The sequence below is a fragment of the Physcomitrium patens genome, chromosome 17, assembly GCF_059467195.1.
Source record: "Physcomitrium patens ecotype Gransden chromosome 17, ASM5946719v1, whole genome shotgun sequence".
In the NCBI taxonomy this organism is placed as follows: Eukaryota; Viridiplantae; Streptophyta; class Bryopsida; order Funariales; family Funariaceae; genus Physcomitrium; species Physcomitrium patens.
Window position 1 is genome coordinate 5,803,324 of NC_143426.1, and position 70,734 is coordinate 5,874,057.

Consider the following 70,734-nt stretch of genomic DNA (forward strand, 5'->3'; position numbering starts at 1 on the left):
CTTAACCCAATTACACACACTTGTGGAAATTTTGAGCCAAAAATTCGTCCAGAAACTCAAGATATGGCTTCACCCATAACTAGCAACAAAACGATATACTTACTGCCTTCAAATTACAAGTGCTGTCTTCAACGCCTCATAACTCCTTCACCCAATCTTAGAATTCACTATACAGTAAGTAGAATGTGTAGCCGAGAAAATGCTCCCTCCAAATCCAGTCGCCGATCTGCCGTTGCTCTCCGTATTCGTATGTGATGCCCAAAAGAAGTGACAGTAGGTATGAAATTGACACCTTATCTTTGAACATTCATATCTTTTCCATAAAAATTCGAAATCACACAAAATCTTCACCCAAATTATACTCAAAACCCTAAACCTTCTGACCCTAGCCTCAAAAGCTCGAATGGCCTCGAAAGAGGAACCCTAATTCCTAATATGGCCTCGGGCAGCCTCCTCAAAGCCCATTGGGCATGGTATTCGACCAATAGGGATGAAGTTCTTCACCCCTTGCCTTCATCCAACCATGCCTTACTTTCATCCTTCCCAATAAGCTTCCTTCTAGTTATATTTTCATCTTTTAACTCCTCCCTTCCCTTAATCTTTATACTAACTATCTAAATCCTATATAATATAAACTCTATAATCAAACTAGATTAACTTCCAAATAATTTTTCTTATTTCAATTCATTTTAAATTAACATACTAACTATTCTAACTCACATTAAGACTTATAAACATATTACATGTTTTCACTAATTTTTTCATACTATAAGTAATTACAGTATGACATCCACCTCCTCCAAACCTGCACATCCTCCGGTATGTGCCACATACTATTCTTCTTCATCCTCTTGAGACTTCTTGGAATCACTCATAGAGTCTTCTTCTTCATGTTCTTGGTCCAAATATTGAGGTAAGAATTCTTCAAGATCTTCTATTTGAAACCGCCCATCTCTTCTTTTGAAAGCCTTCACCCTCTTCCCTATTATTGGAATTCTAATGATAGCTCCATCTAACTCACGTAAGGTATATGTCGCATTATCATGGACTATAACCACCACATATGGTCCAAACCATTTTTTTGCAAATTTCTTTACAGTACTATGTTGATGCTCAAGGCTGCTATCATAAACTAGAATCCTATCTCCAATCTCTATAGGTTTAGGCCTTAACCTATGAGTCTTATCAAACCTCTCTTTATTTTTCAATCTTGCTTCCTTTAACCTCTCAGCTGTAATTTGTAGGTCCTCAGGTAATCTTCTTAACTATTGGATTCGAAGCTCTAATAACCTTTCTCTATTAATGTTATCTTCCCTAGACAAAAACATCCATGTAGGATAGGTTGCTTCAGCAGGCATTATAGGTTTTTTTCCTAGTATTAATTCCATAGGCATATAACCAGTGACAGTACTATGAGTAGTTCTATCATTCCATAAAGCAAATGGAAGCAGTTTAGGCCATTGAATTGATTTACCCTTACATGCCTTAACCAATGCATAAATGATTGGAGGATGACCTCTTTCACTCTTTCCATTAGCTTCAGGATTATAAGAAGTAGTCAACTTCAATTGAACTCCGTACCTTTTGAAAAAATCTCTTGCTTCTATCGCATCCAATTCTCCTCTATCAGCTCTTATCCTCCCAATATAGCCATATCTGCTGAAGATGTCTTCTAATATAAACCTGCATATTGCTTCCGTGGTCTTGGTTCTCAAAGCCCTTCCTTCAACATAGTTTGATAACTCTTCTCTTGCTAAAACCAAATATTTCATACCCCATAATCCTGAAGGCATAGCTACCAAATCAATTACCCATTGAAAATGTATAGAAGGTGGATAAGTAGGATATAATCCATCTCTATACCTAACCTTAGATTGTAGTTGGCACTCTGTGCATGAATTCACAAAGTCTTCTACATCTTTGTATAAACCCTTCCACCAATACCTTTCTTTGATCTTAGTATATGTGGTCCAAACTCCTCTATGTCCTGCCCAAAGTGTATCATGACATTCTCTTAAAACCTTAATTTTAGTTTCAAGTTCTCCTATAACTCTCAATAGGATTTTGTCACCTCTTTTTGGCCTCTTCCATAGAAATCCATCCCTGAGTATATAACCATAGGATTGGTGTCTAATATCTTTGAAGGTTTTGTCCATCCACCCTTCTTGTTTTTTCATTGTGCTTAAATAAATTCTAATATCCTTCAACTTGCCTTCATACGTACCTTCATAGAAATTTTGAACCTTGTCACCAAAATCCATTCCACCAGTAGCAAATGAACTTCCATAATTCTTCTCTTCTTCATCTTCACGTCTTTCATATGCCATCATCTCTTCTTCAAATGTATATCTAGCTTTGGACAACATATCTGCCACCAAGTTCTCTTTACCAGTAATATGTACCAAAATAGGGTTTAATGTCCTTATATATGCTATCCATCTTAGCATGGCAATATCTGGAATAGTACAGTTAATTATCATTCCAAGTAATGGCAAACAATCTGTTTCCAAAACCATACTTGCTCCAATCAAATAATTCCTCTCAGCCTTTAATGCTGTAAGTGCTCCCCAAAGCTCTCTTTTAACTTATGGATAAGCCCTTTGTCTCTTTGTAAGAACCCTAGCTCCAAAGCTTATAGCAAATCTTCTTCCCTCTAAATCATTTTGTCCAATAGCCCATCCAATTGCTATAGGGCTTGTATCCACTGTTACAATTACTGGTCTTTCACATTGATAATCCACTTGTTTAAGTACAAGTGGTGAACTCAACATTTTTTTTAGATTTTCCATAGCTGTTTCTTGTTCTTCTTTCCATACAAATTTCTTACCCTTTCTTAATAACTTATATAGTGGCTCTGAGATATGGGCAAAGTGTGGCACCCAAATGTGATAGAATACACATGCTCCTAAAAACCTTCTCGCTTCTGTAACATTTTTACAAGCCTTAATTCTAGATATAGCATCAATCTTATCAGGGTTTGGTTTCCTACCATACCTGCCACACATGTGCCCCACTACTAGAATTTCATCAACTCCAAAGCTTGATTTCTCCAAAGATAACGTGAGATTAACTGACTCCAATCTCTCCAATATCTGAGCCACATCTTCAATATGTTTCTTCACAAACTTTCTACAACCTTCAACCTCCATAGTCTCATCCTTGTCTTCTTCTTTATCTCTTTTTATAGGTATATCATCTAAAAATGGAATGGTTTTCTCAGGTACAAATTCTTTTCATATTTGGTTCATAGCATTTTGCATATGAGCCACTGAGTTGGTTGCACCTTGAGGTAGCGTACACATCCTCATTAAATCCAAAGGAGTCTTCATGGTAGTTAAATCTCTACTCTCTTTAGCCAATTGAAATTGGTCATATCCAGAATATAAGTCTCCAATAGAATAAATGGCATGACCTACAAATTGTTCAGCCACTTCATCTACTATGGGACCTGATCCCATATTTCGAATAGTCACCCTGTTTGCAGGTTGCATATCCTGAATAAACCTTAATACCCCTGACTTCTTGGATACTGTGAACCATCTATTAGAACAGGGAGCAATTGAAGGTTCCAAAATACCCATCTTCACCTTCTCTTTTAATAATTCTATCAATTTTGGAAGTAAAGCTCTAGGCACAGGTATAGGCTTTAAATCCCATGGAACATGTGGCACTATAAAGATTACCATAGGTACTATAATACTAGGATCCACACATCCGATTTCATCAGGAGTTAAGGCAAATGCCTTACCATGTCTAATAAGCATTTTTTCAAACATATCTTCCTCCGTTGATGTTAAGAAGTCACCCCCTCCAATCTTCAACTTAGCTAATGATTCTTGTATAAATTGATGTCCAATTCGACGTCTCTCTCTTAGACTTGGCTCCATAACTACTTGTTTAATATGCTCCATATTATCAATTGGTAATTGTGTAGCTACAGGCTTTACCTTTCTTGCCACAGTTTTATATTTAGTTTGTACTCTAGCCTCATGCTTCAACCCATAGTTTGTAGCAAGTCCACCATTTGCTACCATCCTTTCTAATCCTTCATAAGTCCTTCTTGAATATATTTCTACTATAGCATCTCCATCTATGTTTATAGCTAGATTCTCCAAAACCTTTATCAAATCATCTTCCAAACCTATTTCTTCTATTACTCTAACTATGGCTTCATCACTTGAAACTAAACCCACTCTTTTTAAGTTCTTCTCTTGTTTCTTTACCTTTTTTTATTTATAGAATCTAAATCTTTAATCTTTTGAATACTCACAAATCCATTACTAGATAAGTTCAAAAATCCAAAACTCATACTATCTACACTGGGGTTTGTAGATGAATCATTTGCACCCATGTGCCCCCATCTTACAAGGGTGCTTTTTAGAAATCCACAAAGTTATTTCCTGGCTCCAAGGGCATCCCTCTTAATTGTTCTCTGTGTCTCTCATGGATAGGTTTCACAGTAATAAATTGCACAGCTTTTCTGCCATCCCAACTCCGAATTCTGGTATAATGTAAACCATCATTCAAGACTCTAGTCTCCATTCTAGCAGCTGTAATATAAGGTTGACCAAGTATTACCGGATATGTAGCAGAGTTTTGCACAAAGAAATTTTGCTCCACTTCTACATCTCGAATTCTAGTCTTTACAGCTGGACAAGCTCCATGTAAATCACCTTGTTGATTGTTTGCAGCTCTGATTACCCAACCATGGTTGATATCAATTGGCCACTTATTCTTCTCATATATCTTCCTTGACATGATGTTGATTTCAGATCCATGATCAACTAGGGCCAAAATTGGATCTTTAAAGTCCCCCAATCTCACATATGTTTCAGTAGTAGCTCTAGTCCAATAAGGAACTGAATAACTACTACTCTCTATTCCCTCATTTTCACATTTGGAGCAAGTATTAACACTTGCTTCTTGTGCATCCTTCCTTATCCCTGTAAATCCCAAAGGTGTGCATTCCACTTGATGCTCTCTTTTACCTTCAACATGTTTAAATGAAACCTTGTTTTCTATATCAACCTTATTTCTAGTTTCAAGCATTGCAAATTGTGCAAATACCTGTCCTATCTCTTCTTCTTCATCCACAGTTACCCGAGTATCCAATGCCTCTACCATAATAGCTTCTGCTGTCATTTGCCTCTTCCTCTTTATCACATTGATGATTAATTCATGAAAATCCTTCTTGGCTATGCTTAGAGACTCTCTTAGAGTGAATTCAATCTTTGCATCTAAGATCTTCTCCTCTAAAATACTCTTCATATCTATAGATGATTCAATCTCAGATTGAAGTTTATAAACAGGAGTTTTACCTTTAGGTTTGCTTGTATCTTCTTTCTCCTTTTCTTTGCCCTTCTCCCACCACTCTTTTGGTAATGGTGCACTACCAGGATGAGTAGAAGAAGATACCTTCTCAGTTTTTCGCTCCTTAGAAGCTTCTTTATTTCTTGGAGAACTCCTCTTGTTTTCAGGCTCAATAACATCCTCTTCATGAATAGTTCTACCTCTTTTTTCCTCAACCATAGCATCATGCATATCATCATCATGCTTGTCTCCACACAAATATGCTTTAATGCTAATAGCATCAACTGGATCATTCCACCCAGTTTTCTTTCTGATAGCTTCAGCTCCCCTCATCATGACTCCTTTAGTTGGCAAAGAAATAGCCTTAACTCCCTTTTGTTCAACTATAATAGAATAAGACTCAGCTCCTTCCCCTTTTATGGCACTATTCTTTGATGTTTGCTCTTCTACTAATTTTTTCATGCCACCCTTCCCAAAATTAGTCTTTAGAGGCTCATCTGACCCTATGAGTCTTATCCTGCCCTCTTTGAAATACACAATACCATCCTTGATTGCAGCCTTATAGCTATCACACTCACCACGCTTATGGTTTGGATTGTCACACCACATACATCTTTCTATAAATCCCTTTGAGCCTTCAATTGTCTTTGATGAGCTTGCCATTTGGGATTTCTTCAATTTAGTCATTTCCACCTTCAAGTCCTGTATGCCCTTAATTAGTTCTTCAAGAATACCATCCTTAACAGTCTTGATTCCGTTTTGAGGTGGCATTAGATTTTGAGATGCAAGCATTGGCTTCAACCTTGGTAATAATCCACGAGTCTTAATCTTTTGTTGCCTAGCCAAAAGCCCCACTGTCTCTTTTACTAGCTTCCAATCATTAGTAAAACCACTCTCAGATGTCTTGTCTGCTAGATAAAAGAGTAGCTTATCCTCCAAATGTTCATCAGCTGCTTGTAAAAATAATCTAGTCTTCCTTGTTTCCAAAAGCTGCCTCTCTTGTCGTGGTAACTGTCCAAACTTAGCCTCAAATTCCCTGATTAATTCATTGGGAGCCATTTGATTCCTTAGCCTTTGTTCAATCCAATCCAAAAAAGTTTGTTTTGTCATTCTTTCTGAATTCTCTTCAAAAAACTCATCTTTCAAGAGTTCTTCAAATTTCTTCCATGATATAGTCTCAGTATGTAACTCTTGCACCCTCTCTCTGATTTCTGGTACCACTACCAAATCAAAGGTAGAAATCATCTTTACTTCTGAAACCTGATGCACTTCCATTTCACATGTACAAACCCTGAGGAACTTAGTGATATTCCTCCCATCAAACCTCCCAACCTTATCCACCACTACTTGTAAAGCTTTGGTGGTATTCTTATCCTTCCCATACACCTGTTGCCTTTCTTCCATAAATTGAGCAAATACCCTAAATAAATCATGAGCACCTACTCCACTTGATAACCCAAACCCTGGAACTTGATCCTCCATTCTAACTTATTGAGAATTTTAGTGCCTTAAGGCTATCTCAGAGGAAGCACCAAATATGTCGGGGTAGAGAGAGTTTGCCTCAAGAAAGCGCTGGGCTTCTGGCTGTCACTAAATACTCAATCAAGTTTGAAATATAAGGGTAACAATTTTATATATATAAACTCCTCTCCTTTGGAGCAATTACATCAATATACAAGCCTTAAAATCCAAAGAACACCAAAATACTTGATAAGGTGTTATAAAAAACTTATATATCTTATGAGGAATTTTCCTTGAAGTTCAACAGCTCATAACTTACGATCTAACCGTCTAAACAACTCCAAATTTTACATGGAGTACTGATATATCTTTAGCAACTACCACACCAAAATTCAACTGTAAATTCGTCTTGGATCTTGTGATATCTTGAAAACCCTAACTGTAGCTTCAAACCCTAGCTTTTTTACACCCATGTACAACTTCCTTCATATCTCACAAAGTAATTATTCAAATACTATGAAACTTTGATCTAAAGCTTCTTAACCCAATTACACACACTTGTGGAAATTTTGAGCCAAAAATTCGTCCAGAAACTCAAGATATGGCTTCACCCATAACTAGCAACAAAACGATATACTTACTGCCTTCAAATTACAAGTGCTGTCTTCAACGCCTCATAACTCCTTCACCCAATCTTAGAATTCACTATACAGTAAGTAGAATGTGTAGCCGAGAAAATGCTCCCTCCAAATCCAGTCGCCGATCTGCCGTTGCTCTCCGTATTCGTATGTGATGCCCAAAAGAAGTGACAGTAGGTATGAAATTGACACCTTATCTTTGAACATTCATATCTTTTCCATAAAAATTCGAAATCACACAAAATCTTCACCCAAATTATACTCAAAACCCTAAACCTTCTGACCCTAGCCTCAAAAGCTCGAATGGCCTCGAAAGAGGAACCCTAATTCCTAATATGGCCTCGGGCAGCCTCCTCAAAGCCCATTGGGCATGGTATTCGACCAATAGGGATGAAGTTCTTCACCCCTTGCCTTCATCCAACCATGCCTTACTTTCATCCTTCCCAATAAGCTTCCTTCTAGTTATATTTTCATCTTTTAACTCCTCCCTTCCCTTAATCTTTATACTAACTATCTAAATCCTATATAATATAAACTCTATAATTAAACTAGATTAACTTCCAAATAATTTTTCTTATTTCAATTCATTTTAAATTAACATACTAACTATTCTAACTCACATTAAGACTTATAAACATATTACATGTTTTCACTAATTTTTTCATACTGTAAGTAATTACAGTACGACAACGTTCTATAGGACCTCTAATAAGTGTTGACTTTGTAGGACACATGCCTTGACTTACAAGGCAAGTTTTTTTACGTGTGGGCCACATTATTAGCTTAGTCTTCAAGCTAACAACATGTGTGGCACATGGCCAACTTGTTGACTACATTTTTAATCCAAAAAGTCAATTAAAGACACCTATAAAGTCAAAGCAGCGTCTATGAAGCTTCTAGGAAGCTTTCATACCAAATACTATAGAATTAACTTACTTTTATCTATTTTTACTTACTTCTACCTATTTATATATGTAATTACTGGTTTACATGAGTATGTCGATGACATGTATTTGAAATCTCTATTCTAAATATTTAATGAAAATTGATAAAAAAATTAATATAAACTTCTTTAAAAGATAAATTCTGATATTAATATTAATTATAATAAAATATTTATTGTAACACATTAAGTTATTAAATAGATTTGGAGCATAAATTCTTATTTAATAGCCAAATTGTGGGAATATATATATATATATATATATAAGAGAATCATAAATATATCCATGCTTATGCTAAATTTATCTACTCATCCTAACCATCATGAAGAAATGAAAAGAAAAGAATTTAAAATAAAAAATAAAAAATAAAAATAAAAAAATCATTTCTCCACTATTGGATCTAGAACCAATGGAAATCAACCAAATTTGTCATGATTAATATATTCTTCATCATGGGTAGGTAAATTTAGTGAAAACTTGTATATATTTAACATTCTCCTATGTTTATATATATGTAATGAACTATGATTCTTTATCAAATGGTCTTAGGAAATAATATTAGGAAAAGGTGTTTCTATGGATGCTATCAAAATGATTCAACTACATACAGAAGTAACTAATCAACACAAAAGTCACAATTGCAAAACAACTTTACATAAAATTTGATAACTTTTTTGACACTAAATCATTATGCTGCCAACTCTAACAATTATTCGTTGTGTCCGTTGTATTTCTGGCTCAATTTTGACTAATTTGAACTTTTATTATTTAAGAGAAAGCATCACAAACTGTAAAGTTGCAGCGACCAACAGGGAAACATCAAAGCAAAAGGGTAGTGAAAAAGTAAAAGTAAAACATAAAGCAAAAGGAGTAAGCAAATAGAAAAAGTAAAACTTAAAAGCAAAAGTCTCGCAGCAAAGCTGCGGACAGTCGAGGAAAACGAAGGATTGATGGAGAGTCCGAGATTGTTGTTGTTCTTCTACTGCATGGGGGCTCAGATCCCAAGCTGTTGCTCCTGAGTTGTGCCCTGTCTGCGTTGCCCCATCTCCAGCATTGCACAATCTATCATGAATACTCGAAGGTGAGGCCGGATTCCAGTTTCTTCCCTGTTCAGTTGTGGGTTTCATGACATCGTGGTTGTGGGGGACCGATTAGGCAGGAACAGATTTGTTGGGTTTTCCAATATCTGATGCCGTAACAGGGATTACAGAGCAACGCGGAGCCAATTGTTCGATTCCTTGGAAGATGGCGGTCTTCGATCGTCAGCCCCGTATGCGTCCACCGCTGAGATCGCGGAGCAGGAGAATGATCGAAGTTTAGGGGAGCTTCATGATCGCGTGAATATTCTGAAGCGGGTAAGATGCTCTTTGTTACTTGATGTGGTAATTTGGAACGATGATGGCATGTGATTATTTTCCCCACAGAATTTTTGCTGTGCTTTGCAACGCGGTGAACTTGATGAGCTCCGGATTGGACCATCTCGTTTGAAATGCGTATATTGTGAATGGGAGATTCAAGTGCTTGGTTAGGGATAAGGCTAGTAGAATTGAGCCTTAAGCGATTTGCAGCTTATCTAGTTTGGCGATTGTTTTAAAACTCAGAATTAGGTCATCGTTTTCCTTGAGCAGTTAACTCCAGCCTGTCTGTGACAATGGTGTGTGTATCTTAAAGAATACCTGGCAGGATTTAAAGAACAATGTGGTCTTTGATGTATGTGTGAACTTTGATTTACAGAATTTTCTCTGCACGCAATACCCCGCCCGTTTCGTTATTCTATTCTTGAGCCCTAATCGCGTGATCATTTAATTTTTAGTTTACATATGTAGTGCTGCAGGGTTTTAGGGTTTGTGTGTCTGGTTAGAGGTATTCAGAATGTGATTGAGTGGACTTCTTTGGTTGTTTTTATAGTTATGTTTGTTGCTGTGACTAGCGAGCACTGCCTGAGCCGTTCAAGGTGATATTGTGTTCAGTTGACAGGGGATATCCATGAAGAGGTGGAGAGTCACAACAAGCTACTGGAGGGGATGGTAAGTCCTTATTATATTCTATTCTCACTGATCCACGATTTCCTGTTTTAAAGCGTATGAAGTATGTTGTACCCTCCGAATGCATGGAATCGCTTGAATTTTTAGTTTTGGTTTCGGTTTGAATGTTTCCATGTTATTGATATGTAATTGATGACAGTTCACATTTTGTGCGTTTTAGGGAAATGCCATGGATGTATCGAGATCGTTGATGGCTGGAACTATGGATCGCTTCACAAGGGTAAGAACTAACGCAGCACCAAAACCTCTTTGCCACTGAAATTTTTCACGGATAGCAATTTTCGCTCTAGCAATGATATGTCGAGACATGGTTAATGCGTTAGCAGGCGTTTTATCACTTGGTTTGGTGTGAAAATAGTCGAGCATTTACAAGCAGAAGTTTTTACAAGCACATTTCTTATGTGCAGGCTTTTGAGACGAAATCATCTCGCAATTTAGCAACGATTGTTGTGTCCTGCGTGGTGATCTTCCTACTTGTGTATTATTTAACAAAATCGTGAGGAACTTGCATCAATTTCCTGATACATCGCAATCTATGCTTGAGCATGAAGCGGAGCTTTGGACTTTAGCTACCTCACTTGAATCCGCTGACATAGGATACTGCACGGAGAGCGCGAGCGAGACAATGGACTGTGCACCTAAACTTCCGAAACGCAGTCAGCGCTGAAGATAAGGGCATGCTTTCGCCCATGCATGGTTTTGAAACAAAGATTCGTCGATGAAAAGGTCTTTCCCTGTAGCAATTTCTGACTGTTACCTGTGTTTCGCTCTAATTAAACCTTATTGATTGAGGTTGTCAATTGCAGTAAAGGGCCTCACTCTGTGATCTGTCTTTCAATATTGCTTTGAGTTGCCTGAGGATAACTATTGTATTAATTACTGCGTACTTAGTGACCACAAAGTTGTAGAACCAGTTGTAGAATTGTTTCCACATTGGCTCGTAAAGTAGGCGGAAACGCCCACCCAAGTGAAAGACCGGCGCCATAAGGCAAGCACGGATCTCCACTCAACTTCCTTTTGAGATGCGTTCTGACGATCGCCAGCCCAAGTCGAGTGGAATCGGTGTTGTAAAAAGTGGCAGTTCTCTGACCCACCTTGGCGAAAGCATTAAACGTGAATTCTCCACGTGTGCCGTGCTTGTGAAAACCACATGGCAGCAGCAAAGCCCCGAAAGAGTGTATCCTTGCATATTTACAGACTGGCTCCCGTTTGATAAGCTCATTCATCCCCTTCCCACTCCTCCGCGTCTTGCTCAAAATAAGCAATTTATTCCCTTCTCAGTCTCAAATATCATGCTCCTGAGTATCCTTTCGAATACCAATCTCGACGTCTAATATCATATTTTCTTGTCTGAAAGTGTTATGCACCTGATTTAGGGAACGATTGTCATATTGGAACATTAGTGTGCTGGAAAACTCTAGTTCAGCGGCTTTTTCAATTAAAGTCGTAGAGTGCATGATTTTGACCAAGTTCGTTATTCAAGAAAAATCAGTGGACTATTTTCTAGTCCTTTGAACGGCAGATGATAGTCTTACGGTTAGGGAGTCAAAAATGTTATCACTGGAATGTATTCCTATTGCCAAATTTCGCACCAGAAAATAGCCTCTAAGTGGATAATGACAAACTGAAAATCTGCGTAGATCCGAATTCCGGTCCTAAATCACAATCTGCTGTCCCAGTAATGCACGAAGAGCGAAAAGAAGAAATCCTGGCGGAGTTACTTGTAGTTATTCGTCAAGGATTTTCACTGTAGATTTAACCTTTCAAACTCAGAGGGATTTGGATGTTTATCTTGTTTGGAAATGAGGACTCGTTAGAAAGAGGAGGGAGAGGAGGGAGGAAGAAGCGTGCTCCTGATTGGCAGGTAAAGTAGATTATGCTGAGTGTTGTGGTGATAATCGGAACAGCCATGTGTACTCCTTTTGGTTGCGGTTGAAGAAAAGCACAATTTCATGTTTTGTTGTGGGACTGTGGTGTGATAGGAGAGATTTTGAGGAGCTGTTCGTGTTGGAGCTGAACAGGAACCGCAAGTATTGAGCAAAGTTCGGTTTTGGGTTGTTTCTTCGAGGATTTGCAGAGAGGTAGTTTGATTTCTTGAATTCGGAGGGTTGAGGAATGGCAGCGACACTCCTCTCAGGAGCGCTGTCGTTCCATGTGGGGGTGCAGCGACAGTCGTCCCGTCAGGAATGTCAAGGGGACTTGGCTATGGCGCGGACGTTAGCAAGTGGGACTGTCAGTGGGTCATACCGGGCTAGCTCTCTGTCTTCGTCGTCTCCTTGTGTGGCAGAAATTGCTCTTTCGGCACAGTTGCGGACAGGTTTATCAGCTATGTTGGGTGGAGGGAAAACGAGCTTCAGGGGTCTTATCGCTTCACCACAACTCTACAGCTGCTTGCCATTATTTTTATCAACAGATAACGTTTTTAGACAACACATTAGGGGTGACTTGTTGCAGCGAAGTAGGAACAGAGGGCGCAGCATTCGCGTTGACTCCTTGAAGGATAGCCAGCGAGAGATAGTGCATGAAACGGATGAACAATCGAAACAAATAGAATTGGGTTTGCCACTCTCTGCGAACGAGAATGGAAATAGTGAATCGAAGGAAGCACACTCCTCAGAATCTCCCGAGGAGGTAATAGATTTCCTCGCAGCCAAGGCCGACGAAGAGGATGTCAGTTTGAAGGAAGAGGTGAAGGCTGAGGAGGATGAGGAGGGCATGTCAGGAACGATTAAAGGCACAATCATAGCGACCGTTCTGCTGCTCGCTTTCGTGGGAGCTTTCGGAGTCCTCGGGGTTGTATACAAGGAACAAATAAATGATATCCTCACGCAATTTTCGGATTTTCTCGAGGGTCGATTCAATTCCTTGACGCCAACACCTAGATTCATCTTCTGTTCTGTATATTTAGCTAAAGTTTGAAACTGCATGCCTTAATAACTGTTGAATTCGAACATATTCGGGTGACATGCTCATTTGAGTGCACACAGTCGGTGCTTATGGGTCTGTAAGATTGGCCTCTTATAATTGAGGTCTGTGTTTGAAATTACTGACTGTGTGAATTTGTGGGCTTTGAAAATTAGGTTATGGACCTGCTGGATACGCCCTTTTTATTGTTGCCTATGCTGGTTTAGAGGTACGACTTTCTTTCTTTCACTTCATGTATTCTTCAGGTTTAACCTCGTTGCCGTTTGAATCAGATTGTATGTGAATAAGTTTAGTATAACATGAGTGTTTTTAAAGCCCTAAGCGACAAATCTTTGAACCAGTGAAAGAAAGTAGCATCAGCCATAGCTGTAGATTTGTTGCGACCATCAGCTTTCAATTATTCATACTGATTTTTTATTATTTATTTGTTTATTTTTTAAATCTTTGGAAGCAGATAGTCGCTTCATGCTGAGCATGTAGACTGCCGATTACTTGGACCTATGTAGTCTTTGAAGCATATCCAATTAGAATCTGAAAATTATTCAATTCTAATTCTCTTCTTTTATTGTGGACAACTTTCAGGTGCTTGCTATTCCAGCTGTTCCTTTGACAATGTCAGCAGGATTGCTGTTTGGCACATTATACGGGACAATCCTGGTTTCGATAGCAGGCACGGTAAGTGAAATAGGAACAACGCAAGCCCTCAATATCTCAAAAATTTAATGGCTTAGCTCTTGTGATTACTTTAGTTATTCACTGTATTTCTTGTAGAGTTAACTGATTTGATTTGTGCTTTGTGGATCTTGCAGCTGGCAGCAACAGTTGCATTTCTGGTTGCGCGTTATTTCGCAAGAGATCGTATTCTTAAACTAGCGCAGAATAATCCAAAATTTTTGGCAATTGACAAGGCTATTGGAGCAGATGGATTCCGGGTGGTCACTCTACTGCGACTCAGCCCCCTGCTCCCTTTCTCTCTTGGAAACTACCTCTATGGTCTAACTTCCGTCGAGTTAGTTCCTTATGTGCTTGGAAGGTATAGCATTTTGAGATTCAACGAAGTCGCGGGTTTTCGTTGCATGCATCCTTTTCCATCGTAGATGTTGTGATGAACATGACACATTGTTATTCTGTCAGTATGTACCTAATTGAGTATCCGAATATGATGTGCAGCTGGTTGGGTATGCTGCCTGGGACATGGGCATATGTAAGCGCAGGTGCCATTGGAAGGGCTTTTATTGTGAGTTATCCCACATCTACACAATTTTTGGCATTTATTCGCTGTGTCCCCTCACTTATTGTTTTGAGGTATAAAGTGGTGGTGCAATTATCATAGGGCCGCATGCTGTTAGATTTAACAATTCTTATAAACTCTTGCGCTTGTGCCGTTGTTAGTTACTCTAAGCGAAGCTTAGAAGGGCTTGGCAGATATCGTACACAGCCCATGATAAGAGGACAATTCCTAGATTTAAGACAATTTAGTGGGAATTCTACATGTTTCAACGTTGCAAGGAGTGCTTGTGAACTGTCCACAGTTTCTGATTGTATTTGGCACGAATGGAAAGCTTCCTTTTGTTAATGAGTTGGAAATGGATGCTTCTACTTTTGCAGAAACAAGAGGCAGATGCCGTTTTTCCAGGCGGTCCAGAGAGCTACTGGACACTAGGAATTGGGTTCGTGGCGACCATTTTTGCAGCATCTTACGTTGGTAGATTGGCCAAGGTTTGTTGATTCACCTTCCTACGTCCTGTTCAAGCCTAATGGGCTATTGTACGTGCAGATTATTGAAATGGAAGCCCGAAGCAATTCTGTGCCTTGGACATACTGTTTTGAATCTATGATCATCTGCATTATATGGACTTATACCTCATGTTCTTATTCAAACTATTACGTATGCACCACCCGAAGAATGTCTAGAGATTACTGTACATAGCTTCATGTATGTTCTTTTTTCTTCCTTTCACATTAATTTCCTCTCATTTGCTTCTATGTGACGACAGAACGCGATGAAGGACATCGAAAACGACACCCAGAAATGATTTTCTGCGAAGATCTGTAGGGCATGTCTCTGCTTAAGCACAGTGGAGATTTCTGAAACGAACTTCAGGTAAAAGTTTATATCAATAGTTTAGAGTCAATGCTGTGGAAGTTGATATGGGTAGAAAGAGTCTGAGTGTACATAATTCCATTCCTGATTCTCTTCAAATGTGAAACTTAAAACGAAATGGTGGAAATAGAAGCTTTCAAGGAAGTGATCATTGTCTGTACCATTCTGCTTAACTTTGTATTATGATTTCAATCTTTTGCACGCTACATTCATCCGAGTTACATCAAGTGTCTTTGTAAATCTCCAGTCTTAATATTAATTTTAGAACTTAGCATTCTTATGGAGGTTGAAACAGATTGGCATAGAAACTGGAAAGTTGAGAAAAATAATCTTAATGTGCAATGCAACAGTAGTAAATCCAGTTTCACCAAGGTTGAGTTACTTGCAGATTGTCTGATGATAAGTATCTGTTTAATCTGATGACAAACCTTTCATGAAATTGGTTTTGAAACTTCTGTCTGTCAGAGAACAAGTAGGTAAACATCCATTTACCACATTGATTGACAACTTTGATCTGTTCACGATCAACAACCAATGCAGGAAGAATGCATATAGTAAAAATAAGGGTGATTTTTTGTGAGTTGTCTACTACCACAGACTATAATGTAATTGTAATTGGATTACACGAGAAAATATTAAAATCAAGTTGAGCAGGTATTAAACTTGCCTATCCATACTCTATTGGATAAGTTCTCAAATAGCTTTTCTTTGTGTATGATGGTCACTGGGAGTTAAAAGCAACACCAATATGAAGAACCCCATCCAAAAGACTAGATTATTTCGTGAATCAATTTTAAATCTATTATTTCCTTATAAAGAAATTGAGGAGTTTTGATACTCTTATTCTAGAGCCTTGCGCTATTCGTTGTATGTAATTCTATATTACAGTACAGCCTCTTCCGAATTCCATACTCTGTTGGTTTAAAACCATCCATTAAACAATCAATTTCAACCAATTTATTTATTTTTACATAAGAAGATTTTCTTTTTATATAAACAAATTGGATCCAACATTTATAATAACTTGCAAATCTAACATTATATCTTTTTAATTTAATATTCAATTTTGGTTTCATTTGTTTTATTTTTTATTTCAACTTCTTTAAAGAAATGTCATTTAAAACAAAGTTTATTGAACTTTTTTTTCATAATACCAACATTAAAAACGAGCTTTTTATAATCAGATTTCAATAATAATAATAATCACAAAAATATTAACAATATTAAATCTATATTATATATATATATATATATATATATATATATATAGAAAGCAATCATTTCTTCAATATATTCATAGTTAGAAGTTATTTAGATACAAAAAATCCTTCAACTTGTCATTTCTTATTGTGACTCAAGTTGTTTATTGTCTAGACCCTATTGATTTGGAATAATCTATTGTCTAAATCCTATTAATCCAAGTTTGTCTATTATATGAATCTTATTAGTTTTGACCTAATGCCTAATTAACCTTGAAAGGTTTCCAAATAATTTGGACTTGAACTTAATACTAACTTCAAACAATTTTAACATTGTTGACTTCTATCAAATAAATTAGTTGAATAAAATCTTAGTTTTAGTGAATTTTTCATTGATTACAATTATGAGTTGGACTAAACCCAATTCACTTTAATAGTAAAAAAAAAGTAAGAGAAGAAGAACATAGTTAAGTTGAATCTAAGAATAATTGGTCTAGATAAGACATGAGATTTCAATAAGATTGATAATACATCAAAGTCGAGTTGGGTTTCACCCAAGTTTGTTGTTTACTTTTACTACTTCTAAATAATCATGGGAGTTAGGTGTTTTGGTTTAGCAACTATTTTATAATTATATTCTAATTTAATTTGTTCTATCCAAGGATTTGATTCTTTAATTTGATAAAGTATATCCACCTTGTCATGAGTTCTTACCATGACCCAAGTTGTTTATTGTCTAAATCCTATTAATTTGATATTATCTATTGTCTAAATCCTAATAGTTGAAGTTTATCTATTATATGAAGCTTATTGGTTTTGATCTAATGCTTGATAAATCAAGTTTGTTAATGTTGCTTCTATTTAATTTGAAGTATATTTTTGGATCTAACATAAAAATTTGGAGCTAAGAAATAAATTATAGATTTTTTAATGTTTTTGACCAATTTGGAGTTTGTATTGTTAAAATACTAACCACAAGTCTTGAAAGAAGAGGATATGGAGCCTTATTGGAAGGATATATGGACCTCCAAATTCCACCAAATTTAGAGCATATGTCTATGAAGCACAAGGGGCTCAATCTCCAAAGTTGAATTTGGAGATTCATGTGATGTCTAGATACCAATCTTTCTAGATCATAAATATATGAATTGAAGACACGTTATATCAAAGATAGATAAAAACATTAAAATCATATCATAACCAGTTATCTTTGGCAACTACATATCAATGTGTAGCAACTTTAAGAGCAATGTTGTGTCACGGACCAAAAATACAAACAAGAAATCTAAACAAGAAGTTCAAGAAGAAATGACAAGAACTAGATTATCAGATGAGTACAAGAGCAACGCCAAGAGAATTGAGCTAGAGCTTCAAGAGATGTCTTGTCGAGACTGAAGAACTCTTCAGCCTCGACTCCTATATATACTACTGGCCTATGGTTCTAAGGAAGCGCATCAAGAAGCTTCCCAAGAACTATAAAGCTTCTCGAGCAACTACCCAAGAGCTAGGAAGCTTCTCAAGTAACTTCCTAAAATCTACTAGAATATTCTAAGAATCTTCTAGAGCTTTCTAAGAGAATCTTTAGGGAATCTTCAAAGAATCTTTAGGGAATCTTTGAAGAATATTCTAAGGGAATATTCAAGGAATCTTCTGGAAGTTTCTAGAGACTTCTTTCTAGAAGGTTCTAGAAACTTGTCTCTAGAAAGGTCTAAGGACTATGTCCCTAACATCACCTCCTCCTTTAGCTTCGAGGTCTCCGAGAAGCAATGTTATCGTCAGTCAATACCAACGCAAGAAAATGAAGATCTGTTGCATAACCTCTGCTATGAACTCCAATTGTTGTTCACGAGGCAAGTGATTCAATGGTCCTTGAAGCCAACGGTAGTGGCCCACGCCTTCAACTTCTGACCAAGCATGAACCTCCGTGTCTTCATTGTGAAATTGTCCTGCAAATACTCCTTCTGGCTGACCATTGTAGGCAGGTTCGACCTCAAATACAATCACCAGCGATCTGTTGGAATCCTTCGACGTCGTCGTGGTGCAAGCGATTCTTCATCTCGCAGTCGTCTTCGTGAGCTAGTTGCTTGAGATGACATGACAAGTGTAGTATCTTGGCTATCCATATTCAAAGGCTAAAACAATAAGAACAAACTTGGGCTACTAACAAAGTTCTACGCTATCTTGGAGAGAATGACTACATCAACTATGGATTTTGGTAGTGCTCTCTCCTCTTTTCTGTTTTCTGGATGAGCAAGCTTCAGTAAGAAGCTATCGTCGAACCGGCTTGGGTTTCTCAGGATATCGTCGATGAAACTTCTGTATCTTTTGCGACGCATTCGCGAGATTTTCGACCGGCTCCCATGTTCGTTCATTAATATCGTAACCGCTCCAATGCACAAAGTATTCTAATTTACCCCGTCTTTGCCATGAATCCAGGACCTTTTCCACCTCGTATTCTTCGTGGTTCTCTATTTCTATGCTAGGTGGTGGACATTGTACTCTTCCAGGGAAAGACGATTCTAGATAAGGCTCCAACAAAGAAACATGAAAGATAGGATGTACCTTCATAGTAGCTGGTAACTCCATACGATACGCTACAGGATTGATCTGCTTCTGGATAACAAATGGTCCCAATCTCCGATAGTCCAATTTGTCACATGGCCGCTTGGTCTTAATATTTCGTCGAAGCAGCCAAACTTTGTCTCCAATCGTGAATTTAGGTGCCTGATTCCGAAATTTGTCCGCGGACGCCTTGTAAGATTCTTGGGCAGTTTGTAATTGAAGCTTCAATGTAGTTTGAAGCTGCGAAAGCTCCTTCACCAATCCTTCAGCTGCCGGATTGTTAATCGTTGACGAACTCCATAAGTCAAGGTTCGGATAGTATCCATAATTGGAAAAGAATGGCGTTTGTTGAGTTGACGCATGAAGGGTGTTGTTATATGCGAACTCGGCTAGCGATAGATATGCGACCCAATCATCTTGTTGATAGTTGATGGTGCAACGTAAATATTGCTCTAAAACTTGATTCACCCATTCTGTTTGGTCGTCTGTTTGAGGATGAAATGCCGAAGAAAGCTTGATATCCACCTTCAATATTTCAAAAAGAGATTTCCAAAACTTTGACACAAACTGGGTTCCTCGATCCGATACGATATCATCTGGTAGACCATGATATCGATACACATTATCAAGAAAGAGTCTTGCTGTGTCTTCGCTTGACGATGTCTTCTTGCAAGGGACAAAATGCGCCATCTTTGTAAGCCGATCTATGACAACAAAAATATTGTCAAATGAATTTGATGGTGGTAGATCCGTAATAAAGTCCATGGAAACCGAAGACCATGGTCGGCGCGGAATAGGCAATGGCTGTAGAAGTCCATAAGGCCGATGTCGAGGGTTTTTGGATCTTGAACAAATGTCACAAGATACAACAAAATCTTTCACATCCTTCCACATTTGAGGCCACCAAAAATCACGGGAAATAAGTTCCAAGGTCTTATTGAATCCAAAATGTCCCGCAGCTGGAAAGTCATGACGAGATTGAAGAACTCGGAGTCGTGTTGGCCCTTTTGGGATATACAACCGCTCTTCGAAATATACTAGATCTCCTTCCATCTTGAATTTATTATCACTAGCATGTTGCTTGATATCAAGGGCTAGAGAATCTTCAATGGTTGTGGCCCGTACCTGGTCGAGGAAGTCAGCATCAATTGGTACAATAGCTGCGTTGAGCCGAAATTTCTCTGGCTTCAACAATGTTGTGCACTGTTGATCAAATGCTGCATCTCTTGCCTTTAGCGCGAGATATGATCTCATTGATAATGCATCGGACAACCCTTGTTGCTTCCCAGGCTGATAAGTAATAACAAAGTCGAACCTGGATAGCGACATACTCCACCGAGCTTGACGCCGATTCAAAACCCGAGCCGACATAAAATACTCCAAATTCTTGTGATCCGTATATACGGTCACTAGATGTGCAGTTCCTTCGAGAAAGTGGCGCCACTCTTGGAAAGAATCTACTATAGCAAGGAGTTCCTTATCGTGGATCTCATAGTTGATCTCAGCAGCAGAGAATTTTCGAGAATAGAACGCAACTGGATGGAGCTTCTCATCTATGCCCATCTGTGAAAGTACAGCTCCCAAAGCAAAATCCGAAGCATCTGTCTCCAAATTAAAGGCCTTTGTAAAGTCCGGATGTACCAAGATTGGAGCTGTAGTAAATACCATCTTCAAATCTTGAAAAACTTTTTCTGCGATAGGTCCCCATTCGAGCTTGTCCTTACACGTTAACCGAGTGAGGGGGGCAGCAACTTGAGAATAATTCTTGATGAAGATCCGATAGTAGTTAGCAAATCTAAGAAAACATTGTACGTCCCTAACCGTCTTCAGAACTTCCCAAGACATGATTGCTTCCACCTTCTTTGGATCCATCTTCAAGCCTTCCGTAGTCGCGATGAATCCCAAAAACTCCATCTCAGTTTGGTGAAATAAGCACTTCTCCAATTTGGCATAGAGTCCTCGCTCCCGTAGTTTTTTGAGTACTAGACGAACGTGCTTCTCATGTTCTTCCTCGTTCTTAGAAAATATCAAAATATCATCTAGATAGATGACAACAAAATCGTCTAGATGCTCTCGAAAGATGTCATTCATCATGTGTTGAAAGACCGTGGAGCATTAGTAAGACCAAATGGCATGACATTGTATTCAAAATGGCCATACCTTGTTCGGAACGTTGTCTTCCATTCATCTCCTTCCTTAATTCGCACAAGGTTATAAGCTCCCCTTAGGTCAATCTTTGTAAAGATCCTTGCACGCCCAAGTTGTTCTAGAAGACCAGAGATCAAAGGCAGTGAGTAGCGATTCTTTTTTGTCACCTTGTTGAGACCTCGATAGTCCACGCACATCCGTAGTGAGCCATCCTTCTTCTTCACAAATAAGATTGGTGCCCCAACTGGCGACTTCGAATGACGGATGAAGTTCTTGGCTAGATTCTCGTCAATGTACTTTCGTAACTCAGTCAACTCCGTCTGCGACAAATTGTAGATTGGTCCAAAAGTTGGTTGTGCTCCTTCTTGCAATTCAATGGCACAGTCATAGGGTCGATGCTCTAGCAGCATATCAGCATTCTTCTTTTCAAAGACATCTTTGAATTCTTCATACTGCTTTGGAATAACCAAAGTCGGAGTTGCATCTTCTCGAGTCGGAGTTGCGAAGATGACAAGAGATGTATTTTGCTTGGCTTCCTTCATGAAAGCCCTTGCACCTATAAACAAGGATTTGTTTCTAGACATTATTTTGGCAGATTCCACCTTCAAGGAGTTTGTTGGAAATGTCACTTTCCGCAACTTCCAATCTATCAATGGATTATATCTATCAAGCCAAGATAGTCCCAAAATGATAGGACATGAAGGGGTCTTGATAACATTAAACACAATATTGCTCTCATGGTTTTCAAGACATACCTTCAATGGTTTAGTTTCATGGATAACATTGCCCGAAGACAATGGTCGTCCGTCTATGACTTCTACATGGACAGGCTTAAGTTTCTTTACAAGAGAAATATTGTGAAGCTTGACAAACTCTTCATCTATAAAGCAAGCGGATGCACCCGAGTCTAATAAAGCATCGACTTGTAGTTCTTGAATACCCAAATGTAAAGGTATCATAAAACAATCTGAAGGTTCAGTTGAGAGAAAGGGACCTTGATTAATTTTGGATGTTGAGATGTCCAGCCGCACGGTCCCTATTGTGGCTGGGCGTCCTTGTTTTCCTACATGCTTGTACTCCTGAGTCTTGTTGTTTGAGGCTTCTATTTCTTCCGACAATCTACAGCTTTATGGCCCGCTTCTCCACAATATAAACACAAGTTTTGTTCAAACCATCGCTTCCTTTCCTCAGCTATGAGGGGTTTGAAACGTACCGCATCAATTTGCATGGGTTCAGGATCTGTGGAGTGATTCTCTGGACCTTTTGAAAATGTAGCAAATGCTCCATTATTTCTCCAGCCTGATCGTCTTTCTTGTCGTAATTCAAAGAGGCGGTTGTCACAAATAATTGCCTGAGATATAAGTTCTTCTAAAGTATCCGCCTTAGGCATGGTGATCAATAAGTTCTTGACATCATCTCTTAGTCCATATCGAAATCGTGTCATGAACGCCTTATCATTCCAATCAAGATCACATGTAAGCTGTTGAAATTCTGCAGCATAGATTGCAGCAGAACTTGATCCTTGTCGCAGATTTTGTATCTTTCTTTCAGCCACTCTTTCTCGATCGCTATCTCCAAACGCAGCAGTAAGTCTCTCTATGAAAGCCTCTAGGTCGTACAATATTAGAGAATCCTTCTCCAATAGTGGAGCAAACCAAGAGCGAGCATTTCCTGATAGAAGAGTACCTATGAAAGCAACATGGATAAATCTATTCGGATAACGAGAAGGGTATAGGCGTAGGTAAAGCCGTACTTGTTGCACAAAACCTCAGAAGTTGGCTCTTGTTCCGTCAAACTTGTCTGGCATACTCGCTTTTGGTTCTTTCGTACTAATCCTTGAAGTATCCATAGGGGTCGTATGTGACACATGTCTTGCTTCTCTCAGTCGAATAATCTCTTGTTGTAGGCTATGAATTTCACGTCTAGCTTCTTCGGTCACTAGATCAATTTGAGGTTCTTTACTTGGATTGCGAAGAAATGCAATCTCCTTTCGTACACTATTCATAAGAGCTTGAAGATCTGCAAGAGTTGCCACTCTATTGTCTACTTGTGGAGATGCATTGTCTATGATCTGGTCTACTTCCATATTTAGAGAATAGATGGATTAAAATTTTGAGAGAAGAAGAAATTGCTAAGTCTCTTGGAGAAAATTGTAGCACTACCTGTCACTAAAACCTACTCGGAGAAAAGAAAAAAAACACTAAACGATTTCAGTTTTAGAGGAGGGTAATCCGCAACCTCTAAAAATGCCTCAATGCTTTCGAGAAGAGGGGTAATCCGCACTCTATCAAGAAGGCAAAGCTCTGAAATCGATGTTAACAGTCTTTTTTACTAGCTATGCTAAACAAAAAGAAGGAATTAATATCAGTCCAAGGGAGGGTAATCCGCAACCCTTAGAACGCTCAAGTATCTCCAAGGAAAGGGGTAGTCCACTCTCTGCCTCAAAGAACTAAGCTCTGATATTGTGATTGAGAAAATATCAGTTAGAGGAAGGTAATCCGCAACCCCTAAAGTGCTAAAATACCTTCAAGAAGAGGAGTAATTCGCTCTCAAACAAGAAGGATTCAGCTCTGATATTAAGATAAAGGTAGTCTCGACAAACTGTCACGGACCAAAAATACAAACAAGAAATCTAAACAAGAAGTTCAAGAAGAAATGACAAGAACTAGATTATCAGATGAGTACAAGAGCAACGCCAAGAGAATTGACCTAGAGCTTCAAGAGATGTCTTGTCGAGACTGAAGAACTCTTCAGCCTCGATTCCTATATATACTATTGGCCTATGGTTCTAAGGAAGCGCATCAAGAAGCTTCCCAAGAACTATAAAGCTTCTCGAGCAACTACCCAAGAGCTAGGAAGCTTCTCAAGTAACTTCCTAGAATCTACTAGAATATTCTAAGAATCTTCTAGAGCTTTCTAAGAGAATCTTTAGGGAATCTTCAAAGAATCTTTAGGGAATCTTTGAAGAATATTCTAAGAGAATATTCAAGGAATCTTCTGGAAGTTTCTAGAGACTTCTTTCTAGAAGGTTCTAGAAACTTGTCTCTAGAAAGGTCTAAGGACTATGTCCCTAACATGTTGCGGATGTTAATACAACTTTGAAGTTTGACCTTGTTGTCCAATTTGTCTTTGTGTTTTTGCAATTGTGCTTGAAGAACTTGATTTTTGTCCAATAGGGCCAAAAAAGTGGCATAGTTATGGACATTGTTGTCAAATGTTAATAACAACAACAACCAAACTTATATAAGATTTCTCTTCAATGGAAAGATATGATATTTATTGGAAAAAAATAATCAAGTTTCATATATATATATATATATTTATATAATAAAAATGAATTATAGAAAATTCTGAAGACAATGGCTACTGGTTCCACTCAGCCTTGCCACATTCAAAATTGCGTTCCTCATAATTCAGGAAGGCTTATCAGCTTTACAATGTCTGTTTGAGGAAGTAGAGTTTAGGGTTTTACGTGAGGCTCGTCATCAAAATGGCATAATATACATCAGTGTGCACTGTTGTCCCAGATTGATTGTCTTTTCTCAGTATTTCAACGTCAATTTCTGATGGGTTCTGTTTCTTTAAGGTCCGCATTACGAGATTGTGCGGCAAGTTTGAAAGTGAGCTCAGAGACTCTTTTGCTTCTTTACGAAATGTTGAATCATCTTTGAACCATTTAGTTTTTTGCAACACATTTTTGTCTGACTTAGGTAAGCGGTTTTGGGCGTGCAGCCTTCATTGCAGAGCAGAGGTGAAAACTTTGGGAAACATGCGATCGGAGTTTGAGACGCCTTCCGTGCAGAACCAAAAACATGGACGAGGTATTTGCATGCTCACTAACAAAGAATTGAAGGCTGCAGTTATGAGAAAGGTTTAACACTACGTCTGATGAGGATGAAAGTGTAGATCGGCACATGTGTGTCAAACTCAGGGCAACCATTTGCTGAAGACACTGTGCCCCGTCCGAATGAAAATGGAGAGTTAGTTAAAGGTGACGAAGATTGTGGTGACGAAGGGGAAGACGAGGACGTAGCTGAAACGAGCACGGAATCGGACTGTTGAAGGGCAGGAAGACCTCTGTAGCACATTAGGTTTTTCATCACCAGGAGGAAGAAACACTCGAACCTCAATCAGATCCACTGATGTCAAAGGTCAGTAAATTTGCATCTCAGGTGGTAGAAATCCCTGTTTGGAGACGAAATTGTTTTCTTCAATTTGTGAAAACATTTGTTCGAATTCAACCAAGTCTCGGATGTGTGGCTATTTGTGATTCAGCTCAAAGGTGTTCGCAGTTGCCTTAGAATTCTCACATGTTTCCAGGTTCTTACTGTGGTGGATTTTATGCTACTCGACTATAAAAGCTTCTGTAGGATGGTGAAATCCCGGGGCAGCAAAAGAGGAGCTGTCGTAAACTGTTTTCGCCCGGGTTCGAACCGGAGACCTTCAGTGTGTTAGACTGATGTGATAACCAACTACACCACGAAAACCCGGTACCTGACCTGATTATTAGTAAAGAAATATTTTTAATGTAGATTGTTTTACGCTGGATTCTGGTGGTGATTGGTTTGAAAAGTTTTTTTCTCAATTTTTTATTTTATTTTATTATGTACGTGGTCGAAAATGTTTAGGTTTCAAATAATTATTCAATTTGAAATTCTAGTATATTTATTTATCTTTTATCAGTTTACTTTTATTTCTCCTTCTATTTTTTACACATAGTCATATTTTATACAGATATCTTCCTACTTCAAGAATCAAATTGAAATTTGAATTAGTACTTATTGGATCAATTATCGAAAAAAATCCACACAAGCACCAAAATTTACGCATTGCAAATGATTTCACAGCAAGGTCTTCTATTAAATGGTAATGCTTTTTGATTAGGGAACCTTTTGTTTAATTAGTTGAAATTACACACAGTGCCAGGACATTGAGGTCAAATGTGTTGAGATTGTGCAACTCTGCAACTAGAACTCTGCTGAATTTTAATATGTTTATTTGAGATTTGAACTTGAACTAGTGTACAGCTTTTGAACTGTGATGGTCTACAAGTATGGTTATAGAATCTCATTCCATAACGCTTTACTATAAATATAAAACAAAAATCATGTATATATATATATATATATATATAAGAGAATGTTAAATAGACCCATGCTATTTCTAAATTTATCCATATGGTTTCTAAATAAATAAAAATATGGTAATCATGATAAATGTGGTTGGTTTTTATTGATTGTAGATCCAATAGTTGAGAAACAAATCTAGAGGTTTTCTTTTACCTTTTCATGATAGTTAGGATGGGTGTATTGTATATATATATATATATATATCACTTGGTCAATCTTGCACTGAGTCACTATTGTGCCTAAAAAGTAATTAAATAATTAAAACGAATGTGAAAAGTTTGAACACCTACAAACACACTCTCTCTCTATACAAACAAGCTCTCTCTCTATTCACATGGAAACGTCATGTGAACAACAAGGGAACAGCAAGGAGGGAACAAGGCCTGTGTCGGTGCCAACGCCGCAGACGATGAGACGAGGCGGAAGAAGCAAGACGAGTGGAAGACGCAGCTGCTGCTGCTGAAGATTCAATCAGTCGATCTCTCTCGCTCTCGCTCATTCAATTACTCCAACTATCAGCCAATCAGTTAGTGGATTAGTTTGCAAGGTGGTCCAAGCTCGCAATTCCGCCGCAATGGCACTCAGTTGCGGCTCTATCTCAACCTCCTCCTCTCTCTGCTGCCTTTCTCCCATCGCTTGTACTCCTCCCGCATCCCTCGCCTGCCATTTCCCTCTCCGCGGGGGATATCTTCAGCTAGAATCACGTCATCTAGCTTCTAGTCTTGGTAATTCCTCCGCCCAGCTCTCGTTTAGTGGTTCGCTAATTTCGGTGTCTGTTTCTTTTCTTTTTTTTCGTTTTTAGGTGTTGGGTCTGTGGTGCTGGATTTTTGGGTTCCAATGTTGTTGTGGGTTCATGTGGGTTTGTAGCTATGGGACTTGAGCCCACGTTTGGATTTTACAACTGGGTTCCTGAATCCTGAGGTTTTGGTATGGATTTCGACGGTATTTACTGATTGCCCTGTTAGTAGTTGAATTTTTTAGAAATATATTTCTTGTCTTCGAATTGTAGTTGTTGAATTCTTGATCAAGAGCAGGTGGGTCGTCAGGTTTCAGGAATAGGAAGTTGTCTGCGAATTGTTATGGTTCTGGTATCCGAGCATCATTGGACAATTCTTCTCCAGGGCCAGGTACTGCTTATTCCTAATATTTTTGTCTGTTATCACTCGAGAACTACCTTGACATTGCCTGTCTAAGGACATTTATTCATGGGAATCTCAATGCGGTTGTTTATCCCATGAAGTTGCTTGGATTCATTGCTGCCACCACCGTACATTTACTTTCCACGCAAATTGCTGAACGTAGCTTGTTCTTTCCATAAATTGCCTAGGACTTGTTCTCACACACTTAATCAAAGTGGGAATTGCTGGTTGCTGTTAAAATTCTGCACTTGTCTTGCCAACTCAATAGTGAAATAACAAGAGATAGTTGTTGTATATGAGAGAATATTGTACATCAATATCTGGTGTTTCTTGTGTTGTAAACACAAAGAACCACAGATTAGTTGTCTCAATATTCATCGTTAGTGGAATCATATATCCAACCTAGGAATTCAAGAATCCAAGTTGACGTTGCTAGCTGGCCCTTAACTGATATTCCAGTTGAAGCAAGCCTTTATATATTAGAAGTATAAAAGTTGGGATTTTGTTGCTACAGCCTTAGCGTGAGTCCTTCTAAGAAGAATTTTTGTGTTTTCCATCACATGTGGGTGGTTGTTGTAGTTCCATGGAACTCCATGCGTACCTGATTAGATTTTATTTTGCACTTAACAGTTGAGTTTCGATTTGTTGAGAATCTCCATATTTTACAGATGAAGATAAGAATGTTTCAAGAAGACAAGCATTGCTGGCAGTGTTGGCTTTTACAATCCCAGGTTCCCAAGTATTTCAGCCACAAAGGTTTCCTCAAGCTTTAGCTGTTGAGTATGTTACCTTAACCTACTGTTTATTATTATTGATATTATTATTATTATTATTATTAGTACAAGATTGAATCTCTTTTTGTTGGGCGTCTGCACTGCTGTCTCAATTGGGTGCAACCTGTCTCGCAATTGCTACTTACTCAGGACTTGTTTTGATTCGAGGTGGGGATCATCCATCTCTGAATGACTCTTCTCACGGGGGCTCACGTTGGTTTGGCCAGAGATGAGCAGATGAAAATTGAGCTAATTCAACGGGAACTGAAGAAGGTGTTGTCTAAGGGGAAATCAGCCGGAGTTTTGCGATTGTCTTTCCATGATGCAGGAACGTTTGACAGCTCTGACAACTCAGGTAAAGCACGGTGTTCACCGTGAACTATCTCATTGGTGCCGCCGTAGAATTCTGAAATTAGTTAAGTTCGCTGAACTTTTAAAGATGAGAAGAAATCTCCAACATAAATTGGTTGATTCCCTTGGTAATCATTGACGCAGTATTGTTCGCTCTGGTGTAATAGCGACTATGCCAATAAGTGCTGAAATGTCATTTTCTGGTGCTTGCTGTTGCAGGAGGGATGAATGGTTCCTTGCTTTTTGAGCTGGAAAGGCCTGAGAGTGCAGGTCTTCAGCGACCAATTAAGGTCTCAATTCCGAAATCCTTTACTTTTTTAACGCACTCTGGATTTTATTAAGCAGATCGTTGAAACCATTGCTGTACTTGGACTAAACCTTTTGATAATCCACATGGTTCTGATTATCATAATCCTAAATTGGTGTCTTGAAAACAGAGTAAAAGCCATGTACCAGTTTCCCTGTGTGGTTTACGTGCTTCAATTTTTTTTTATTAGTATGTATCGCCTCAAGTCTTTTGTGTAGTACCTATCCTTCTGTCTTTCGGTGATCTCTAAAAGAGTGGAACGATGCGGAGAAGGTTGGCTTGGCTCCTGCGCATGGATGTCAGATACCAATTGAGAAACGGCCCAAATTAGGACTTCGTGATTTTGGGTCTGTTTCAGAGTTGTCGTTACTTAATTATGTTGGCACAACATCAAAGTATATATTCTTCTACATGTGCAGGTGTTGCAGAAAGCAAAAAAGGAGATTGAGTTAGCCTTTCCAGGTATCTCTCCTGCGCTTCGCTCTGTTTTCACTAACGACGCTAGATTCATACGCTTTCATGGCTATAGAAACGCTCTTGTTGAGCTACATACTTAGGAAAAGGTTATCACCTACCTGATTTAGCTTGTAAATGTTGAAATATTGGCAGTGTCTTGGGCCGATTTGATTGCTGTGGCTGGAGCTGCGGCTGTTTTGGAATGTGACGGTCCTGTGATTCCCGTTAGACTTGGCCGACTTGATGCATCGTAAGGTTTTTCTTTAATATTTTGTTAACGATCTCGGATTCTTTGTACTCCAATGGTTATCTTTGAGGGTGCATATCTTCTTTTGGTGGCAGGTCTTGTGTCGTACTATGAAGTTCTTGCACTGTGTGGGATGCTTTAGGGATTAAATGGGAACTTGGTCGTAATGTCGACAGGGCTTCTTGAGTCTCATTTGTTCAGATCAATGCACACATATTGAGGACCGACTTGACACGATTTTTTTGTTTTTTTTCTACAGTGGGCCCGACCCAGAGGGAAAGATGCCTGAAGAGACACTTACTGCAAGTGAACTTAAGCGAACTTTTCAATCGAAGGGTTTCTCGTAAGTACCGTACATAAATGTATCTCATCGGCAATTTTGTTATACCAAAGATGAGAAAAGTATTTTTTTTCATGCATCGAGGCGACGTTCCTTAAATTTTCATGTTTGGATGTAGTACTCAGGAGATGGTAGCGTTGTCTGGAGCGCATACAATAGGAAATAAGGGATTTGGGAACCCCAACCTTTTTGATAATTCCTATTTCCAAATTCTGCTACAAAAACCTTGGAAAATTGGAGGTATGCAATTGTGTACCCAAAGTCCCTGATTCCATCAGGTGGTTTTGTGAACCTTATGCTGGTTAGGTTTGTCATATGCTCTCGTGACAGGAATATCTATGGATTATGTGTTCAGGGCCAGACGATGGGATGACATCTATGATAGGATTAGCCACAGATCGTGCGCTTGCTGACGACGAGGAGTGCCTGGAGTAAGTTTCGACAAATATCTTCTGCTACTAATGAGTTATTGCAGTTTGAATATTAAATCAATCTCAAGTGTCGGTCCTACTATGTTGAAGGAACTTTCAGCTTGTAAATCATCGCAAAGTATTACGTGGACGCTTGCCTCGCTAGATTGTGTTTTATATTGTTTTATTGTTTGCATGATTCTGATGGTCCGGCGCTGCTAATTCGTGCAGGTGGGTGCGTGTGTACGCAGCTGACCAAGGGCGCTTTTTCACCGATTTTTCAGCTGTTTACACCAAACTAGTGAACACTGGTGCTCGTTGGACCCCTCCGCAAGCCTAGGAGGGCACTCAACTATCTGGATCACATGCCTTCTTTCTAGATTACCTCCATTCAGAATGGCAGAGTAAGATATGTGTGCCTCTTTCAATCGCTTTAAGCCGTTTAGTATGAATAGGGTTGTAGAATTCATCGGATGAGAATTGTACATGATTCACAATTTTTGAGGAGTCCAAATTGGAATAAAACACGATTTTTAAATACTCTATGAATATATTATGAGTCGTCGAAGTGGCGGGGTTCTAGACACCTATAAACAACACTTATGATAACAGTGTTTAAGTGGTTGGCTCATGTTTGTAGCCCTTGTATCAATGATGGAATTCTCCTTTGTTAGTGATAGATTCTGTTTCATGTTATGTATAGTTGAACCTCACAGGTATCTGAATTGGGCATCTCACACTTACGTGTGGACGCACCTTACTCTTATGGCGGTAGTAAGTCAGGTTTTGAAGAGCACATTTGGGGGCTGCAATTCATCACTTCTGTCAAATTTTGCAACCGAGGTTGATGACTCGTGCAAACTTTTATTGTACACAAGTATCTTCCCGAATACAGAAAGCACTGCACTGATGAATTGTGGGTGTAATTTTTAGAAAGGATCCTGTAAGCTGCTTTATGAGAGGATTATAATCATACGTACTTTCCGAAACTTGTGATGTTGCTGGCTTAGGTAGGGCTCATGAAGAGCACTGAGGTCTTTGAGGTCAATGTTGACCATAACTTTTTGTTTCCTATTCCATTTTAGTTCAGCCAGAGCATTGGAAACTGGATGCACAGCTTACATCCATATTTTTGTAAAAGTGGCTCAATCGATACTTCTTCCTGAGCCTAAATGTGTGTAAAACTGTAAGGATTTATCATAAACCATTACACCTGCAGAGGCTTTTTTGCAGTGCAAAACCCGTGGTTAATATACTTACCCATTTATAAGTGATAGTTTGATTCCCTTAGATTTGCTTGCTCCCTGTAGACCTGTGGCCCCACACACTCGACACGTGCATGAAAGCACCTGCAATTCCAGTGCTAACTGGTTTTCACGGGCTGCATCACGTCACAGTTGAGGTTAAACTGTGCTCAATAAATTGTAAGATATACTTCTTCCATAGATAAAACTGTTAGGATTTGATAGTAAGGCCTATGCAGTAAGTGACTAGAGGATAATTTATGATCACGATTGTAAGAAGCATTGTTCCATGTTTTAAAAACTAAGATTTAGCATGGCTGCAAGGTCAGGAAAAAACATTGTATGTATCCAGAAACCAACACAGAACGATTTGTGCTGTGGGCCGAGTCAGAATGAACTCCTCTTATTCTAAAAAAAGCCTTACAGAGCATCGCTGTTAATGATGCATCATTAACACTAATGCTTGTCGGACCTTAGTGTAGACCATCCGAGATGTAGCGATCGTGAAAGCCGCTTTCGCGAGGCGAATTCTATGATATTGTATTTCCCCGCACGGAACACTCTCCAAGCAGCTCTAAAGTTCCTTCAAGAAGGCCTCAAGAAGCTGCAGCTCAGCGGATTGTCCTTGTCCAACAGCTACGCAGCAGTAACTTTGCAAGGTCTTCTCACGTAACTAGGAATTCCACAATGCCGTTTGCAAGTTCGTCGCTCGGAAACTAGATGAGTGGCCTGCAAGGTATCAACGTGTATCTGTATTCAGAAATTGCATCTTCTCATAACTGGCATGAATCTGGAGGCACTTGCGATATTGAATTCGTCGGAGGGAGGCAGTAGGTCACAGGAAACAAGAAGAGGTGCATTGTAGGTGATCGAAGCTTCCAAACGCACTTCCCAGGTATACATTTCGCTAGTAAGTTGGAAGATGGTTTGTATCCCTGCTCGTTGTGGAAAGAAATCAACTGAAAACTGAAAAAGACAACATCAATCTACACGAGATGGGTCTTGGTCGCCGTCTCTCGATCGCTCTCTGACTCCACAACAGCAGCGAGTGACCGGAGCTAATGAGTGTCTTCGAGTGGGGTTTAAGTGCCTTTGACGTCCACGCTGACAGCACCCTTCTCATGGACGATGTTCCTCACGCAGATTGTGTTTGGGAGTTAGATGGACTTGTGCTGGCTGACTCTGGACTACTCATGTGCTCCCTGTCGCTCATGATATAAAGCTCTGTAAGAACGGCTCTTTCAGCAATGTTGGGGAGCAATTCGGGAAGTTCTTAGGTCGCAGTGTTCGCATCAAACTTGGAATACCACTACAGTGTCAAGTTGAATCAGGTAGTTGCGTCTCCGGGTGGTTGTGTTGATCCGGCATGCAATGGCCAACTAGGACGGTCCGTTGTTTCTGATGAGATTCGTGTGTACGAGATTTTAGAATTGCATTTTTGCATAACTATACACGGGACTTTGTTATATGTCACGCTTGGTCACTCTTGAGGAGAAAAGTATTTAACAGGGGGGAGATCGTCTTTGGCAAGCTTTTGACGAACATGCTTACAAATCGTGGCAGCAACGGTGTCTGACTGTATTTTTGATTGTTTGACACTGGGGCAAGATGACAGATCTTGTGCAGCAGGGCGTTAGAGCTTAGTACCGCCACCAAGTTGAGGTTCTGACTCTTGCAGAAGTTGGTTGCAAAGAATGAGGCATTTCGCGGTTTCTCTTGAGCAAATCAAACAAGGATCTCTGATAGAGAATTTATCCATGTAGATTGTTGTGCATTGAGAGGTCAATCGAATGCAAATGGGAATTGGGGCATTTGAGAGGACGTTAGTGTCAGCACGCAGGGCGCTTCTGAATAGCACTACACTCATAAGCCCAGTACCTCCAAGACATGTGAGGACAAATTGCACTCTAATGGGCGTCATAGTCGTCCTCATGGTGTTGGCCGTAGCAGCCATAGCCTGCTGCTGTTATCAATGGGAGAAGCAAATGCGACTGCAAACTCAAGTTCGCAACAGCGCGGCGCAAGACGAATTCACAAACGGCACAAAATTCTCCGACCCTCCCGAAAAGGTTAGCATCATTTCCCACTGACGAAACCCTGTATTCCATTGTTTCGTCTATCAGAGCTCAACCAAATCCCTCAGCGTGCAATTCTAGGACAGCACACACATGCAATGACCAGAAACCATGTCTCCCTGGTTGCAATTTACACATCTTTGCTATACACGCATTGCCCTGATATGCGAATGTTAACAAATCCTACTTTGTTCTACCTGATTGTAGAATCCAGCCTTCACGGAGAAAATATCTGCAGGCAATCTCGATCATTCCGTCGTATGAAACATCTCAAATCCTTCCCCACCCGACGCACTTCAAATCAACATCGACCAATCTCAGAAAACCCAAATCTCACATGAGCATAGCCATCGTTGCCTTCATCGGATCTTGGGAATCACACCCATTCTCGGCATTGTCAATGTGGGCAGAAACTAGCAGCTGGAAACATACAATTACAGTACCGTTTTCGAGACATTCTAGTCTCTGGCTTGTGGGTTGATGGAGTTGGGCATTACTGCACTCATGCGGCAACGAGGCAAACACATCACTACGGAGCTGATCAGATTGTTGTTGACGAACTCGCGAATTCAGAAATCTCGTGGTAGAATGGCATCGCGACTGAATTGGGAAGCACGAGACGAAGCCGCCGCAGCGCATAAGCGAAACCCTAGCCCTGCTTTTTGTTCATGGCCTCCAGGCCTGCTTTGCTTCACTCCCAAAGCCTGTGAGAGTGTGTGTGGGTATGTGTTTCCTTAAGGCTCAGGTTTTCAATGTTGATATAGATCATTTCATTAAAATTCTCAAATGAATAAATAAAAGTGTAAACCACGTGTGAAAAAGTATAAAGAAACTTTTAGAGAAATACAAATATATATATATATATATATATATATTGAGTGCTTTTCATTGATGTCTTTCAGACATTGGAGTTCAACTAAGTTGGGGTGAACATGGTGTGACTATCAGAGTGAATGTGTGTGAAGAATTTTGAGAGATTATGAAGATTGTGGATGGATGAGGGAAAGGCGATACATCGAATTTATGTCTCTTTATTGTTTGTTTGACTACTATTGATGATATGAAAACTGTGGTGGATGATTGGATGAGATTTTTGTTATTGATATTTGTTTAAAGTGTAATGATTTAACATGATATTAGAGAATATTTGATATTTAAAGTTGTTTTTTTAATGTCATTTTGTTAAGGTTATTATATAGATGGATAATGTGCTTTAACAAATCACATGAGAAATAGATTAAGTTTTTTGAAGATTGTACACATCTTAGAGTTGGTTTACAAATAATTTTGTCTATGCATGATATTCAAATAATAACTTAATATAGGACACATAAGAATTTTCTATTTATGCACTAAATTTGGTATGCCTAGGAAGGATTACTAAATGCCTAGATTTGCACTTACATTGTACTATATTTTTTTATATTAAAAAAACCAGTGTTGCATTCACAAAATATTGTATTCTTTATTGGGTAGCATTTCATAACTTTAGAATTAAAATATTTATCAAATCATTTGTAAATTTGACTTTATTGTTAATAAGATTTATAAATCATGGAATTTAATTTTGTTTAGCAAAGATGCAATCAACAATAAATGTGAATAAATATAAAGAATATAAAGAATAATTACAAAATATTCAAGATTATATATATATATATATATAAAGTTATAACTATTAGTGGATATTAATTATTTTTTCTAATAACAATTTTCTATCAAGAAAACAAAACATACAATATTTATTATTAAAAAAATTTAACAACATTAAATGTGTGCATATATATATATATATATATATATATATTGATCTTTTTTATGTTAAGATAAATTTATGATTTCCAATTCAATAATGTCATTTTAACTCTGAAAAAATGTATTTTAGAAAAAAACAATCCTCACAAATAAGCAAGTAGGATATTTAGTGAACATGTGACTGAAGTATCAAAAGTTACCAAAGAATATGTATGTTTTTCTTGTCAATTGGATCAACAATTATTGACAATTAATCTAGCAATATATTCCATATTGACTTTTGGGGTTTTAAATAATATAAAAATACATACACAATGTCAACAACAGTATATCAACTATGCTACAATCAATTATAATTTACAAAAATGACAGAATAATAAACCTCTTTTAATTGATGCATTGAATTCTATCTCAATGATTTATTGAATTTTTTGTAGATCAGTAGCAAAATAAGTTTATAACATTTTTTGAAATATATATAGATATATATATATATATATGAAGTGAAGGTAAAGAAAGAAGTAATTTAAAAGTAAGAGCACTAATAAAATCAAACTAGCCATTACTGCAATATAGGTGTAAATATAAATTGATTTTATGCACTTAAATTCTTAACTCACATGACTTGTAATACTTGAATATTATTTTAGAATTTTTATATTTTTTTGTCTAATCAATATTTCTGCTATTCTAATTGATTGTATTATTAGATATGTTATTGCTACATTAATGCAACCAATTGTAATGAGTTTTGTAGATATTTAGACTTTATTAGAATGCTGTACTTTAAGACATTAGGAGATGAACTAAAAAACATATATATATATATATATATATAAGCTTAAAAGTCCCTCTAATTTCAAAACTATAAATAGTAAAACTATTGCAGCAATTTTTTGTTATGTTTTTATTGCATTGTTATATAGTTATTTTTTTTTTCAAAATTACACACATAAACGTAATCTGACTTTTAATTTTTTAAAATACATAAATGACATGATCAAGTTTGTAATTGATGAATTTTATGCAATTAATCATCATTTAACAGATTTGTAAATTTAAATCGGATTTTTTCTTTATCAACTCATTTAAAAAATAGTTTTACAATAATAAATAATTGTAAATCATTAAATAAAATACATATGATGCATTAATAAGTGATATATATATATATATATATGTATTAATTGTAAAGGTATATCATCTGATAATAAATATTCAATTGTTTGTAAAGAACATCTAGTACAATATTGATTATTTTGATTTTTTGCAAAATATAAAGCCCAAAATTACACATGCTACACACACCTACTAAAAACTCCAATTAGTTAAAAATCTCTATAAAAGAATCAATTTATATTATTCATTTATTTTTAAATTAATATTCATACTCATAATCTCTTCTTCTTTTTTTCCTTTTTTTATCTTTTTTTCATTTTTCTTTCATAAACTTTTGACATTCTTTCTCAATAGTAACTTAGGAAATAATTCACCCATGTTTCAGATAATCTTTTCTTTTACTAACACAAACAACCTTTCATGCAGTGATTGTATGTATAAAGTTTTACACATTTACATATGTATGCACAAAAATATATTTTCCAGAAGAAATTACGTAAAGATGCAAAGATGATTTCTTACAAAAAAATGTCTTCATTCAAAAAAGTATTTAAAAAATATATATATCTTTCAAAGTTAAATTATTTAGTCTTAATTTTCAAATACACTTTTTACTTAAAAAAATAGTTAATACTGCTGTTTACACACGGATACATATAAATATATACATAAAGTTTCACAATAGTAGCATAATAAAATGAAATACAACATTCCAACATTATCATAAATGGCTTTAGCTTCTTAAAAGTTCTATAAACTTCATATATGCAAAAAATTAAAGATCTACCAAACAGTTTTATTTACTTACTAAAATTTTGCATCAATTTAAAAAACAACTGGAAATACAATACTATGGATGGCGTATGCTAGTCATGGAATTCATTTTCTATCTATCTATCTAGATATACATATATATTATAAGTTAACAAGATATCTATATATTATAAGTTAACAAGATATCTATATATTATAAGTTAACAAGATATAAAAATCAAGCCCTCCTTTGTACCACGTAAGAAGAATATCCAACAACTAATATCTTGTGACACACGAATCAGAGAGACTGGAGGGACCACTAAGTAAGAGTTGAATGAAATGTCTAGTCCAGCATGTGAACAAGATGTGGCAGGGATCTTATAATTATCTCCTGGTTCTGCTACTGCTCACTTCTCAGCCAGTGCCTCAACTGTCATTCATCACTCATGAATGCTTGCTTCCTTACCCACGCTCGAAAGGACGTCGTCCAATTTCGTCCACTGAACCCGTCGTCCACATCACTATCGTTGGGTGGACCAGTGTCTCGTCGTTTATACCCACGAAAAATGCGAGAATCGTCAGAAAATCAATAAAGCACGAGCACCGATAACCGATTTTAGTGAGGATGATATCGTCTAGTTTTCGTCCACGTTCGTCGAGGACGAAAACCCGCCCAATTTGCAAACTTCCCGCCCCCGCGCTTCGATGACTTTTTTTGAAGCTTGAGCGGAAACTGAAGTTCGCGCACTTTCTCCACTGTCCTCTTGTGCCCTGGGCGTTAGTCTTGAAGCAAAGTTTTCCGAACTTCCTTGTTCAGTTGTTCAGTGCGGCTTCTACTCTCTGTTAGCTAGCGCTTCACGTCCCTGTGTGGCGGCGATCTCCATACACTGTAAGCTATCTCGCTTCAGTTACCGAGAATTTTCGGTCCTCTTCGTTGTAGACGTGTCGTTGTGTTTTGATCCTGTGTGGAGGTGGCTAGAGTTATCGAGCTGCTGGTTTCGTGAACAGTTTCAATATTTCTGTAGTTTTATAGCATTATTTCTCGCTCTATTACCTTTTTGTGGTACTTAGTCACAGTAGTTGAGAAGTCGATGCGCGTTAAATTCATTTTCTATTTCCTGCTGTGGCGTTGTCGATTACGGACTGTGTAGTCTACGAAGCGGATTCACTTATGAGGTGTTGGATGCCTTCCGGGTTGTGACTGCGGTGGCCGTTTTATTTGAGGCTGAGAGTGGATGCGAGTTGCGCCTCACTCTTCGATCCCCGATATTTTTAGAATTGTAGTGTTTGAGACGCAAAGGAAGCACTTGGTTAGTGCGAGGCGTGGGAATGACAATGACCACGGCAATTAAGCATGCCAATCCTCAGAATGCTTTGAAACGGGTCTGTGTTGATCCCAGCGAAATGAAGCGCAGCGCTAACGGAAGCGGATTTACACGCTGGTAATTCTATTATCTCTTTGTATCCATGGTCAGAGGCTCCGAGTCACGAGTACTGAAGCTGAGGATATTTTACTGCTGTTCGTCAGTGAACATGCCTTACTTTTTTCGTGCAGTGATAAGTGCGAAAAGGATATTGCTGCGGCCAGGGTTGACAACCACGATTGTGAGCAGGAGGCGAAGACAAAGGAATTGTTGAGTAAGTAAATTTTGCCATGGTTATCTGACTGTCTGCAAGGGCGTGTTCATTAACTACTCTAGTGCTTTTAATCTCTTCTTGATTTATTATATTTGCAAGAAAAGAGACTGGTCACTGAAAGCCTTAACACCTACCTATGCATGTGTGACAGCCAAGATGAAGAAGCAAGTCATGAAGCAAGTCGTGAAAAAGAGCGATGGTGCAATGTATTGTCTATGTCCCTCAGCTTACGTTACTTTTGTTGACAATTTCCCTTGAGACTAAGATATTTTTCCTCCATGCATGCCATACTGAGGGCATCTCTTCTTAAACATTCATGGTCAATTCCTGCTCCAAGGTGTTACAGTTTGTATTAACAAATCATAGTTCTGCATTAATGACCACGTTTGTGCACTCGAACACATTCTATCTTTTATTTGTCTTTTTACCTCGCGCAAGCTTGGCGTCGACTTTGAGGGTTGGTTTCGACTTACTCGTGTATTGCGATGCGTGCAGAAAGAGTACGAAGCGCAAATCTGAGCCGAAAGTCATCAAAAAGCAGGCGAAGAAGGTTAAGACGAAAGATCCTAACGCACCCAAGCGACCAGCGTCAGGATTCTTGGTATTCATGTACGTGATTCAACAGTAGTTTTGTCATGCTAGTTCTATCCGCGATTTATCATGTTAACAAACTGACGAATTCTTTTCTCTACGCAGGAGACCTTAATCTCAATTCAAGGTCAATGACACTGTATCCTGATTGTATTACCATCTGAATGCTATCTTTGCCTTAAACTGCTTGCAGGGAGTCATTTCGGAAGACATACAAGGACGCTAATCCTGAATCGAAAGGAGTGGCAGCGGTGAGTATAGATTTCCGCATTTTCCGAGTCCTTTCCCCATTTTCCGCATGTAGGTGTCTGTGTTCCGAATATGACTGTTTAAAGTTACTACCTTATTTGCCGTACTGATAATAATTGTTGTTGCTTATGCAGGCTGCCAAGGCTGGCGGCGAAAAGTGGAAGCAAATGACGGAGGAGGTGAGTTTCGAATGTATATGTTTGAGTGCATAATCGATCCGCTTAAGGGATTGATGAACCGCAACCATACGCTTCCTCACATGTGATTCCTTATTATTGCAGGAGAGAGCTCCATACAATAAAGACGCAGAAGCAAGAAAGCTTAACTACGAGCAAGCCATGACAAATTACAAAAATAAAGGCCCCAAGGTTGGCAATGCGCAGTGATTTCTTCATCCATCTGTACAAATGTTTATGCCTACATTACCATAGTTATTAACACTAAAAATGTCACATTGCCTGGCAGAATGACGAAGGAGAGGTGTCTGAAGCTGCTGCTGAAGATGAGGAGGTGCGTGTCCTGTCTCTTGGCCCTGCTGCAGTTGCTTTAATATGTTTTTCGACTGTCTTCTGATGTCTTTGTCTCTTTGTACAGGAAGCTAATGTCGAGGACGATTAGTCTCACTTCCGAAGCAGGTAGCTATTAAGTGCAGGGGCGGAAAACGGTTCCTTCAAGAGATGAGAAGAAATTCCATTTTTCCACCCTTTTAGCCTGCTTGATTCTTTGAAACATCATCATAACTAGTACTTCCGGTTCTGATGTCTAGTGTAAATAGTGATCCGCGCAGTCTAGGACTTTAGCCCGACCAAGGAAACCGTCCTACTCCGTTGGAAAGAGAGTTGAATGTTGACGTGAAGAATTTAGTAACCATTCATTTTAATTCGTTCACTGTAGTTGCATAACTACCTTAAAGATCTGGATGTATGCTGCATACAAATTGAATTGTTCGAATTGTAGGTCTACCTTCACGAGTACAACAGTCAGTTCTGTCTGGGCACTCTACCTTGGATTTCTTTGAGGTCATCTTTACTTATACCTGCCACCAGCGGCACTCAAATTTGTTCCCGTTTTTTTATTTTTCTTGCACTCTTCTAATCTGTTGTACAGCCTGTTCTTCTATGTTGCACAATGTTCCTAGTTTGCAGCCAACTTCCTTTCTTTGAGAATTTTGTCACGTTCTTAGTGTATTCGAATGCAATGTAATTTGGAGAGTGATTATGTCGTCAAATAAACAAATACAAAAACCCTCAGACACCAACATATTTGGAATGAAAAATATTCTCATATAGTTGTGTTAATGATCATAATATAATGTCGCAACTGTGGATTAAAAATTTTGCACGGCTCTGTTCAATCAGAATTAACACATCTACGTAAAACATACCTTGATGTGTTCAATTGGCCGACACAGCTGTGAATGGTTAAATCTTCAAAATAATGTCACAAAATTTGCAAATAAATCGCACATACAATCAGGCAGTAATTTCAGACAGTTGTGTCATTGACATCTGATAATTAATTGAAGCCACTTAAAACCACAATTGAAAGGGACCTTAATGTTTTAATTGTGATCTCAATACTAAAGATTTCATTATTTATTTATCAACTTACAGTTGGAAGATAGTGCATATCTATGTCACATTTTCAATCATTAGGGTGAAACAAAACTTTTCTAACAATGGCTTCAGCAAGTCCAACATGTTCACAAATCAAGTTTCAATGATGGAAAAAAAAAGTTTCTTTGTCTTCATAAGATGTTACAAGATCTTACTCTATCCATTTGTTAGGATTCATAATTGTCTCTTTTGAAGGAATTAAAATATTTGATATAGATTGTTGTTTTGCTCTAATCTTTTTATTTATAGAAGACAATGACAAAAATAAAAAGCAACAACAAATACTTAAGAAGAAACCAAATATTAATTTTTAATCATCAACCTTAACTTTTCTATGTACTTTGCATTGAATTCTTTCTAGCTTTACTCCAACATATTATTGAATGTAATTTTATTTCCTTCATATATATCCTCAACACATTATTATCTTGTTGTCAAAATATATAATGAAGTTCTAAGGATCTTGATAAATTCTTTTGCAGTATATAATACAAAAATATTAACTTCAAGTCATTTATATTGTAGAAGATTGTGTCACAGATATACATAGCTATTCTAATAAATACCTATATGATTAGATAGAAGTAGGTAAAAGTAGATAAAAGTAGGTTAATCTCATAATACCTTCTAGAGAAGCTTCCTAAAAGCTTCATAGATGCTGCTTTGACTTTACATGTATTTGTAGTTAATTAATAGGTATGAAACTTGGTCAACAAGTTAATTACATCTTAGTAACTTGTGAAACAAGCTAACTATGTAGTATACTTAAAAAAAACTTGCCTTAGAAGTTAAGATATATGTCTTGTAAAATCAACATGTTTTAGAAGTCTTATTGGACATTGCTTCATAGTTCCTAGTTAAGAGTACATATGGAAGCAAGAGTGAAGCCTTCTTCACTCTTGTCAATGCCTTTCTAGTTCTTAGTCTTGTTTTAAGACTTTTTTGTTTTATTATTTTTATTTTTGGCAATAACTATTCTAATTCAATATTATATCATCTTTGAATATTTTTCTAATTCTTTTCAATGACACAAGAGCATATTGAAGATTTTTTTTCTTCAAGATTCATGTCCTAGACAGTTTGATAAAAGTCCTAACTTACTAATTTTATCTTCTTTTAGAAGTGAATAGATTACCATACTTCTATTTTTGTATTTTCAAAGTTACAAACTATCCACTTTTAAACAAAAAATCTTATTTTTTAATACTAATATTTCTTTTAAAGACAAATGATTATCTCTCTTTGTGGAAATTTTCATTTGGTATTAGAAGTTACGGATTATCATCATTTAATTTAACTTTTTGAATTTGTTTGAATTATCTATAGAAAAAAAGATTATGGATACTACTCTCAATAGAAGTGAGAATAAATTTGCAATTATTGTAGATCTTCATGAGCTTCTCAACACTCAAAGAGTGGAAATCTCATGTATTTCCAACATGAATCATGGAGGTACTATGCCTACGCGTATGGAAGAAGTTTAGAGTATGCAATAAAAAGTTGTATAATTGAAGAAAGCAAGTAGATCAATCTTACAACCAAATCTAGGGAGTTTTGCTTATATAAGTATGATGGAGATAAGGATTAATATATTTGAGAAGTTTGATGGAACAAGATCAAAATTTTGAGGATTTCAGCAACGAGTCAAGTTCTATTTAAGGTTATATCCTTTCTATTATTCCAATGGATTTACTCAAGTTGGATTTATAGGTGCACTTCTATCAAGAAGTGCTCTCTCTTAGTTTGCATCTTTAATAGAACAAGATTCATGACTCTTTTATGATTTGAATTCATTCTTAGAAGTATTTAAGGCCAAATTTGGTAAAACTAATCAAAAAAGAGTAGAAGAGATTAGGCTCTTATCTTTATAGCAAGGATCATGGTTAGCTACCATATATGTTGCTCAATTTGAAAACTTTGCTTGTGATGTGGACTGGAATGACAAAGCCCTTATCAATCAATTTTAATATGAGTTGAAGGATTATATCAAAGATTTTTTATTGACAATGCCAAAGGCAAAATCTTTGGAATAAATTATTGTTCAAGCTATTGCATGTCACAATCAGTTATTTAAAAGAAGTTAAGAAGTAAGATATGGCTAGAAAAAAATAAATCAAATTATGATGGCAGATTCTAATTTTTCAAAAACTTATTCATCAAGGCCAAAACCAATGCAAGTTGATATGATACATTTTAAATCTCTCACAAAGCAGGAAAAGACTTGATAACGTTAAGAAGGCTCATGCTTATATTGTAGAGAAGCTAAATACACTACTCAATATTCTCTAAAGAAACAATGCAACCACAAAATAAGAAGCATGGTTGCCAAAGAAGAGGATGTGTCAGAAAATATCAAAAAATAAGTTTCTCCAACTACAATAGGAACCGTGCAAATGAAATCTTGCATAATTCCTAATAAAGGTCCTATTCTCTCATAAAATCCTTCACCTTGTTTTACAATAGAAGTTTATTTAGGATCAAAAAATCACAAAGTTTTACCTTTGTTAGATTTAAGAGTCTTAGTCTATTTTATAGACAAAGATTTTATCAAAAAATAAGAGATATTGTTAGTTAAAAAAACTAAATTTATACATATGGAAGTCATAGATAGTCGTTTGCTATCTTCTAAAGATATTATATATGAGATTGTTTATTTAGATATATCAATTATAGATCATAATAACATAATAATATTTATTATAATAAGATTTCTTTTTAATTTGATTATTTTAGGATTATTTTAATTAAAAAAATTACAATCCTTAAATAGATTTAATTTTTGTTAATCTGAATTTTTTTGATAATTTAATCCAAAATTCCATTAATCAAATAAAAATACATAAGTTTAATACATCCAAACATTTACTGGTAGGTACAAAAGCTTTTATGCATGCCACAAAAGAAGGATTATCTTTTTGTTTTATATGCCATGCTCATTTTTGATAGTGAAAAGTCATCATGTGGTATTCTTAGCCAGTATTGAGATTTCTAGGATGTTTTTGAAAAAAAAAATATAAATATTCTTCTAAAGCATTGCTCTTATGATTGTTCCATTGATCTTTACAAAGGAGCTCAACTACCATTTGGACTAATCTATAGCTTATCACAAAATGAGTTGGTTGCATCCAAGGAGTACATTGACAAGAACTTGGCTAAAAGTTTCATATGTCATTCTAAATCTTGAGTTGGGGCTCCTATCTTATTTGTAAAGAAAAAAGATTGATCTCTACAGATGTGTGTGGACTATGAAAGACTCAACAAGATCACCATGAAGAATAGATATCATCTACCTTTGATTTTAGGACTTTTTGATCAAGTCAATCAAGCAAAGATCTATACAAAAATAGATCTACAAAGAGTATATAATGTGGTATGCATTAAAGAAGGAGATGAATGGAAAACTATGTTTTGAACCAAGTATGGGAATTTTGAGTATAATGTTATGTCTTTTGGATTCACTAATGTACTAGTTACTTTTCAACATCTAATGAATGAAGTCTTTTGTGATTTTTTTTAATGATTTTGTCATTTATTATTTACACAACATCTTTATCTATTCTAAGAATGTACAAAAAACATAAAATTTATGTTTATTATGTATTACAAAAATTTAGAGATGTAAGATTATATGCAAAGTTAAAAAAGTATATATTCTATACTATTCAAGTTGACTTCTTATGATACATTATTTCCAACAAACGGCTAATGATGGATCCAAAGAAGCTCAAGACTACCATAGATTTAAAGATTCTTAGAAAAGTTAGAATTGTGCAATACTTTTTAGTCTTTGTTAATTATTATGAGATCTTCATCAAGAATTTTCTCAAGTTTCAACTCTACTTATACGTTTGACTTGTAAAGACAAATTTGAGTAGAGTAAAGAAGCCAAAGCATCATTTGATACTTTAAAAAAAGACTTTACTATTATATCAATCTTATATTGTATTAACTTCTTTAAGGTATTTTTTTATAGAAATAGATGCATCAGAATTTATCTTGGATGCTGTATTATCATAAATGAGAGCAAATGACAAATTCCATCTAATAGCTTCTATTTTAAAAAATATTTTGCAGCCGTGATTAATTGAGAAATTCATGATAAAGAGCTCTTTGCAATCATGGATTCATTTTAAGAATGATATCATTATTAAGAAGGTACCTTCAGTCCAGTCACCTTATATACAGATCATAAGAACTTCAAGTATTTTATATCAATATGTGATTTGAATTGTTACCAAGCTTGTTGAAGCATATTTTTATCAAGATTTGATTTCAAGTTCACTTATCTATTTAAAAAACAACAAGGTTTATCAAATGCCCTTTCTAAATGTACTTTTATTGTATCAAAGAAGAAGATGCATCTTTTCATCAACAAAGAGAAATTTTCTTGAAGCTAAAGTATTTTCACCTTCGAGCAATAAAATCAACATTAACTATTGATTCAATATTTTAGAAGCAAATTCAATTAAGTAGGTCCTCTAATCTTCTTATCGATGATATCAATAATAATTCTTTTAAATCTCATGATACTTCCAAGTTCAAATTCAAGAATAATCTACTCTATTTTGAATGCAATTATATGTTTTAGAAGGTTGAACACAATTACAAGTTCTTCAAACTTCTCATGATTTTTCAATAGCTAGGTATTTTTGATATAACAAGATTTTGAAGGTAATGTCGAGAGATTTTTGATGGCCTCAAATGTGGAAGGCAATTAAAGACTTTAAGTTGGTACATTTAATACCATGTATAAAATCTATCATAGGTAAAAAAATGACTAAGTTTTTTTTAACAACATCTATTACTATCATGGATTGCCTAAGGATATTATATCAAATAAAGAGACTTAATTTATATGAAGATTTTAGAAAATTCTTCTTGAGATTTTAAAGAGGTATATAAAACTTTCTTTGGCTTTTTATCTTCAAACTTATGGGCAATTGAAATGGGTGAATTAAGTACTGGAGCAGTACTTGAGGTATACTATCAACTATCATTAAAATGATTAGACAACTCTTTTACTATTGGTAGAATTTATATCCAATAAATTGACAAATTCTTCCATTCATCAAACATCTTTCTTTATCAATTATGGTTATCATCTGTCAAGGACAAGAACTCGATGAAAAAGCCATTCAGATGAGTGAGCCTGCACTCAAAGAAAGGTAACAAAATATAAATAAACAAGTATATATATTGAAAGAGAAACTTGAATGGCTATTGCCAAAAGACAAAGAAACTACAGATTCTTGAAACTAGACTAGAAGTAAGAAAGGAGTTGACAAGAGTGAAGAAGGCTTCACTCTTCTCTCTATATATACTATCTAAGTAAGGGCTACGTGGCGACATTCTAGGACCTCCAATATGTGTTGACTTTGTAGGACACATGCCTTGACTTACAAGGTAAGTTTTTTCTACGTGTGGGCCACATAATTAGCTTGGTCTTCAAGCTAATAATATGTGTGGCACAAGGCCAACTTGTTGACCACGTTTCTAAACCAAAAAGTCAATTAAAGACACCTTTGAAGTCAAAGCACTGTCTATGAAGCTTCCATAGCAAATACTATAGAATTAACTTACTTTTACCTACTTTTACTTACTTCTATATATTTATACATGTAATTATGAGTATGTCCGTGACATTACCCCTTCTTCTAGGGACGAGTTCCATGAAAAGCGATCATTATATGTTGAGGAAATCTATGATGTGACGAATTGTATTCGCCACATACTCTGATCTTTGTTCTCTTCGAAGATGATTGATAGGGCCTCTCAACCGTCGGTAGTGACCCATACCAGGGCGAGAAGACCACCCAATTATTTGATCATTGTTGAGACATTCATAACTTCCTTCGAATAGAACATTTGGAATACCTTCAGGAATTGTTCCTATTTCTAGTAAAATCACCAAACATCGGGAGTCCCTTCCCAAGTTGTGATGTCAAACGCATTATATCTCGCAATCTATTCAAGAAAGAACATGTCGTTCTTAAAGATCTTCATCTCGATCGCGTCGTCTTGAAGGTTGTGACAATGATAATATCTTATTCGGTAGGTCAATAAATGAAGGCTCTTGAGTCGAATCCGTTGGTTGTTGGTTCTCCATCTCTTGAGCGTCACAACTACAAAGAAGCTACAAACAAGGATTGAAAGTAAAATGTTATCTTGCCTAGATGTTTCTTTTATAAAGAAGGTTTTCATCTTGATTTTGATGGATGTCGTCGATGAAAAGCCTCCACTACCTTTGCTGCATTTGAAAGATTTTTTATTGGCTCCCATATGCGTTCACTAATATCATATCCATGCCAATGGACAAAATATTCTAATTTATTTTGGCACCGCCTTGAATCTAAAACTTCTTCTACTTCAAGCTCTTCATTATTGTCCACTTCTATAGGAGGAGGTGGAGTTTGTCTTCTTCTTGATATGTCCATTGTCTTGTATGGTTCAAGAAGAGACACGTGGAATACTTGATGGATTTTCATTGACTCCGATAGATGTAAACGATATGCAATTGGATTGATTTGTGCAGAAATAGAAAATGGTCCCAGCCTTCAATAGTCCAACTTGTCACAAAGACGAGTGGTCTTCATATTGCGATGAAGTAGCCATACCTTATTACCTAAGTAGAATGGTAGTTTTTTCTTTCGATAGACATCTGCATTGATCTTTTGTTGTTCTTCAGCTTCTTTTAACTGCACCTTCATCGTTGCATGTAGCTCTAACAAAAGAATTGCCAAATCTTTTGCAGCAGGATTATTAACTTTTGAAAAGTCAAAAGTATTAAGTCATGGATGATAACCATAATTAGCAAAGAAAGGTGTTTGTTTTGTAGAAGAATGTACCATATTATTCTAAGCTAACTCTGTCAATGGCAAAAGAGTTGTCCAATCATCTTGTTAGTAGTTAACGATACATCTTAAATACTACTCCAAAACTTCATTAATACGTTTCGTTTGTCCATCAATTTGAGGATGGAATATTGAAAATAGTTTTACATTCATTTTTAGAATCTTAAAAAGAATCCACCAAAATCTTGATACAAATTGAGTTCTCCTATCTGATATAATATCCTTGGATAATCCATGATAGCGATAGATATTGCCAAGAAAGAACTTAGCTGTTTCTTTACATGTGATAGATTTTGTACACGGTATAAAATGTGCCATCTTGGTAAAGTGATCTACTATCACGAATATAGAGTCATAAGAACCTGAGATTAGAAGATCCGTGACAAAGTCCATAGAGACAGAAGACCATGGTTGTTCTGGAATGGATAATGGCTGAAGAAGTCGAAAAGGTCGATGATGAAGAGTTTTTGATCTTGAGCAAACATCACATGATTATACAAAATCTTTAACTGCCTTTCACATTTGAGGCCACCAAAAATTCCTAGATATCAGCTCCAAAGTCTTACTGTATCCAAAATGTCATGCTGTTGGGAAGACATGACAAGCTTGAAGAATATGTAAACGTGCTTCTCCTTTTGGAACATATATGCGTCCTTCAAAATAGAGTAGATTGTTCTTGAACTCAAATTTAGATGGATCATGAGATTTAGAAGAATTATTCTTGATATCATGAACAAGAGGTTGTAAAGACATACTTAACTGGACTTGCTTGAGAAAAGTTAAATCAATAGTCAATGTTGATTTTATTGCTCGAAGTTGAAATTACTCCGGCTTCAAGAAAACCGTTCTTTATTGCTCAAAAGCTGCATCTCTTTCTTTAGGTATAAGATAAAAACGTCTAGACAAGGCATCAGACAAACCTTATTGTTTTCTTGGTCGATAAGTGATGATGAACTCAAATCTTGATAAAGACATGCTCCAACGAGCTTGACGACGATTTAATATGTATGCTGACATGAAATACTCGAGGTTCTTGTGATCCGTATACATAGTGATTGAACTATAAGTGTCTTCTAGATAATGACGCCATTCTTGAAAAGAATCCACAATTGCAAGAAGTTCTTAGTCATGGATTTTATAATTGATTTCTGTTGCTCAGAATTTTCTTGAAGGAAAGGCTATTAGATGAAGTTTGTCATCTATTCCCATTTGTGACAAATCGCTGTCGTATTACGTGCTTTCTTGCTCGAGAATGCGTCGGGCCTCTCGCTGTAGAAGGTAGTATGGAGATTCGCCGATAGTCTAGCAGTCTATCAGTTTTGACTATTGGAATATAAACGACTGCAACAATGTACCATAAATCTATACAGATGCTCTTCGACTGCTTGTCGAAATCCTTTTTGCCCCAGCCAGTAGGTCTCTAGACGTTATAGAGAACCCCGAACAACCCAAACTGTTAATCTTCAATACCGCTTTGTACTTACGATCTTGTATCCACTGACTGTCTTGTTAGATTAACCCAATAAATTTCATTCACTCCGCATACTCAATCCTATAGACACCGTTTTAATCCTTCAATCACAGACGTAACTCGATTTCACAAAACAGTCAAGAGTATTCAAACCCACTTCATTAAAAATTCCGATTCACCATTACAATACTGACTTCAGCAGCGATTGCCTCAGTCTTCCCAAAACTCTACAAAGAAGAAAAATCCAAATTCTATGTCTTTCCTTCTCCGACCCGAAGCATGAAGCTCCTCTTCTCTAATCCCCTTGATCTTCAAAAACCTCTAAAGAAAATCGAACTAGTAACCTTGCAAAAGCTTGAAAACTAGCTCCCCCCCAATTCCTAGAAAAAAAACCCCCCTTTTCAAAACTATATCCCCCCTAACCTTATCCTCTGAATTTCTTCAATCTTCCGTCTTAGATCCGGAATTGGCTCCCACCGTCAAGCTTGGATCCGAAATTGGCTCTCGCCGTCAAGCTTGGATCTGAAATTGTCTCTCGCCGTCAGAGCTTTTTCCTTCGTTTTTACCTTTAAGAAATCCATTTATCGAAAACAACATTCCCTGAAATGGCACAGAGAACAGGACAACCTGAAACAGAATCAAACCCCGTAATCGGGACCACATTGAGTCGCCCGACCAATTCAGGTCTCATATTGGATAAGAGTCCAGTAGTAACCTGGATGTTCCCATAATTGGGTCAAATTGGTCATCGTGTCGGATTGGCTAACACCCGTAGTAAGACCTGGATTTCCTATAATTGGGTTGACCGGCCAATTTAGGTCTCATATTGGATAAGAAGACCCGGATTGGATTCTCGAAATTAGATCCAATTGGCTCTTCGAACCCGTTGTCGTGTTGTAATACGAGTATACAGTGAAAATAAAAAGAAAGGAGAATTTTATTAATATTCAGTTACCTCGAATATTGGGAGCATCGACCAACTCCAGTACAAATACTGAGTGGTCAGGTTCAGTCACCCCGTTACAGTCAGCCGGGGCATACTGAAATGCTCCATTCGATTCTAATAACGGGAGTTAGAAGGATGAGAAGGACCAATTCACACGACGGATTTAAAGAGCCAATTGGATCTAATTTCGAGAATCCAATCTGGGTCCTCTTACCGAATATGAGACCTGTATTGGTGGGGCAACCCAATGCAATCTAGTTACGAGAAAATTCGGGTCTTACTACGGGCCTCAGCCAGTCTGACGCGAAGACCAATTTGACCCAATTATGCGAGCATCCGGGTTACTACGGGCATCTTACCCAATATGGGACCTGAATTGGTCGGGCGACTCAATGTGGTCCCGATTACGGGGTTCGATTCTGTTTCGGGCTGTCCTATTCTCTGTGCCGTTTCAGGGAACGTCGTTTTCGGTAAATGGATTTCTTAAAGGTAAAAACGGAGGAGAAAGCTTGACGACGAGAGCCAATTTCGGATCCAAGCTTGAGGTGGGAGCCAATTCCGGATCTAAGACGGAAGATTGAAGAAATTTAGAGGATAAGGTTAGGGGGGAATCGGGGGGGAGCGGGTTTTCAAGCTTTTGCAAGGTTACCAGTTCGGTTTTTTTATTGGAGGTTTTTGAAGATCAAGGGAATAAGAGAGAGGAGCTTCATGCTTCGGGTCGGAGAAGGAAAGACATAGAATTTGGATTTTTCTTCTTCATAGAGTTTTGGGAAGACTGAGGCAATCGCTGCTGAAGTCAGTGTTGTAATGGTGAATCGGGATTTTTAAATGAAGTGGGTTTGAATACTCTTGACTGTTTTGTGAAATCGAGTTACGTCTGTGATTGAAGGATTAAAACGGTGTCTATAGGATTAAGTATGCGGAGTAAATGAAATTTATTGGGTTAATCTAATAGGACAGTCAGTGGATACAAGATCGTAAGTACAAAGGGGTATTGAAGATTAACAGTTTGGGTTGTTCGAGGTTCTCTGTAACGTCTAGAGACCTATCGGCTGGGAAAGAAAAAAAAGACTTCGACAAGCAGTCGAAGAGCATCCGTATAGATTTACGGTACATTGTTGCAGTCGTTTATATTCTAGCAGTCAAAAACTGATAGACTGCTTGACTATCGGCGAATCTCCATACTACCTTTTACAGCCAGACGCCCGGCGCGTTCTCGAGCAGGAAAGCACATAATACGACATAAGTGGTGAATCAGACGTGAAAGCTTGAGGTAGAAGGTATAGGATTTCGGTTGATTTTATCTTTATTTTTATGGAAAACGAAAATAAAAATTTTGAAGGATTTTTGGGAGAAGTTTCTGGTGGGGAGTCTTCTAAAGGACAAGGTATGCACATGGATCCGTCTATTGCTAGTTTGTTTCAAGCCTTTTCATTGTCAATGCAGCAACAGCAAAGCAATGATCGAAAGGAAGCTTTGGCAACCAAAGCATTGCAAGCAGTGGTCAATAAAATTGATCAATTTGATGGGAGGAATATTTCAAGGTATTTAAGATGTTATGTTCGTGAAATGGAATTAAATCGGATTTCTGAGAAGAAAACCGTTGCACTATTTGGACTTGCCACGATATCGGAGATAAGGGACCACATTACATCGATTACGGATCGTTGTGGGAATTCATGGGAGGATTTTTCACATGCATTGAAAGACGAATATTTCTTAGAAGATGCTGATCGCGTTACTAAGAAGCTGTTTCTAGGATGGATTGAACGGCCCAATAAGAATTTGGAAGCAACAGAGCTACTAAGGGAATTTGAGAGGCAGTACTCTCAATTATCGAAGGTAGAAAAATTGACATTGGAGCCAAACAAAGTTGATCTATTTCTTCAAGCTGCTGATGGAGAATTGCAAGAGAAATTAGAACCCCTTCTTGAAGACAAAGAAGAAGATGAAGGATTGACAACAAAGTGGAAGAACGTTGAAGATGCGGTGGGGTTGCTTACAAAAAAAAAAAAAGGAAGGATAGGAGCAATATTCCGAAAACAGTACAAGCACCCAAAGCTCCAGTACGTACAACACCACCAACAATGCCTACAGTTCAACCTTCGACATCCTTGTCAAAGAAAGCAGATATGGGTATGGAAGAAATTATACGAGGAATGCGAGATCTTCAAATCAAATTGGCAAGACTTGAAGAGAATACTTCTATAAACAATTCGAAGAATGTTTCAAAACAAGGATATGTACAAAGATGCATTTGGTGTGATGATGCTTCACACACTAGAAAAGATTGCAATGAATTTAATAATATGATATGGCAGGGAATTATTTGCTGGAAAGATGGGAAGATAGCATTGAAAGATAGGGAGGATCTTCTTCAAACCAATTTTGGCAAGGGAGGAATGAGAGCATTGGTTCAAGATTACTTAAAAGAGCATGAAACAGTAGCACGAGAAAGTGCAAGTTATGGTGCTAGAGTAGATGATGAAATTGGTGGAAGTACGGAAACTAGTTAGTTTTGGGCTTCTGCCGTTTCTACAATGCAAGAAGGGAAATTACCTCGAGAAGCGTTATTGAGAACTGTAGCTACAATACGAGATAGAACAGGTTGGGAGGATCCTGTTGAGTCTCTTTCAGTTCATGCATATATTGCTAAGATCCAACATGAAGCTTTGATGGAAGAAAAAAGACGAGGAAATTTTGATGATACGAGAGAAGGAAATTCTTTTAAGAGGCAAACTCGAGGAGACAAGGCTCGGGAGGTAGCTTCACAAGAATTGCTTGTAAAGGATACCTCAGCATCATTGGGAGAAAAAACAATGGAGACAAAAGATAAGGGCAAATCAATTGCTTATAAGCTACTTTCTGACATTGAAGCAGCAACAAATTTGAAAGGGGTGTTGGAAGAACGTATATTAAATGCTAAGGTAGAATTCACATTGAAAGAAGTCTTAGAAATTGCAAAGAGGGAGTTTCATGATGTTATCATTGACAGCATTAAGCGAAAGAGGCAATTAATGGGCGAAACTGGAATGAGTCATGCTATTGATGCAAGAATATGTAGAGATGAAGAAGAGGTTGATATTGGTTACAAGCAACCAACAAATGAAAAGGATGGGTATAATCAACGAGTACGGTTCAAAGATTCTAGTGACAAGGAAATGGAAACTTTGAGCCATTATACTCAAAAGCATTGGGCAAGGGCAACTACTGAGGTATTGGTGAAGGTAGGAGATATAGATGAACCAATAGTTGCTTTGGTCGACCATGGTTCTGAAATAAATCTCATGTCTAAAGATCTTTATAAGAAGCAAAAATGGCCAATTGATATGGAACATGGATGGGCAATACGAGCGGCTAATAACACACGAGGCGAATTATATGGAGCTTATCCAGATGTCAAAATTCGGATTGGGGATGTTGCTACGGAGCAACATTTCTTCGTTCAAGATACAACGTCTTATCCGTTGATTTTAGAACAACCTTATATCACGGCAACACGGATGGAAACAAAAGTACTTGACGATGGTTCTGCTTATGCAAGGGTACGGAGCGAAGATGGGAGGAAAGCTGTACAATTTCTAACAGTACCTCATAACCATGAACGGAATCGAGATAGGTTGAGGGAGAAACCATTGCCAAAGATTGTTGAAGGATTTAAGGATTTTGGGGAGGTACCACTGTAAAGCGAGATTATGGAGGTACTAAAGAGGAGATACTCTCGCGAGATGAAGGTGCCTTTGATGCGAGTTTTATTGGTATATTGGAGAATGGAAATATTATGTATAAGAAAGTTGATGATTTTAAAAGAAAAGAAAAAAAAAGATTATATGATATTAAAGGACAGTTACGCAAGATAGGTACATTGCAAGATGATGAGAGGATTTTGGGTGTTTATGAAGAAAATGGACTGGAAGATTCATTGGAATTGATTACATCTATTGGGTTAGGGGATAATGATAAGATTGTTGAGATTCATTCGAGAGAGGTTTATACCATGCTTGAATCTTTTCAAGCACCAGAAGTCACAGTAGAGACGAGATATAAAACAGTAGATAAGAAGGTAAAGCCTGTTGCCGGACCATTACTAGAGCATTCTAAAGAACAAATGGGAGAAGCATCAAAAGAAGCAAGTTTAAGAGATCCAATGAGTATTGGACATCAGTTTACTGAAGAGACTTTTGAAGAATTGAAGATTGGTTCTGATGGTTCTTTATTGCCGGAGGAAATTACTTGCTTCAAAAAGATGTTGGCTAAACAAGGTAGATCGTTTGCCTTCGAATCTCATGAAATTGGGTGTGTGGATCCAAATATTATAACACCTATGGTTATCTTCACTGTACCGCATGTACCTTGGAATCTAAGACCGATTCTAGTACCGAGGGCATATTTACCTAAATTGGTGGAACTATTGAAAGAAAAAATAAAGATGAAAATATTCGAACCTTCATTTGCGCTGTATTCTAGTGGATGGTTTACGGTACCTAAGAAGAATGGGTCACTATGGTTTATTCAAGATATGCAGCCGGTGAATGCTGTAACTGTTAGGAATGCAGGAATTGGACCTATTGTGGATGAATTTGCTGAGGCGTTTGCTAGAAGGGCGATCTATTCAATGGGTGATTTGTATTCAGGTTATGATCAATTTCAACTTGCCGAAGGAAGTAGAGATATGACAACGATGAGGACACCGCTTGGATTAGTTAGAATGTGAACTCTTCCTCAAGGCGCGACCAACTCAGTTGCGCATATGATGAATGGGATGAATAAGGTATTGAGAGATTTTATTCCGGAAAAGACTATGCCTTTTCTGGATGATGTTCCTATAAAAGGGTGCAGAGAAGGAGACAAGGATGAAACTTTAGATACGAGGGGGTGTCGCAGATATGTTGTTGATCATATACAAGATTGTGAAAAGATTTTAACTCGGCTTGGAGAAGTTCATCTTACATTATCGGGTATGAAGTCCGTATTTGGAGTGCGAGAGGTTGTAATTGTTGGACATTTATGCGGATCTTACGGAAGAAAACCAGATCTGACTAAAGTTGATGCAATTGGAAGGATGAAAGAGCATTGTGATTCTTTAACAGAGGTTCGCAAGTTTTTGGATGCATGTGTATTTTATCGAATCTGGATCCCTCATTTTGCTCACATAGCGGATCCATTATATGAACTGTTATGCAAGGGTTACCGATTTAAATGGGAAGAAAGACATATTCAGGCAATGCAAAGATTGAAGAAATTATTGATGTCACCTCCAATATTGAGGAAGGTTGATTATAAGTGCAATAGACCAGTGATTCTTACTGTGGACGCTAGTCCAATTGCCATTGGATGGACTGTGGGTCAAGATGATTCGAATGGGAGTAGATTTGCAGTTCGATTTGGGACTAAAGTTTTAAGTATTCGCCAGCGTGCATATTCGCAAGTCAAAAGAGAACTTTGGGGAGTCGTTTTGGCTATGAAAGCTGAAAAGGACTATTTGATTGGGGCAGTAGTAGTAATTGAAACAGATTGCTTGCCATTGCTTGGAATGATTATTAACTGTTCAATGCCTGATATTGCAATGTTGAGATGGATTGCTTATATTAAGTCACTAAATCCAGAATTTAAGCATATCACTGAAAAGGACAATTTAGTAGCAGACATGCTATCTCGAGCAAGATACGAGAGGGAAGACGAAATGGTTGAAGACATTGATGATGTCGGATTGAAATTCTATTCAATATCAAATCTCAACAGAAAAGACAAGCTATTTCTTGAAGAATCTTATGAAGGAGACTTATTGGATATTGGTCATTATTTGAATACCTTGTCTAAGCAGGAGAATTGGTCTACAGAAAAATTCAAACAAATAAGAAAAAAAAGCCTATGGATTTTTACTTCGAGATGGATTCTTATGAAAGAGACCGAAGAAAGGAATTGGGATGCCACTACGAATGATAGGCAAAAGGGAAGAAAAACTAAAATTATTAAAGGAGTTTCATGATAGTTTATGGGCAGGGCATAGAGGAATCTGGGCTACTTTTGCTAAACTCAAGGAACGATATTGGTGGAAAAATATGTATCGAGATGTGCTCTCATTTGTAGAGTCATGTGAAATCTGTCAATCGTATTCTAATATCTGACATCGAGATGGTCTTCATCCTACGTATCCTCTGGCTATTCATTTTAAATGAGTTGTTGATTTGGTTATTATGCCGGTTGGATTATGGCAGATGAGATATTTGGTTTTAGCTCGTGAAGATTTATCAAATCAAGTAGAAGGAAGAGCATTGAGGACAAAATCTACAGAGGAGATTCGTAGGTTTTTGCTTGAAGATGTCATTTGCCGTTACGGGTGCATAGGAAAAATCACTGCAGATCGTTGAGAATTAAATGCACAAGAAGCTCGTAAGTTCTTTGAAAGATGTGGAGTTAAACTATCACTGACTACTGCTTATAATCCGGAAGGGAATGCAAAAAGCGAACGCAGTCACCCGCCGATTGTGAAAGCATTGGTTAAAGCTTGTAATGGGAAAGTTAAAGAGTGGCCACGGCTTTTTTTCATTTGCATTATGGGCTGATCGAACAACACATAGTTTGGTGACAAGATATATGCCAGTAGAACTTATGACAGGTCAAAAACCAATTATGCCGATTGAAGAAAGGGTACTTACTTGGAGTATGCTACCATGGGAAGATGGATTGACGAGAGAAGAACTTCTGGCTATTAGGATTCGACAATTGGAGCAAAGAACGGAAGATGTCCAGATAGCATTGGAAAGGTTAAAAAGAGCAAGGTTACAAAACAAAGCGCGATTCGATAAGCAACATCGATTGAGACCAAAAGCAATCGAGGAAGGTGACTGGGTACTTGTTTATGATAATAGTCTGGATAATCAACATAGTACTTTGCGGAAATTTTCAAAACATTGGTTTGGACCATATGTTGTAACAACTGTTCATGATAATGCGACTTACTCATTACGGGAGTTAGATGGTACAAAATTGAAAATATCAATTGTAGGGAAGCGAGTAAAAATATTTAAACGAAGACATGCAGAGATGAATATGGAAGACCTTAATGAAGGTATAGAGATTCCGCAGCAAGAAGATGAAAGTGATATGGATAATGAAGGTGACGAAGACGAACTGGACAAAGACATAGGGGATATATTCTGAATCAAACAGCAATTGGGTAAATTGGTGCATACCGGAGGATGCACAAGTTCAGAGGGGGTGGATGTCGTGTTGTAACACGAGTTTACAGTGAAAATAAAAAGAAAGGGGAATTTTATTAATATTCAGTTACCTCGAATATTGGGAGCATCGACCAACTCCAGTACAAATACTGAGTGGTCAGGTTCAGTCACCCCGTTACAGTCAGCCGGGGCATACTGAAATGCTCCATTCGATTCTAATAACGGGAGTTAGCAGGATGAGAAGGACCAATTCACACGACGGATTTAAAGAGCCAATTGGATCTAATTTCGAGAATCCAATCTGGGTCCTCTTACCGAATATGAGACCTGTATTGGTGGGGCAACCCAATGCAATCTAGTTACGAGAAAATTCGGGTCTTACTACGGGCCTCAGCCAGTCTGACGCGAAGACCAATTTGACCCAATTATGCGAGCATCCGGGTTACTACGGGCATCTTACCCAATATGGGACCTGAATTGGTCGGGCGACTCAATGTGGTCCCGATTACGGGGTTCGATTCTGTTTCGGGCTGTCCTATTCTCTGTGCCGTTTCAGGGAACGTCGTTTTCGGTAAATGGATTTCTTAAAGGTAAAAACGGAGGAGAAAGCTTGACGACGAGAGCCAATTTCGGATCCAAGCTTGAGGTGGGAGCCAATTCCGGATCTAAGACGGAAGATTGAAGAAATTTAGAGGATAAGGTTAGGGGGGAATCGGGGGGGAGCGGGTTTTCAAGCTTTTGCAAGGTTACCAGTTCGGTTTTTTTATTGGAGGTTTTTGAAGATCAAGGGAATAAGAGAGAGGAGCTTCATGCTTCGGGTCGGAGAAGGAAAGACATAGAATTTGGATTTTTCTTCTTCATAGAGTTTTGGGAAGACTGAGGCAATCGCTGCTGAAGTCAGTGTTGTAATGGTGAATCGGGATTTTTAAATGAAGTGGGTTTGAATACTCTTGACTGTTTTGTAAAATCGAGTAACGTCTGTGATTGAAGGATTAAAGGGGTGTCTATAGGATTGAGTATGCGGAGTGAATGAAATTTATTGGGTTAATCTAATAGGACAGTCAGTGGATACAAGATCGTAAGTACAAAGGGGTATTGAAGATTAACAGTTTGGGTTGTTCGAGGTTCTCTGTAACGTCTAGAGACCTATCGGCTGGGAAAGAAAAAAAAGACTTCGACAAGCAGTCGAAGAGCATCCGTATAGATTTACGGTACATTGTTGCAGTCGTTTATATTCTAGCAGTCAAAAACTGATAGACTGCTTGACTATCGGCGAATCTCCATACTACCTTCTACAGCCAGATGCCAGGCGCGTTCTCGAGCAGGAAAGCACGTAATACGACACCGTCGTGTGAATTGGTCCTTCTCTTTGTGCTGACTCCCATTATTGGAAACGAACGGAGCATTTCAGTATGCCTCGGCTGACTGTAACGGAGTGACTGAACCTGACCACTCAGTATTTGCACTGGAGTTGGTCGATGCTCCCAATATTTGAGGTAACTGAATATTAATAAAATTGCCCTTTCTTTTTATTTTCATTGTATACTCGTGTTACAACACGACATCCACTCCCTCTGAACCTGTGCATCCTCCGGTATGCACCAATTTATCCAATTGCTGTTTGATTCAGAATATATCCTCTACGTCTTTATCCAGTTCGTCTTTGTCACCTTCATTATCCAAATCACTTTCATCTTCTTGCTGCGGAATCTCTATACCTTCATTAAGGTCTTCCATATTCATCTCTGCATGTCTTCGTTTAAATATTTTTACTCGCTTCCCTGCAATTGATATTTTCAATTTTGTACCATCTAACTCCCGTAATGAGTAAGTCGCATTACTATAAACAGTGGTTACTACATATAGTCCAAACCAACGTTTTGAGAATTTCCGCAAAGTACTATGTTGATTATCCAGACTATTGTCATAAACAAGTACCCAGTCACCTTCCTCGATTGCTTTTGGTCTCAATCGATGTTGCTTATCGAATCGCGCCTTGTTTTGTAACCTTGCTCTTTTTAACCTTTCCAATGCTATCTGGACATCTTCCGTTCTTTGCTTCAATTGTCGAATCCTAATAGCCAGAAGTTCTTCTCTTGTCAATCCATCTTCCCATGGTAACATACTCCAAGTAAGTACCCTTTCTTCAATCGCCATAATTGGTTTTTGACCTGTCATAAGTTCTACTGGCGTATATCCTGTTACCGAATTATGTGTTGTTCGATCAGCCCATAATGCAAATGACAATAGCCGTGGCCACTCTTTAACTTTTCCATTACAAGCTTTAACCAATGCTTTCACAATCGGCGGGTGACTGCGTTCGCTTTTTGCATTCCCTTCCGGATTATAAGCAGTAGTCAGTGATAGTTTAACTCCACATCTTTCAAAGAACTTACGAGCTTCTTGTGCATTTAATTCTCAACGATCTGCAGTGATTTTTCCTACGCACCCGTAACGGCAAATGACATCCTCAAGCAAAAACCTACAAATCTCCTCTGTAGATTTTGTCCTCAATGCTCTTCCTTCTACTTGATTTGATAAATCTTCACGAGCTAAAACCAAATATCTCATCTGCCACAACCCAACTGGCATAATAACCAAATCAACAACCCATTTAAAATGAATAGCCAGAGGATACGTAGGATGAAGACCATCTCGATGTAAAAATCCATATGCTTTTTTTCTTATTTGTTTGAATTTTTCTGTAGGCCAATTCCCTTGCTTAGTAAAGGTATTCAAAAAATGACCAATATCCAATAATTCTCCTTCATAAGATTCTTCAAGAAATAAATTGTCTTCTTTGTTGAGATTTGATATTGAATAGAATTTCAATCCGACATCATCAATGTCTTCAACCATTTCATCCTCCCTCTCGTATCTTACTCGAGATAGCATATCTGCTACTAAATTGTCCTTCCCAGTGATATGTTTAAATTCTGGATTTAGTGACTTAATATAAGCAATCCATCTCAACATTACAATATCTGGCGTTGAACAGTTAATAATCATTCCAAGCAATGGCAAGCAATCTGTTTCAATTACTACTACTGCCCCAATCAAATAGTCCTTTTCAGCTTTCATAGCCGAAACGACTCCCCAAAGTTCTCTTTTGACTTGCGAATATGCACGCTCACGAATACTTAAAACTTTAGCCCAAATCGAACTGCAAATCTACTCCCATTTGAATCATCTTGACCCACAGTCCATCCAATGGCAATTGGACTAGCGTCCACAGTAAGAATCACTGGTCTATTGCACTTATAATCAACCTTCCTCAATATTGGAGGTGACATCAATAATTTCTTCAATCTTTGTATTGCCTGAATATGCCTTTCTTCCCATTTAAATCGGTAACTCTTGCATAACAGTTCATATAATGGATCCACTATGTGAGCAAAATGAGGGATCGAGATTCGATAAAATACACATGCATCCAAAAACTTGCGAACCTCTGTTAAAGAATCACAATCCTCTTTCATCCTTCCAATTGCATCAACTTTAGTCGGATCTGGTTTTCTTCCGTAAGATCCGCATAAATGTCCAACAATTACAACCTCTCGCACTCCAAATACGGACTTCATACCCGATAATGTAAGATGAACTTCTCCAAGCCGAGTTAAAATCTTTTCACAATCTTGTATATGATCAACAACATATCTGCGACACCCCCTCGTATCTAAAGTTTCATCCTTGTCTCCTTCTCTGCACCCTTTTATAGGAACATCATCCAGAAAAGGCATAGTCTTTTCCGGAATAAAATCTCTCAATACCTTATTCATCCCATTCATCATATGCGCAACTGAGTTGGTCGCGCCTTGAGGAAGAGTTCACATTCTAACCAATCCAAGTGGTGTCCTCATCGTTGTCATATCTCTACTTCCTTCGGCAAGTTGAAATTGATCATAACCTGAATACAAGTCACCCATTGAATAGATCGCCCTTCTAGCAAACGCCTCAGCAAATTCATCCACAATAGGTCTAATTCCTGCATTCTTGACAGTTACAGCATTCACCGGTTGCATATCTTGAATAAACCGTAGTGACCCATTCTTCTTAGGTACCGTAAACCATCGACTAGAATACGGCGCAAATGATGGTTCGAATATTTTCATCTTTATTTTTTCTTTCAATAGTTCCACCAATTTAGGTAAATGTGCCCTCGGTACTAGAATCGGTCTTAGATTCCAAGGTACATGCGGTACAGTGAAGATAACCATAGGTGTTATAATATTTGGATCCACACACCCAATTTCATGAGATTCGAAGGCAAACGATCTACCTTGTTTAGCCAACATCTTTTTGAAGCAAGTAATTTCCTCCGGCAATAAAGAACCATCAGAACCAATCTTCAATTCTTCAAAAGTCTCTTCAGTAAACTGATGTCCAATACTCATTGGATCTCTTAAACTTGCTTCTTTTGATGCTTCTCCCATTTGTTCTTTAGAATGCTCTAGTAATGGTCCGGCAACAGGCTTTACCTTCTTATCTACTGTTTTATATCTCGTCTCTACTGTGACTTCTGGTGCTTGAAAAGATTCAAGCATGGTATAAACCTCTCTCGAATGAATCTCAACAATCTTATCATTATCCCCTAACCCAATAGATGTAATCAATTCCAATGAATCTTCCAGTCCATTTTCTTCATAAACACCCAAAATCCTCTCATCATCTTGCAATGTACCTATCTTGCGTAACTGTCCTTTAATATCATATAATCTTTTTTTTTCTTTTCTTTTAAAATCATCAACTTTCTTATACATAATATTTCCATTCTCCAATATACCAATAAAACTCGCATCAAAGGCACCTTCATCTCGCGAGAGTATCTCCTCTTTAGTACCTCCATAATCTCGCTTTACAGTGGTACCTCCCCAAAATCCTTAAATCCTTCAACAATCTTTGGCAATGGTTTCTCCCTCAACCTATCTCGATTCCGTTCATGGTTATGAGGTACTGTTAGAAATTGTACAGCTTTCCTCCCATCTTCGCTCCGTACCCTTGCATAAGCAGAACCATCGTCAAGTACTTTTGTTTCCATCCGTGTTGCCGTGATATAAGGTTGTTCTAAAATCAACGGATAAGACGTTGTATCTTGAACGAAGAAATGTTGCTCCGTAGCAACATCCCCAATCCGAATTTTGACATCTGGATAAGCTCCATATAATTCACCTCGTGTGTTATTAGCCGCTCGTATTGCCCATCCATGTTCCATATCAATTGGCCATTTTTGCTTCTTATAAAGATCTTTAGACATGAGATTTATTTCAGAACCATGGTCGACCAAAGCAACTATTGGTTCATCTATATCTCCTACCTTCACCAATACCTCAGTAGTTGCCCTTGCCCAATGCTTTTGAGTATAATGGCTCAAAGTTTCCATTTCCTTGTCACTAGAATCTTTGAACCGTACTCGTTGATTATACCCATCCTTTTCATTTGTTGGTTGCTTGTAACCAATATCAACCTCTTCTTCATCTCTACATATTCTTGCATCAATAGCATGACTCATTCCAGTTTCGTCCATTAATTGCCTCTTTCGCTTAATGCTGTCAATGATAACATCATGAAACTCCCTCTTTGCAATTTCTAAGACTTCTTTCAATGTGAATTCTACCTTAGCATTTAATATACGTTCTTCCAACACCCCTTTCAAATTTGTTGCTGCTTCAATGTCAGAAAGTAGCTTATAAGCAATTGATTTGCCCTTATCTTTTGTCTCCATTGTTTTTTCTCCCAATGATGCTGAGGTATCCTTTACAAGCAATTCTTGTGAAGCTGCCTCCCGAGCCTTGTCTCCTCGAGTTTGCCTCTTAAAAGAATTTCCTTCTCTCGTATCATCAAAATTTCCTCGTCTTTTTTCTTCCATCAAAGCTTCATGTTGGATCTTAGCAATATATGCATGAACTGAAAGAGACTCAACAGGATCCTCCCAACCTGTTCTATCTCGTATTGTAGCTACAGTTCTCAATAACGCTTCTCGAGGTAATTTCCCTTCTTGCATTGTAGAAACGGCAGAAGCCCAAAACTAACTAGTTTCCGTACTTCCACCAATTTCATCATCTACTCTAGCACCATAACTTGCACTTTCTCGTGCTACTGTTTCATGCTCTTTTAAGTAATCTTGAACCAATGCTCTCATTCCTCCCTTGCCAAAATTGGTTTGAAGAAGATCCTCCCTATCTTTCAATGCTATCTTCCCATCTTTCCAGCAAATAATTCCCTACCGTATCATATTATTAAATTCATTGCAATCTTTTCTAGTGTGTGAAGCATCATCACACCAAATGCATCTTTGTACATATCCTTGTTTTGAAACATTCTTCGAATTGTTTATAGAAGTATTCTCTTCAAGTCTTGCCAATTTGATTTGAAGATCTTGCATTCCTCGTATAATTTCTTCCATACCCATATCTGCTTTCTTTGACAAGGATGTCGAAGGTTGAACTGTAGGCATTGTTGGTGGTGTTGTACGTACTGGAGCTTTGGGTGCTTGTACTGTTTTCGGAATATTGCTCCTATCCTTCCTTTTTTTTTTTTTTGTAAGCAACCCCACCGCATCTTCAACGTTCTTCCACTTCGTTGTCAATCCTTCATCTTCTTCTTTGTCTTCAAGAAGGGGTTCTAATTTCTCTTGCAATTCTCCATCAGCAGCTTGAAGAAATAGATCAACTTTGTTTGGCTCCAATGTCAATTTTTCTACCTTCCATAATTGAGAGCACTGCCTCTCAAATTCCCTTAGTAGCTCTGTTGCTTGCAAATTCTTATTGGGCCGTTCAATCCATCCCAGAAACAGCTTCTTAGTAACGCGATCAGCATCTTCTAAGAAATATTCGTCTTTCAATGCATGTGAAAAATCCTCCCATGAATTCCCACAACGATCCGTAATCGATGTAATGTGGTCCCTTATCTCCGGTATCGTGGCAAGTCCAAATAGTGCAACCATTTTCTTCTCAGAAACCTGATTTAATTCCATTTCACGAACATAACATCTTAAATACCTTGAAATATTCCTCCCATCAAATTGATCAATTTTATTGACCACTGCTTGCAATGCTTTGGTTGCCAAAGCTTCCTTTCGATCATTGCTTTGCTGTTGCTGCATTGACAATGAGAAGGCTTGAAACAAACTAGCGATAGATGGATCCATGTGCATACCTTAGTCTTTAGAAGACTCCCCACCAGAAACTCCTCCCAAAAATCCTTCCAAATTTTTATTTTCGTTTTCCATAAAATAAAGATAAAATCAACCAAAATCCAATACCTCCTACCTCAAGCTTTCACATCGGGTTCACCACTTTTTGTCGTATTACATACTTTCGTGCTCAAGAACGCGCCGGACGTCTGGCTGTAAAAGGTAGTATGGAGATTCGCCGATAGTCAAGCAGTCTATCAGTTTTGACTATTGGAATATAAACGACTGCAACAATGTACCGTAAATCTATACGGATGCTCTTCGACTGCTTGTCGAAATCCTTTTTGCCCCATCTAGTAGGTCTCTAGACGTTACAGAGAACCCCGAAGAATCCAAACTGTTAATCTTCAATACCGCTTTGTACTTTTAAACTTGTATTCACTGAGTGTCTCGTTAGATTAACCCAATAAATTTCATTTACTCCGCATACTTAATCCTATAGACACCGTTTTAATCCTTCAATCACAGACGTAACTCGATTTCACAAAACAGTCAAGAGTATTCAAACCCACTTCATTAAAAATCCCGATTCACCATTACAATACTGACTTCAGCAGCGATTGCCTCAGTCTTCCCAAAACTCTACAAAGAAGAAAAATCCAAATTCTATGTCTTTCCTTCTCCGACCCGAAGCATGAAGCTCCTCTTCTCTAATCCCCTTGATCTTCAAAAACCTCTAAAGAAAATCGAACTAGTAACCTTGCAAAAGCTTGAAAACTAGCTCCCCCCCAATTCCTAGAAAAAAAAACCCCCCTTTTCAAAAATATATCCCCCCTAACCTTATCTTCTGAATTTCTTCAATCTTCTGTCTTAGATCCGGAATTGGCTCCCACCGTCAAGCTTGGATCCGAAATTGGCTCTCGCCGTCAAGCTTGGATCTGAAATTATCTCTCGCCGTCAGAGCTTTCTCCTTCGTTTTTACCTTTAAGAAATCCATTTATCGAAAACAACGTTCCCTGAAACGGCACAGAGAACAGGACAGCCTAAAACAGAACCGAACCCCGTAATCGGGACCACATTGAGTCGCCCGACCAATTCAGGTCTCATATTGGATAAGAGTTCAGTAGTAACCTGGATGTTCCCATAATTGGGTCAAATTGGTCATCGTGTCGGATTGGCTAAGACCCGTAGTAAGACCTGGATTTCCCATAATTGGGTTGACCGGCCAATTTAGGTCTCATATTGGATAAGAAGACGCGGATTGGATTCTCGAAATTAGATCCAATTGGCTCTTCGAACCCGTCGTGTGAATTGGTCCTTCTCTTCCTGCTGACTCCCGTTATTGGAATCGAACGAAGCATTTCAGTATGCATCGGCTGACTGTAACGGAGTGACTGAACGTGACCACTCAGTATTTGCACTGGAGTTGGTCGATGCTCCCAATATTCGAGGTAACTGAATATTAATAAAATTCCCCTTTGTTTTTATTTTCACTATATACTCATGTTACAACACGACACCGCACCCAGAGTAAAGTCTGATGTATCTATTTTCATAAAAAATGCTTTGGAAAAATCAACACGATACAAGGTTGGTACAGAAACAAACGCTGTCTTCAAAGATTCAAAACCAACTTCCGCTTCTTGATTCCATTGGAGTTTGTCTTTACCAGTCAAACGTGTAAGTGGAGCTGCAACTCGAGAAAAGTCTTTGATGAAGATCCGATCGTAGTTGGCAAATCTCAAAAAGCATTGGACATCTTTTACCATTTTGGGGATCTTCTAATCTATAGTAGTTTGAACTTTCTTAGGATCTATCATAAGTCCATCATTTGAAATGATGTAACCTAAGAAATCGACTTGAATAGTGTGGAACACACACTTTTTTATCTTGACATAGAGTCCTGCATCTCTTAATTTTTATAACACATGGTGAACATAAAGTTCATATTTCTTTGAATTCTTGGAATAGATTATGATGTCATCTAGATAACAGACCACAAAATCGTCTAAAAACTCTCAAAAAATATCATTCATTAGATATTGAAAAGTTGCTGGTGCACTTGTAAGTCCAAAAGGCATGACATTGTATTCAAAATGTCCATACCTAGTTTGAAACGTAGTCTTTCATTCATCTCCTTCTTTGATGCGTACTAGATTGTATGCTGATCAAGAAGTCCAGAGATCTATTTTTGTATAGATCTTAGCTTGATTGAGCTGATCAAGAAGTCTAGATATTAAAGGTAGTGGATACTTGTTCTTGATGGTAATCTTGTTGAGTCCTCGATAATCAATACACATCTCCAATGATCGATCTTTTTTCTTCACAAATAGAATTGGAGCTCATGCCAAAGATTTAGAATGGCGTATGAAATTTTTGGCTAGATTTTCTTCAATATACTCCTGGAGTTCAATCAACTCATTTTGCGTTAAACTATAGATTGGTCTGAATGGCAGTTGTGCTCTTTCTTGAAGATCAATTGAGCAATCATAGGGATGATGTTCCGAGAGTGTGTCTGCATTTTACTTTTCAAATACATCTTGAAATTTTTGATATTGGCTTGGATTGCCACTTGAAGTCTTTGCACTGTTAGAAATGGGTATGGCATAAATAATATATGGCGATTCTTTCATAGCAGCATGCAAGAAAGCTTTTGCACCTATAAACACAAGTTAAATTAAACTGGACTTATGACTCTCTACTTGATTAACGATACTATAAGTTAAACTTTTAGAGAAAGTAAGAGTTGAAAAAATCCAATCTATTTGAAGGTTGTATTTTTCTAACCACGATAAACCTAAAATGACTGAATTAGAGGGAGATCTAATCATATTTAATACTACAAAACTATTATGACCATTGATTATTACTTCTATAGGAAGGATTTCATGAGTTATATCTCTAAAAGATAATGGACGACCATCTATGACTTCTACATGAACAGGTTTAGTTTTTTTTACTAAAGATATGCTATGTCTTTTGGTAAATTCTTCATCTAAGAAACACACTGAGGCACCTGAATCTAACAAGGCAGAGACTTTGTAAAGTTTAGGTCATAAAAGAACATTTAATGTAAAGTTTAGGTCCTAAAAGAACATTTAATGTAAAACAAGGAGAGGGCTCTGAGGAGAAAATAGGACCTTTACTAGATGTTGTACAAGGTTCCAGCTGCACAGTCCCTATTGCAGCTGGACAAACTCATTTTCTAACATATTGTCTTCTTTGACAACCATAGTCCTCATTTTGTGATTGCGTCATTTCTTTGGACAATGTTGAGTTGTGTGTTTTCATTCTCCACAATATAAACATAATCCTTCTTGACGACGACAAGTCTTTTCTTGCTCAATAAGAGGTTTGAAACGTATTGCATCAATTTGCATATCCTCTACTTCGGAATGTATGTATTGAAGAGGTGTTGGTGTTGCCATTGAATTATAGTAACATTGAGGTCCACTTGTATGGTTCTCAGGTCGAAATTCATAAAGATGATTGTCGCATTTCACAGCAAAGTTAATTGCTTGACTCATTGTTTGAGAATCAGGTAAGTTGAGCATTAATTTTTTTACCTCATACTATAATCCACAGAGAAATTGGCTAATAAGTGGAGCATCATCCTACTTGATATCAGTTGTAAGTTGTCAAAATTGTGAAGCATACAACTTTACTAATCAATTGTCTTGTTATAAAATATGGATCTTATTGGTTGCAAGACAAATTGCATCATGTTCTCTATATATGAATTGAAACTCTACGAAAGGCCTCTAGATTATCTAATATTTGATCTCGTCATTCAAGAAAAGTTGAAAAACACGATAGTGCTGAACCTAAAAGAAGCGTACGAATGAATCCAACTTGTGATCTTAGAATTGGATAGCTTTGGGGTTGAAGATCAATCACAAGTTGCACTTGATTGATAAATCCTCGAAACTTGGATCTGATACCATCAAACTTCTCGGGTAGGATAATTCTTGGTTTTCTAACACTGGAAGGACGTTTGACCATAGGAGAAAGGACATGATTTGGTGCAGATGTTGAAGCAGCTCCAACCATTTCTATATCTTTACTTCTTGGCAATCTTGTTGCTCCTTGTGGTGGTAAATTGAGTTGATGCATCGCAAGCATTAACTTCCTCAATTGCTCTTGCATTTGTGCCATTGCAATCTTCATTTCAACAAGTTCTGGCTTAATAACACTTAGAAAAGAGAAGATGTCTAATATCGCTCAAGACAAATAGAAGAGAGGACTTGAGAACAAAGAAAATACTAAGGGCAATATCAGTTAAGAAGAAGGTAATCTGCAACTTCTAATATACTTATATCTTATGAAGAAAAAGGGGTAATTTACTCTAAATCAAGATTAGAGAAAGCTCAGATATTGTAGGTGTACTCTTATGAATCTGTCAAGGACAAGAACTCGATGAAAAAGTAATTCAAACAAGTGAGCCTCCACTCAAAGAAAGATAACAAAATATAAATAAACAAGTATGTATATTGAAAGAGAAACCTAAATGGCTATTGCCAAAAGACAAAGAAACTAGAGATTCTTTAAACTAGACTGAAAACAAGAAAGGAGTTGACAAGACTGAAGAAGGCTTCACTCTTATCTTTATATATATTATCTAACTAGGGACTACTTGGCGACATTCTAGGACCTCGAACATGTGTTGACTTTGTTGGATACATGCCTTGACTTACAAGGCAAGTTTTTTCTATGTGTGGGCTACATAGTTAAATTGGTCTTCAAGCTAACAACATGTGTGGCACATGGCCAACTTGTTGACCATGTTTCTAAACCAAAAAGTCAATTAAAGACATCTATGAAGTCAAAGCAACGTCTATAAAGCTTTTTAAAAGCTTCTATATCAAATACTATAGAATTAACTTATTTTTACCTATTTTTACTTACTTCTACATATTTGTATATGTAATTATGAGTACGTCCATGATATCATCCTTGATTTGATACTTTTAACTTTTTAAAAGTTGATAATCTTACAGAAAAAGATTTAATAAGTTGATTGTCAAAGCTATATGCAACAATAAGGGTGTAGTTAAAGAGAGCTCAAGAATGTCAAAATATTTATACAGATGCCTATTGCAAGGAAAAACTACAATTCAATATAGGTGATAAACTATGGCTACTTCATTGCAATATTAAGACTACTCATCTTTGTGACAAGTTGGACTATTGTAGGCTTGGACCTTTTTCTATTAGTGAACAAGTCAATCCTATTGCTTATCAATTATATCTATTGAGGTCTATGAATATCCATCCCATATTTCATGTGTCTCTTCTTGAGCCATAAAAGATAGTGATTATCTCAGAAAGAAGATAAATGCAATCTCTTCTTATAGAAGTAGATAATAATAAAAAGTTTAAGATAGAAGAAGTCTTAGATTCCAGGCAACGCTGAAATAGGTTGGAATATCTTATTTGTTGGCATTTATATGATATTAATAAATGCACATGGGAGCCAATAAAGAATATTGCAAATACAATAAAGAGAGTTGAGGCTTTTTATTGTGGACATCCATCAAAATTATAATAAAGAATAATAAATCTTTGTTATAAAAGAAACAAGATTCAAGGAAGATAATACTCTATCTTTTTTTTTTTTGA

The 70,734-nt window shown here is 37.4% G+C and overlaps 5 protein-coding genes and 1 non-coding gene across 17 annotated transcripts; 5 read left to right on the forward strand and 1 right to left on the reverse strand.

The window, feature by feature from the left end:
• Window positions 1-9,333: 9,333 nt before the first annotated feature.
• On the forward strand, window positions 9,334-11,236 carry LOC112294665 (bet1-like SNARE 1-1). Of its 2 annotated transcripts, none has more exons than XM_024545377.3 (5): window positions 9,334-9,434; window positions 9,555-9,708; window positions 10,324-10,380; window positions 10,559-10,618; window positions 10,806-11,236. In XM_024545377.3, the coding sequence occupies exons 1-5, from the start codon at window positions 9,421-9,423 to the stop codon at window positions 10,896-10,898; spliced, it is 378 nt and encodes a 125-aa protein (XP_024401145.1). In that variant the 5' UTR covers window positions 9,334-9,420; the 3' UTR covers window positions 10,899-11,236. The 2 variants fall into 2 exon arrangements, with proteins under 2 accessions (XP_024401145.1, XP_024401146.1); XM_024545378.3 differs by having other exon boundaries at window positions 9,564-9,708.
• Window positions 11,237-11,637: 401 nt separating this feature from the next.
• On the forward strand, window positions 11,638-15,587 carry LOC112294664 (uncharacterized). Of its 2 annotated transcripts, XM_024545376.3 has the most exons (8): window positions 11,638-12,262; window positions 12,381-13,249; window positions 13,479-13,531; window positions 13,906-13,998; window positions 14,133-14,356; window positions 14,494-14,560; window positions 14,932-15,042; window positions 15,321-15,587. In XM_024545376.3, exons 2-8 carry the CDS (start codon window positions 12,514-12,516, stop codon window positions 15,357-15,359), a joined length of 1,323 nt encoding a protein of 440 aa, XP_024401144.1. In that variant the 5' UTR covers window positions 11,638-12,262; window positions 12,381-12,513; the 3' UTR covers window positions 15,360-15,587. The 2 variants fall into 2 exon arrangements, with proteins under 2 accessions (XP_024401144.1, XP_090099725.1); XM_090243599.1 differs by lacking the exon at window positions 11,638-12,262 and having other exon boundaries at window positions 12,355-13,249.
• A 10,162-nt stretch (window positions 15,588-25,749) lies between these two features.
• Window positions 25,750-25,823, reverse strand: TRNAV-AAC (transfer RNA valine (anticodon AAC)). Its single transcript has one exon. It is a non-coding gene; the product is annotated as a tRNA-Val (tRNA).
• A 1,032-nt stretch (window positions 25,824-26,855) lies between these two features.
• LOC112294750 (putative L-ascorbate peroxidase 6) lies at window positions 26,856-31,028 on the forward strand. Of its 7 annotated transcripts, none has more exons than XM_024545534.3 (11): window positions 26,856-27,190; window positions 27,512-27,592; window positions 28,273-28,384; window positions 28,605-28,732; window positions 28,948-29,018; window positions 29,455-29,497; window positions 29,645-29,741; window positions 29,998-30,081; window positions 30,197-30,318; window positions 30,434-30,509; window positions 30,720-31,028. In XM_024545534.3, exons 1-11 carry the CDS (start codon window positions 27,040-27,042, stop codon window positions 30,826-30,828), a joined length of 1,074 nt encoding a protein of 357 aa, XP_024401302.1. In that variant the 5' UTR covers window positions 26,856-27,039; the 3' UTR covers window positions 30,829-31,028. The 7 variants fall into 7 exon arrangements, with proteins under 7 accessions (XP_024401302.1, XP_024401300.1, XP_090099727.1 ...); XM_024545532.3 differs by having other exon boundaries at window positions 26,859-27,190; window positions 28,255-28,384; XM_090243601.1 differs by having other exon boundaries at window positions 26,860-27,190; window positions 30,740-31,028.
• A 1,461-nt stretch (window positions 31,029-32,489) lies between these two features.
• LOC141046445 (uncharacterized) lies at window positions 32,490-34,727 on the forward strand. Of its 3 annotated transcripts, none has more exons than XM_090243604.1 (3): window positions 32,490-32,627; window positions 33,348-33,801; window positions 34,015-34,727. In XM_090243604.1, the coding sequence occupies exons 2-3, from the start codon at window positions 33,523-33,525 to the stop codon at window positions 34,069-34,071; spliced, it is 336 nt and encodes a 111-aa protein (XP_090099730.1). In that variant the 5' UTR covers window positions 32,490-32,627; window positions 33,348-33,522; the 3' UTR covers window positions 34,072-34,727. The 3 variants fall into 3 exon arrangements, with proteins under 3 accessions (XP_090099730.1, XP_090099728.1, XP_090099729.1); XM_090243602.1 differs by having other exon boundaries at window positions 32,491-33,063; XM_090243603.1 differs by having other exon boundaries at window positions 32,552-33,063; window positions 33,341-33,801.
• A 3,457-nt stretch (window positions 34,728-38,184) lies between these two features.
• LOC112294167 (high mobility group B protein 7) lies at window positions 38,185-40,877 on the forward strand. 2 transcript variants are annotated; one of them, XM_024544382.2, is made up of 10 exons: window positions 38,185-38,326; window positions 38,589-38,879; window positions 38,993-39,075; window positions 39,227-39,281; window positions 39,571-39,684; window positions 39,860-39,917; window positions 40,050-40,094; window positions 40,197-40,283; window positions 40,381-40,425; window positions 40,510-40,877. In XM_024544382.2, the coding sequence occupies exons 2-10, from the start codon at window positions 38,767-38,769 to the stop codon at window positions 40,531-40,533; spliced, it is 624 nt and encodes a 207-aa protein (XP_024400150.1). In that variant the 5' UTR covers window positions 38,185-38,326; window positions 38,589-38,766; the 3' UTR covers window positions 40,534-40,877. The 2 variants fall into 2 exon arrangements, with proteins under 2 accessions (XP_024400150.1, XP_024400149.1); XM_024544381.3 differs by having other exon boundaries at window positions 38,217-38,879.
• Window positions 40,878-70,734: the final 29,857 nt, after the last annotated feature.

What these genes read in the sequence shown, in the direction of transcription:
- LOC112294665 (XM_024545377.3), top strand. An exon ending in GCGTGAATATTCTGAAGCGG is followed by an intron (nt 9,709 to 10,323) that starts GTAAGATGCTCT and finishes TATTGTGTTCAG; the next exon opens with TTGACAGGGGATATCCATGA. An exon ending in ACAAGCTACTGGAGGGGATG is followed by an intron (nt 10,381 to 10,558) that starts GTAAGTCCTTAT and finishes TGTGCGTTTTAG; the next exon opens with GGAAATGCCATGGATGTATC.
- LOC112294664 (XM_024545376.3), top strand. Translation starts at nt 12,514, where the DNA reads ATGGCAGCGACACTCCTCTCAGGAGCGCTGTCGTTCCATGTGGGGGTG. An exon ending in GTTCCTTATGTGCTTGGAAG is followed by an intron (nt 14,357 to 14,493) that starts GTATAGCATTTT and finishes TATGATGTGCAG; the next exon opens with CTGGTTGGGTATGCTGCCTG. An exon ending in ACGTTGGTAGATTGGCCAAG is followed by an intron (nt 15,043 to 15,320) that starts GTTTGTTGATTC and finishes ATGTGACGACAG; the next exon opens with AACGCGATGAAGGACATCGA.
- LOC112294750 (XM_024545531.3), top strand. Translation starts at nt 27,040, where the DNA reads ATGGCACTCAGTTGCGGCTCTATCTCAACCTCCTCCTCTCTCTGCTGC. An exon ending in CTTGGCCGACTTGATGCATC is followed by an intron (nt 29,742 to 29,997) that starts GTAAGGTTTTTC and finishes TTTTTTCTACAG; the next exon opens with TGGGCCCGACCCAGAGGGAA. An exon ending in AAAACCTTGGAAAATTGGAG is followed by an intron (nt 30,319 to 30,433) that starts GTATGCAATTGT and finishes TTATGTGTTCAG; the next exon opens with GGCCAGACGATGGGATGACA.
- LOC141046445 (XM_090243604.1), top strand. Translation starts at nt 33,523, where the DNA reads ATGCAAATGGGAATTGGGGCATTTGAGAGGACGTTAGTGTCAGCACGC. An exon ending in TCTCCGACCCTCCCGAAAAG is followed by an intron (nt 33,802 to 34,014) that starts GTTAGCATCATT and finishes ACCTGATTGTAG; the next exon opens with AATCCAGCCTTCACGGAGAA.
- LOC112294167 (XM_024544382.2), top strand. Translation starts at nt 38,767, where the DNA reads ATGACAATGACCACGGCAATTAAGCATGCCAATCCTCAGAATGCTTTG. An exon ending in GAAGACAAAGGAATTGTTGA is followed by an intron (nt 39,076 to 39,226) that starts GTAAGTAAATTT and finishes CATGTGTGACAG; the next exon opens with CCAAGATGAAGAAGCAAGTC. An exon ending in GGAAGCAAATGACGGAGGAG is followed by an intron (nt 40,095 to 40,196) that starts GTGAGTTTCGAA and finishes TTATTATTGCAG; the next exon opens with GAGAGAGCTCCATACAATAA.